This window comes from Lactuca saligna, chromosome 8, assembly GCF_052625555.1.
Source record: "Lactuca saligna cultivar CGN05327 chromosome 8, ASM5262555v1, whole genome shotgun sequence".
NCBI lineage: Eukaryota > Viridiplantae > Streptophyta > Magnoliopsida > Asterales > Asteraceae > Lactuca > Lactuca saligna.
The window spans coordinates 196456777-196528865 of NC_136424.1; the positions used below are offsets into that span (position 1 = coordinate 196456777).

At 36.1% G+C, this 72089-nt stretch overlaps 1 protein-coding gene and 2 pseudogenes across 1 annotated transcript; 2 read left to right on the forward strand and 1 right to left on the reverse strand.

The window, feature by feature from the left end:
• Positions 1 to 840: 840 nt before the first annotated feature.
• LOC145011772 (receptor-like protein EIX2) lies at positions 841 to 3731 on the forward strand (annotated as a pseudogene).
• Positions 3732 to 17342: 13611 nt separating this feature from the next.
• On the reverse strand, positions 17343 to 53902 carry LOC145010414 (uncharacterized; annotated as a pseudogene).
• Positions 53903 to 62048: 8146 nt separating this feature from the next.
• Positions 62049 to 64527, forward strand: LOC145012565 (proton pump-interactor BIP103-like). The gene is made up of 6 exons (XM_078971364.1): positions 62049 to 62336; positions 62841 to 63116; positions 63207 to 63416; positions 63884 to 64078; positions 64183 to 64248; positions 64340 to 64527. Exons 1-6 carry the CDS (start codon positions 62151 to 62153, stop codon positions 64421 to 64423), a joined length of 1017 nt encoding a protein of 338 aa, XP_078827490.1. The 5' UTR covers positions 62049 to 62150; the 3' UTR covers positions 64424 to 64527.
• Positions 64528 to 72089: the final 7562 nt, after the last annotated feature.

Here is a 72089-nt window from a genome sequence, read left to right on the forward strand (position 1 = left end):
CTACCCTAAACGATTTGCTTTCCCAAACACTACCCCTTCCATCCAGCCCCCCTCACCACCACTTTCGATTTCTCAGTCTTCGATGATCACCTCGTAAGTTTCCCATTCTTTTCTCTATCTCACCCAATTCTCATCGTTTAGTTATCCAGATGCATTCCAAACTTGCAAAAATTAATGGTACCCGGACAAACACATAATTCAGTTTTTACCTGTTCATGGGAGAAAATGCATAAAACTCAATAATTTTCCATACTTTTCAGTAGACCCTTTCGTACTTACACAAATGATTCATTTGGTTTTGCGTCAAATAATCTCCTGATTTCATCACAGTGTTCATGATATGTATTTCTATTTGATCTTGCACCTAATTACTGTTGGAGAAAATTGAAAAAAAATCTTTTAAATCTGCTAGATACATAATCAGTTCTTCTTCATATGCTATGATCTAGCTGTTTCTACAAGTGAAATTGTTATAACTGTATGTCTCAGCTTAACATATGCAAATCATGTAAAGTCTAAATCATGTAAGAATATTACATTATATATATATATATATATATATATATATATATATATATATATATATATATATATATATATATATATATATATATATATATATATATATATATATATATATATACACACACACACACATATGCATATCATTTTCGTCGAGAAGCAGAATAATAGGCCAGGAGCAACAACATACTAATTTGTGGATAAAATATGTCCATTGACTTCCAAGTCTTCCATGAAAAAGAATTGGTCTTTGTTTATTGCTTTATAAATGAACTATTTTCAATTCTTCATCACTTCAATATTATAACAACCCATCTTTCCAGTTCAATATTTTTTTTCTTCTATTTGAAACTGAGGTAGGGTTGATAATGGGCAATAAGTGGAGTTTGGGGCTCCATTTCATTTTCATAAGTATTTTTTTGTTAGCAACCACATGTACTTGTTTGAGTGTCGGAAATACGAGTGTTGTTTGCTTTGAGGAAGAGCGAGTTGCTCTTCTCAAGTTCAAACACAGCGTCCAAGACGACGATTCTAAAATGTTGTCATCATGGGTTGGAAATGACTGTTGCCTGTGGGAAAGAGTCCATTGTGAAGATGATTCTGGAAATGTCAAAAGTCTTGATCTCAGAGGAGACAAGAATTCTGGTGAAGGCTACTACAACTACTACTTAGTTGGTGGTGAGGTGAACTCTTCTTTGGCTCAGTTGAAGCATCTAATGTATTTGGATTTGAGTGGGAATGATTTTGGTGGAAGCCGGATCCCAAAGTTCATTGGATCCTTGAAGCAACTGAGCTACCTCAATTTCTCTCATGCTGAATCTTAGGTCTAATTCAATTCAAGGTGTATTTCCATCTGTTTTAACCAACATGAGTTCCCTACGAGTCCTTGACCTCACTGGAAACAATCTGAATTCCTGGGTTCCTATTATGCCTAACCTTCTAGAGCTTTATCTTTCTGAAAACTCGTTTCATCGGATTGAAGATGTTGGAATCTGGAGACAGTGTCACCTTAGACATTTAAGTGTGGCTGAAAATGCAATTCATATGGAAATGATCGACTCATCAAGAAACGTATCTGAGTGCTCTCAATATGCTTTGGAGGGATTGGATTTAGAGGGGAGTATCATAAATGGTACAATTCCAGAAGCACTTGGAAGAATGGTGAATTTAAGGTTCATATATCTAAGTAGGAATGGATTGACAGGTTCAATCCCAAAATCACTAGGAAGATTAAGATATTTAGAACTATTATATCTATCTGCTAATGAGTTAACAGGTCCCATTCCTACATTCCTTGGGAAACTTTCTGTAATTGACCTTTCTAGGAATCAATTGAATGGTTTGATTCCAGAATCCTTTGGAAATTTAACAGGTTTAAAAGAAATGAATCTAGAATTGAATCAGTTAACAGGCCCCATTCCAGCATCTATAGGAAGGCTTGTTTCGTTACAAGCAATGAAGCTATCTAGAAATTTATTAAATGGGAATATTCCAGTTTCGATTGGGGAACTTGCCAAACTGCAATCTCTAGACATCTCTTACAATTTTCTAAAAGGAGTAGTTTATGAAGCCCATTTTGCTAACCTTTCAATGTTGAGTGACTTGGATGCTTCTTTTAACAGTAAGTTGACATTCAATGTTTCACGTGAATGGATGCCTCCATTCCAGTTGGTAACTCTTCAACTCGATTCTTGCAATATAGCAAATGGATTTCCACAGTGGCTTCGAAATCAAAGGAAAATTGAGATACTAGTTTTGTCGAATGCTACAGTTTCAGGACCTCTGCCCACATGATTGCAGAAGATGCCCATGATTCCTTTCTTAGATCTCTCTCACAACAAACTTACTGGACCTTTGGTGAACCTTCCCAATGGGGGAAATGTTAACTTTTTTGGGCAGGTATTTGCCCGTGGATTGCTTCTCCAGAATAACCTTTTCAATGGGTCGATTCCTAGGTCATTGTGCACAAGGACAGATTTGCAATATCTTGATCTTGCCAAAAATAGGTTATCCGGGAAAATTCCCAACTGTTTTAAGAACTTGAAAAACTTGGTTACGATGAGATTTAGCTCAAATCGGTTGCGTGGTGTGATTCCAAGTTCAGTAGCTCTTAATTCTTTAACGCGGTTAAGACTCAACGGAAATAACTTTACTGGTGAACTTCCTCGAGAATTAGGGAATTTAAGAGATTTAGAAGTCTTAGATGTCGGTGATAATAGATTGTCTGGAAAAATACCCGTATGGATTGGAGAAAATCTTACATCTTTGATCGTTTTGAGGTTGCACAAAAATAACTTCACCGGAAGAATTCCACGAACATTATGCAAAACTCCAAAACTTCAAATTTTGGATGTTGCATACAACAACTTAAGAGGAACCATCCCTCATTGCCTAGGGGAGTTGAGTGCCATGGTTAGGAGTGACCCTGATTTTCTTATCGACCCTGATCATGATGAGAGTCTAATTCAGGTCATGAAAGGTGTTGAGCTTGAATATACAAAAAATTTGGCTTTACTTTTTAACATGGACCTTTCAAGCAATAAACTAGTGGGAGAAATACCAGTCAAGCTAACTATGCTTTCCATGTTGGTGGGTCTCAATTTGTCCAATAATCATCTCAGTGGGGAAATTCCAGGCACCATTGGAAACTTGACAGCTTTAAATTCTCTCGATTTAGCAAGAAATGAGTTGACTGGGATGATCCCTCCGAGCATGGCAGCTTTGACCTTTTTGAGTTATTTGAATCTGTCACACAACAACTTGTGGGGACAAATTCCAAGTGGAAATCAATTGCAGACCCTTGATGATCCATACGATATATGCTGGGAACAAAGATTTGTGTGGTCCTCCATTGCCAAAGGGTTGCTCAAATTCGGAAGACCCAACAACAACAACAAGGAAGAAGAAATACGAAGCAGCTGATGAGCCGATGAAGATATGGTTTTATGTGGACATAATGTGTGGTTTTGGAACAGGGTTTTGGGGTGTTATTGGAGTATTGTTGTTCAAGAAACATTGGAGACAGAAGCTTTTCATGTTTGTTGAGGATACCATGGAGAAGATATACGTTGCCTTCTTGGTTATAGTTGCCAAGATGAAGACATGAAGAGAAGCTGCGTAGATCCTCTCGAATGAAAGTAGTGCAGTTTGCGAATATATATTATCGATGATTTTTCTTTTTGCCTTTTCATATATAGTGTTATATTGTTCTTATCAATAATACGCGTATTTGGATTTCATATTTGCATGAGAATTTGTAACATGGTGTTGTTTAAGCTGTCAAATTGGACTTATTTTTGAGTTAAGTTTTATCTCTAACGAGTCAAGTAAATATTTTTAGCTAAAGGGAACACGTCAAATAGGTCGAAAGTCACCTAAACTGTATTCGCATACAATCTCTTTAATCATTTTATAAAAACAGTTAGATTGTTATTGTAATAACATAGTTTTTGTATCATATTCAATAAGTTGATAATCTATTTTACTTTTGTGATGATTGACAGAAACTATTTCTCTCTTCTAGTTTGTTCTAATTATATGTATACACAGGCATATGTGTATTTGTTTTTGTTCTCAGCAGGCATATGTCTCTTCTGTTAACTATCTTAATAAGCTTTTTGAAAGGGTAATTTATATCGGAAATAATGACTTATAGGGCAATAAGTGGTTGATAAACATCCACTTTTTGTTAACTAATAAATGTTAATTGTTAAAGAAATTTTTTTGAGAAGTTATGCATTCAAAAAGGCCTACGCAGATAGGGTTCTTGTTGAATAGAAGTTTAGGGGGCCTTTGGTTCTCGAGAATCCTTGGGAATTAGAGAGAATCACTAGTACATAAGAGGTTTAATAATGTGGTTTTTATTTCTAATGGGGTTGTTGCACAGCATCAACAAATAATGATATTTTATGATGTGATTTATATTATTTATCCGGATATTTTATAAGGCGGTTTGTGACATTTTCTAATAACCGCATAAAAAACGCTATTTTTTGTTGATGCGGCTATCATACAATAGCGTTTTTTATGCGGTTATTAGAAAATGTCACAAACCGCCTTATAAAATATCCGGATAAATAATATAAATCACATCATAAAATATCATTATTTGTTGATGCTGTGCAACAACCCCATTAGAAAATGTTGCAAACCGCCTTATAAAACATCCGGGTAAATAAATACGAATCGCATCATAAAATATCATTATTTGTTGATGCCATTCAAAAACCACATTAGAAAATGCTGCAACCAGCCTTATAAAATAAACTAAAAAACGCACCCAAAAAAAATAAGAACCTCTCTATTAAACTAAAGCACCAAAAAAAATATAAAACTGCCGTATTAACATATAGCATCAAATAACACAAATCGCAGCAAAAAGAAAAAAAAAATTGTTACCAGCAATAAACAAAAACATACAATTAAAAAAAACTGCACCATTATACAAAAAAACCAACAATTTCTAATTTAGTTTTTAGTTATCATAAAACACAGAACATTCTAGTTATTATATAGTTCTTTTCCGACTATCATTCATCATTTCAATTAAAAGCGGTATAATTTTTAAGACCATATCAAAGTTTATCACACAAAGCAAACTTTTTCTTCTTCCAAACTGCAACAAACAAACAAATTATATATATATATATATATATATATATATAGAGAGAGAGAGAGAGAGAGAGAGAAATTTTAAATATATATAAAACACTTATTGCATTTTGAAAATCATATTGAATGGTCGCAAAAAACTCCCACATGTCTTTAATCACTATATATCCACATTCTCAACTATCATTTTGTTTGTAGGACTGTATTTAATTCACAATTAAATATTTCAAACCATTTGAAATAAATTGATATAAGAAACAGAAAACATACATTTACTGTTTCTCACTTATTAAATTCTCCCGGAGAAATATTATTAATTAATGAAGCAAATAGGTATTCATTGAATTCTTTTTTATCATTTTTTGAAGAATCGAGAATATAAGCGGATTTGATGATTTTTCTTATTTGTTGCTTTTTTTGATGCGGCTATTTGATTTTTCAAATAGTTTGTTTGTTTTGATTTTTCAATGTTATTTATGATTTTTTTTAGAATGATTTATCTTTTGATGCGGTTATATCTATATTTTATGATATATATATATATATATATATATATATATATATATATATATATATATATATATATATATATATATATATATATATCATGTGAAAAACTAATTTATCAACCATACAAAATAATATATATATATATATATATATATATATATATATATATATATATATATATATATATAACTAAACAACACAAAAAAAAATGCATAAAAACACATGTGCACAAACATATCCAACTAATGATATTTTTGTGAGTCAACACAAAAATATCAAGTCCATTCCTAAAGGGACATTTAAGGGAACCAAAAAAATATTCTTGTAATGTTGTTGTAGAAGCTCCCGCTTGAATAAACACTCATTGCTTGCAAAAGATTGAAAAATCTTCTTTAAAGGAAAAATTCTGCCACATGCAACACTTTTCAGAAAAAGGTTGCAGAATGTGCTGCATTAGGTCAATAGCCATTTAAAGAAAAAGCAATTGTTGATAGGGTTCATGGCACTTCACGGAAAGTGTCATCTTTCTATTCAGCTCAGGTACAACACATGTGTAGCATTCATGACACTTTACGGAAAGTGTCATCTTTTTGTTCAGCACATGTAGAACTCGTAAATTTTCCTTTTTGTCTTCCAAAAATGGCTTCCAACTTCATTTCTTGTTACATCTTTATACAAATAAATTATTTCTAAAAACTAATCTATTACTTTACAAAAATAAACAAGAAAAACTAATATATTTAATTATTACATACCATATGAATAAATAAATTATTACAACCATTTTTACAATAAAAACAACATAACAACACATTGGTCCTTAGCTAGTATATGCAGATCATACATCAACATATACATAAAACAAACTTTGTTTCTCTAAGACAACTTTAAATGACAAAAGATACATGAAACTTTTGTCACATAAAATAACAATTAAAAGTTGTCAAAGAAAATATGTATGAACTTATTTTTATACAAAAACAAGTTATCCATATTCTCCAAAAACCATGATTTCCAAAAATCAAAAATCTAACCAAAATTACAAGATGGCTTTGATACCAATTGTTGGGTTTTAGTTCAAAAATAGTTTCATAAACTTAAAAAAAATATGGCAACGGAAGACTTTTTTTTTTTTTTTTGAAATAACATAAATAGTTTATACCCAAAAGGATCTTTTTGTAAGTTATAGAAAGATTAAACACCAACCAAAGGAAGGATGAATAAATAACAACCTTTATAGCTCTTTAGGTTCTCTTGGGGGGCTTGGAAGTTGATGAAGGATGTGGAACCTTTGAGACGCCAACAATGACTCAACTTGATGTAGAATGCTAGTTCTTTGTGTAAAACTCTTAAGTTTTGAACCAAACCCAAGTATGGTTCAAAGAGAGCAAAATGCAAGCATCAAATCTTCAAATGTTCAAAGAAGAGAAGAGAAGAAAAGAGGGAAGATGCTCTCAGCTACAAGCAAGAAGAAAGGGGCAAGAACTTCAAGAGTGGAAGCCTCGTATTTATTGTGCCTTAAAGTGAAGTCTTAACCCATTAGGTATTTTAACTTTAGAAAAATATGTCCCCTTGTCGTAATCATGTCTCCCATGCCTTTAAAGCATGATTGGACAAGTCATACACTTCTTCTTTTTATGCATATCTCGAAATTGCGTGTTTTAGGGAAAAGACAAAAAGATTCAACTTGTCTAAAAGTTTGTACATGACTTATAAATCATACCATATGACATATATTAAGTTACTTGCTAATGGAATTATTATTTCCATGAAATAAATAATTTCCAAATTAATTATAAGAGTTTTATTGAATATTTATTAAAATCAATTTCTAATAAATAATCAATTGTATCAAGTTGTTGTTAGTGTGACCCATTAGTATCATATGTTATTTAGTAATATCACTTTAATATGACTCTTGAGCATACTAGGCCTTTCAATATCCTACTTGCGCACGACTCATATTAGACTGATATAGACAGTGGCGAATGTCTAGCAACATTTCACTTCCCCTAAGACCATATGACTGTTTGTGCCATTCTATCAACGCCCAATTCCCAAAAAGCTTAAAGCTACAATTGTTGTATAAGGTAAGTTTATCAGTTATCCCTTTGCTACATACATCATGTTAAGCATGAGATTCAGATCGCAATCTATCTCATTAGTTGTTCAACTTTTGGTAAGGCGCCTTAGGTGTCTAACTCTCAACATATAAGAGGAACAAATCCCATCTTGACTACGTAAGCCTCTTGCATAGTTCACACCATACATGAAAATGGCTTTTATAACTGTCTGTTTATGGAAGAACATTTGACCATATCAAGCATAGTACTCCCTACACTTAAGTCCCATTATCTATCTCAGGTGTTAAGGATACAAAGATAGTACCTTTTAATCAAGTATCATTCACGATAACGATCCATGAGATGATCTTGATGCGGGTCAGTTCAATACTAGTTCTCTGACAAGTACTTATGAAATTGGGTTACAATCTCTTGCCTACTTTCATCTAGTGAAAGTCAACCAATCTAATTCATATTAGTCTTGCTTCATAATTTCTCCCATAATTATAATCGACTATGAACTTTTATAATAATACCATTATTCATGGATTAACCATGTTAATATAGAACACAACAAGTATTAATATGATGATTATATCCCAATATATCATAACATTATCTAATAGTTGTTGTTATAATGTTCCAATATCCAAACACTAAATCAAAATCAAAAATCCATTTCAAGAATAATAAAGTCTTATAGTTGAAGTGTGACCATTCATAGTTAGCTTAAAAGAATGACTTTATCAATTGATCTATCAAAATTTAATTTGTGTGAATTTTGTGAATACTTTCATTTCCATACTTAACTTTACTCTATGTATAGTTAAATATCTTGGAGATATGATTGGTGTTCTTTCGTGACATAGAGTCTCTTAGCTCGATTAAGTATACTCTCGAAGTCACAAAGATTTCTATATGATCCTCAAATGGCAGAAATCAACATAATTTTTTCAATGATCTCATTCATCCAATCATATTTGGATTCAACTTCTAAAGTAGTGTACTCTTATTTTGTAGTAGATTGTATCGTTATGCTTCGCTTGGACCTCATTCCAACAAAGACTTAATCTTCATTCCACAATGAAGTCAAAAATCCAATTATAATTCATAATTATTTATATTTGTTTAGAAATTAACATCTTGTGTATACATTCTCTTAGTTCTTCTAACGTACTCTTAGAATGTTTTCATAGTCATCCAGTGACTTAAGCATGTATTCAATTAGTATCATATAGCATGCTTACAACATGATCAAATACCATGTCCTATGCATAATATGGCGTAAATGATTAATTCATTTGTCAAGAAAATAGGATATAAATCACTTCTTCTAGTTCAAACCTATGAGCTATATGCTTTTGAGGATAGCTCAAAATGGTTCCATATGACAATTCCAAGGATTATCCAAAAGAATCTTGTGTCTTGATCCCTTTCAAGATATTGCCTATATATGTATAAGGACATGAAACTTATAACATTTATTTTATCTACCCCTTATAGATTTTACATTACAAGAATGTATCTTCTTTTTCCTAAGTCTTTCATTTTAGAAACACTTTCCGATTCAAGGTGAAAATGACCTTGCATAGTCCGAATGTGATTTCAAATGATTAAGTATGTCTCATTCATACAAGATTAGGAATTTCACTATGCTCCCACTAGTTCTTAGTAAACACACAGTTCTATTCATTTTGATATAAAAACTCACCTTGTGGTTTTACATAAAATGATTATTATAACATTGAGATGCTTGCTTTATATCCACAAGTGGATCAAGTTCTACACATTTTGTTAGTATAATATGGATTAAGAAAACCTCTAGGATAATCTATATAGATATCTTCCAGTAGATGTCTATTAAGAAAAGCAGTGTTTCTTGAAATCCATTTAGTATATCTTATACTAAGAATATGAATTTATAGCAAATAATGTCCTTGTTGATCTAATTATAGCTACCTGTGAAAAAGGTTTAATCACAGTCAATGTCATGAGTATGATCAGGACCATAGTCAATGACATGAATATAAGAAAATCCTTTTACTACAAGTCTTTCTTTAAATGTGTATGATTATCCATGTAATTTTTTCTTTCTAAAAGAATCATTTACTCCTTCTAGCCTTTCTATAGAGATAAATTTTAATCAAGCCCATACTTGATTCTCATACATGGATTATATCTCATGTTCATTACTCTAAGTCATTTATCAGATTCGAGATCTGACATAACATTTTGGTATTTGATGGATTTTCCAGAAACCATCAATAAAATCTCATCAATGAGAGATTCCACATTTCTCCAGTCATAGATGAATTCTACCATTAATGCGAACAATTGTGTTTGTGAATAGCTTGTATTCAAGTTTAACAAACCTTGTTAAAACTAGTGCCAACTATTACTACATAAGGTTATGGTTGTTGAGCTGCTTCAAATTCCATGTACCTCCCACTTGCTTTGTCATTAGAAGCTTGCTTTCCACTAACTTAGCTTTCAAAAGAATAAGAGAACTTATTCTTGGTGGGTTTGCATATAATAATCTAAGTCACACTTAGAGTATTATAAAAATATGTATGTAATAGATTTTGGGTTTAGAAGCTTTAGTCTAACATAGACTTTAAATCCATAAAACATTTATTAAGATGAGGATGGAGCCTTTCCATAGTAAATCTTATAAAGTGTTTAATCTACTTATTAGTTGGTATTTGTATTCAAGATACAATTAATAGTGATTGAAGTATTATCCCAAAAACATTAAAGGAGGATATTTCTACCGATTAGAAAGTAAATCATACCAAGTAGGATTTAACTCGTCCTTTATTATCATTAAGGCCTTTAATGGTTCTTACTGGTTTGCATCTCAACTTTTGAAACCTTCAACAAAGCTTTCACAATTATATTGTGCCACATAAACTGTAATTAAAAATACTATAGTTGTTAAAGTTAATTTGGTATCTTGTGCTTAATCTTAGACATTCATTAGAAAGGAAGTCATACACCAAAGTGTATAGTTCCTTAATTATTTTCTCTAAACTTTAGTGAAAATTTCATAAGGAATCCTTTACGTATACATAAGGTTCACATATGTCAAATAAACTACATTATTTGCCTTCAAATATCCCTTTCTTGAAGTTGGGGTATATGAATGCCATTTGTATGATAAAGATAACAATGTCCAAGATGAGTTTGATTTAAAACAAGTTTAAGTCAAAAGCTTTTGCATATAGAACTTAATTTTATTTATAAATGTTGATATTTACTTGACAAAACTATTAAGAGATCCAGACTCATAAATAGAAGTTAATCATTTTAGAAATTGAATATTATAGTTATGAAAAACGATTAAATAAATTGTCAAACACTTGAATAAAATAACTAATACATTTAGGCATGCTAAATTAAAATATATTTTGTTCCGAAACAAATATTGTTTTACATTACAAGTAATTTATCTTCTAAGCATAATTAAAAAACTAAACTCTGAGAGTGTAGTTCCAACTTGCTTGTGCTCAGCTTGGTTACTCTTCAATAAATATTTGCAAGCCATTTACAAATATTAGATTAACATTTAAGTATCAAGTGCCTAAGTGTTATATGAATAGGATGAGTTATATCTACTAGATACAAGAAGTACTAGCCTCTTCCAGACTTTCTTTCCAAATAAGAGAAGTAAATCCTCTTATAGTGTCCAGTTTCTTCTTAAAAGAAACAAGATCCATCCTTGTGTGATTTAGTAGATTTCTTGGGCTTATAGGTGTTCATTCCATAAAACATGGGCCTATTAGATCACACTAGGTTACTCTTTTAGCCTTGCATTATTCGAATGTTTAAACTAGCTTTAAATAAAATATCATTGTATTTATTGGAATATTGCTTGACCTGTTATATCATCAGATATATGTTTAAATTATCCATGACTTCCTAGAAGTCATGAATAACCATTCCTAAATTGATGTTAGAAACATCTTTAGCATCACGGTGATGCCTTTACTAGGTATTATGTTCAGGCTCATTTCTCAAAGCAAATAGTTTAGGACTAGGACCTTTAAGTGTATGCATTTTCTTATCTCTTACGAGATTGTCTCTTAAGAAATGAACCCATTCATTGAAATTGTATCTAGTGAATGTTATTGTTTCATTAAGTCATTAAAGAAAATGGTAATTCGTGATAATGAGAATAGATTATGTTACTACAAAATTTTAGCAAAATTCATTTAGTGATTTCAATATTTAATCTTCAATAATTAATACCCTTTTAGTTTCCAAAAACATTATTTATCAAAGTGTAAGATCCAAATTGCAAAACAAATAAATGGTTAGGCATCATTTATCCCATCCATTTGAATTAAAACCAGTAGATATTGATTATTAATTATATCTAACTATATAATTCCTGGATTTATGGGATCGCTAATAACAAATTTAATTAGCCATGTTTGATCCCATCTATGCATCGGAACTCTCTTGCTTAGGTATCATTTATCACAAAATATTTCCGATTAAATCGTCCAATTTGAAAAAACTTGTGTAATCGGTCTATAACTTGGTTATAGAAATCGCGAATACACCTCGGCCGTCAAAAGTTAACACTAAGCGGTTATGTATCCTTTACTTCACTACTGCATACAAGAGAAGTGTGAGTGTTCTTAAAAAGGATTGCATAGATTTGAGGTTTGTAAAAGGGTCTTTATATGTTTTATAATTCTAGTTTAAAAACATATGATATCATGGTTATTACATACATATAATAAACCACGATGTCAATTTTAAAAAGAAAATCATTTTTAAATGTTCTAGATAAAAAGTTAGTTTTTATATTATTTTGCGCAATTCAACTTTAATAACCAGTATTAATTTTGAGTGCGTTTGAACCTTTATATACCTTTAATAAAACTTCATTTTATTACTTATAAATTTGGAGTTTGTATAAGTTACAAAAATCAACATTTTAAAAACTTATAATGGAGTATTTCAAAATTTGCCGTTATTAACGATTATAGAAAACCAGACTTTATTTTAAAATAATAACTTGTTACATCTTATATCCTATTTTCAAAAACCCAACTCCATGTGATGTTTATTTTGTCCAAAATTATTTTATCAAGTGAAAAAACTAATTTTATCAACCATACAAAATAATAAATAAAAAAACAACACAAAAAAATGTATAAAAAGATATGTGCATAAACATCACCAACTAATGACATTTTTGTGAGCCAACACAAAAATGCTAAGTGCATTCCTAAAGGGACATTTAAGGGGACCAAAAAATATTGTTGCAATGTTGCTGTAAAAGCTCCCACTTGAGTAAACACCCATTGTTTGCAAAAGATTGGAAAATCTTCTTTAAAAGAAGAATTCAGCCACATACAACACTCTTTAGAAAAAGATTGCAGAAAGTGTTGCATTAGGCGAACAACCCTTTAAAGAAAAAACAACTGTTGACAGAGTTCATGACACTTAACGGAAAGTGTCACCTTTCTGTTCAACTCAGGTACAGCACATGTGTAGCATTCATGACACTTTTCAGAAAGTGTCATCTTTCTGTTCAGCACATATAGAACTCGAAAATTTTCCCTTTTGTCTTCCAAAAATGGTTTCCAACTTCATTTCTTGTTACATCCTTTTACAAATAAATTATTTCTAAAAAGTAATCTATTACTTTACAAAAGTAAACAAGAAAAACTAATATATTTAATTATTAATTACCATATGAATAAATAATTTATTACAACCGTTTTTACAAAAAAAAAAAAAACATAAAACACATTGGTCATTGGATAGTTTAGGCACATCATACATCAACATATAAATAAAACAACCTTTTTTTGTTCTAAGACAACTTTAAATTAAAAAACATGCATGAAACTGTTATCACATAAAATAACAATTAAAAGTTGTCAAAGAAAATATGTATGAACTTATTTTTATACAAAAACAAGTTACCCATATTCTCCAAAAAAACAAGATTTCCAAAAATAAAAAATCTAACCAAACTTGCAATATGACTCTGATACCAATTGTTGGGTTTTAGTTCAAAAATAGTTTTATAAACTTAAAAAATATGGCAACGGAAGACTTTAATTTTTTTAAAATAACAAAAACATTTTATACCCACCAAGGGTTTTCTTACAAGTTATACAAAGATTAAGTACCAACCAAAGGAAGGATGAAGATGTGACATCTTGGAATTTAGGGCATAGATTTCAAACGACTAAATTACGACAAATCTATTTGTAATTAACTCATTCAGTTTTAACTGCATCTAATGAAATATATATGAGTTAATTGCAATTATTAGGTAATATTTGTTGATATTTTTATGCCCAAACGTGTAAACTAGTAACCAAATCAAATCGCTCAATTGTAGCGCTGACTAATGCGTCTGAAAAAACAGACAGTAAAACATTGTTTTCTTTAATCGTGTAAAATCGAATCGAACCGTTGAGGCACTTACGCTTTAACGACGGGATTTTTTAGAGCGTTTTTGGACTCAGGATATAATATTATATAATTTTACACCCGAAATAATTTTTACAAAAATATTTACAAAAGTTGCGAAAACGGAACCGCCAACCGTTAAGACGCAAAACTTCAAACGCAATTTCCCGGAGATCCGCAACTCCAAAAATTAATCCATTTGATGTTCTGGAATCCTTGAATTATACTCTATCTAACGGTACTTTCGGAAAAAAAAATCCCCAATGCACGAATCCTGAGGTATCCTGTTATTGCATGTTTTCGACATGAAATGGAGGTATAACCCCATGTGGGGCCCACATGGGGTGAAGGACTCCAAAAACTTGATCCTCTTACAGCTGGTATAAACCCATGTGCCTTTCCTTCCTACACTCTCCACCTTTGTGTGCAAGGTTCACCAAAGGTACAAAAATGGGATTGGAAGTATGGTCATGGATAAGCATGTGTCTATGGACTTATACTATAAATAGAGGCCACTACTTCTCATGAATCCTCACAAAATCATCCGCTTCTTCTTCTATCTATCACTCTCTTCCTCTCCACTCACCATTTTTGTCCAGAAAAGCTGGAAGAACCCCCAATGCCACCTTCAAACCACCCCCTGCCACCACTTCTTGCCGATGCATACCACCGCCAACAACCAGCTTCTTGAACTGTAAGTCCTCTCCTCCACCGCCTTACATTTTTGCTTTTGGTCTAGACCCATTTCATCAGTCATAGCAACCACAACGTTCAAATTAACATGGGTATGTGCATATGTTGTGAATGAGAGGAATCAAGAGCTTCTAAACCTCCTGATCGAATGTAATTTTCAATTTGCTTTAAACAACCAAAACGTTGTTTTGTATGGTTTTAATCCCTTGCAAATTTATAAAATGTTCACAGTAACCATTATCTCATTCTTTTTCTTTCTTCCTTATATATGTGTGTTATGGGTCAAATATTGCCAAGAGAAACAAGGATTTTGTGGTGTCATTTTGATTATACTCCAAACACATATATAAAGCAAATCACAGTAAGTGTTTTTAAATCTCAAATATTATTTCATTTTGGTTTTGTATTCCTTGTGTGGATCGAAAATAATCCAATAAACAAAACCAAATATTGTTTCGTTTTGTGTTAGAAGCCATGCACTCGAAAACTTTCACTCTGGACTTCCAAAAATACAAATTTTTATTTGACATGCTTTGTTCCTATGAGTTTCGATTTCTACTAAACAGATAAACCAAATATTGTTTCCAATGCCTTGTGTTGTTCAATGATGCAACAGAAGAATTGACTCTACTCTACTATCCAAACATGCATTAGTTTTATTTAAAACAAACCTTTAGGTTGTGATGATTTTTCAATCTAACCCCTCCCAAAGCATTATATTTATTTATTTATTTATTTATTTATTTTGTTAGGTAAAGAAAGAAGTATATATGTATATATATTTCTTTTCTTTTTCCTTTTTCTTTTCCAAACTTTGATTCTAAAATAATTGTTTAAACCCTCATTTGAAAATAGTTTTCAAAATTAGTCTTAATCTCAAAATTTTATTTAAAGTATACACTTCAGCATCCTGCGTCAGAAATAAACTACCAAAATCAGTCCCCTTGTTGAATTAATTTAACAAATTCGTTCCTATAATTAATTATTTTAGCAAAACATACATAGTAATTAATATCAAAACTACCATTGGTTTATTAGGTAACAAAAATAGTCCCGGAAATTTATTTTAAACGCAAGGAGCGTCATATTGTGGTTCCTCACTGTACGCTTAGTTCCCGAATTTACGCATTAAGGTGAGAGTTACGGCCGCTCTTTTATATTTATTCGTTTTGGGGGAGAATACATGTGCTATGTAGTATTTAATACACAAATACATAAGTCTGATATGATATGCATGCTACAAGTTTAAAGCTATAAAGATTTCCATATCGAATACTATCATGCAATATGCTTTGCACACTTATATAAGATCGTTATGTTAAAATACACATCTCTATAAAAGCGAGTAATTTATACTTTTATAAATACCTCAACCATACTCGACTTTTACTAATACTATACTACGAAATTCATTATGTCCGATACTTATCTATGATTAAGTTAGGGCTGAGAGTTATTCACAAACTTTTTGTTAATGATTTTTGAGTGAGACGCTACTATTCATTAGCTGAGTTTAATCACTTAGCATGCCCCACACTGCTATAATCGTTAATCTTCAGAGCGAGGTACATATATATAGATCTATATGGGGTCGACAACCCCACCTGCGGTTGCTAGCTACAACCATCAATTTTTAAATCGAAGCAGGTGATATGTGTCTACGATCGTTACTACGACGTCCAATGAAACGTCATAGGGAGGGGTACTTTTCGTCCATAGCTCGATTATAGAACTCATTAAAAACATTAACACAAATCTCTCTCACTTTTTCATTACAACCATAGGTTTGGTTGCTGTTAGAACTATTTTTAAGTATATTGGTTACTTATACAATGGATATATTTAAACTTTCATGAAGTGATTACAAGCACGTTTTCTTTAAAAGCATGGATTTATTTATAAAAATCCTTTTTGGCTTTTAAAGACTTACGACAAGCATTGTTTCAACTATTATTATACAAGAAAAATACTTTTGGGCTTTTGAAAGTAATATTACTATGGCTAGCAGAAAACCTGTGACTCTCACCAACCTCGTGTTAACTTTTAAAATACATGTATTCTCAAGAAATCAGTGAAATTTCGGGCACACTCAAACGATGGAAAACATGGCTCGCAAGTACTTTAATTTTCTACTTTTGAACTGTTAAGGCAAACTCGTATTATTATTTTATTACTATCTGTAGGAACCTTGTATGAAAACATAAATATGTAATGAAATGTTGTTTTGTTTATTGTTGTACTTGCAGGGCCGGCCCCGAGATATTGGTGACCCTGTGCGATTTAACAAAAAATAGGCTCTAAAATTTGAAAGATCTCAAAATTTAAGCAAAAAAAAAAATATAATTTAATTTTCTATTGCAAATACATAAAATTAAAATTCCATTCAAAATAATACAAAAAATAGCTTCTACTTGAAAACAACCATCCTCCTAATATTCGTTGAAATAAACTTTTCAATAACATCTTCATAAGTAACTTTATCCAACATGTTACGCTCAATCACCATTAAAGCCAGTCAATTAAGTCGTTCTTAGTCATTGTAGATCTTAAGTAGGACTTTAAAATCTTCAATTTTGAAAAACTCCGTTCTGCAGATGCAACAGTAACAGGAATAGTCAACATAATTCTATATGCAATAGATGTAATAGGAAAACAATCAACGCGTTTTAAAAAATTTAGAATATCAATTGCTGTCAATTTTTCCTTAGGCAAGAGATGTAAAAGTAATTTTAATTCAACATATAAGTCATTTCATCAATATCCGATTGTTCATCTTTCTTGAGTGAAGTTTCAAGAGACATACAACAAGACTTTAAGGTTATAACATCTAACCAAAGTAATTTTTCTGAATTAAACAAAAAGCCAAATATTTTATCATATTGTTGATATTGTTCAAACCTTATAGTTAAAGAAGTAATTGCTTGATCAACAATATAAATAAAATATTTAACCCTAAATTTCTCTTGGGCGGATTGTGAAAAACTATAAGAAGTATCATTTGAAATCTCATCAAAATGTTTTTTTTTATTTTAGGTTCACGTTTTTTAGGAAATATTGGATCATTGCCCATTTCTAAGGGAATATCTTTTGCAGTTTGTAAGGCATTTAAAAACCCATTTTCTCTATATTCCTTAAAATACGAAATCAACCCCTTTATCTTTTCCATAGCAACATCAATAAGCATATCTTTTGATTGCAATTGTTTGCTAATTAAATTAACAGTGTTTAACATTTCATACCAAATTACTAATGCCAATATAAACTCAAAGTTGTCAAGTTCATTTTTTGCTAAGGATTTAGCTTCACTTGTTATTTTTGGATCATTATCATTTTTGGCTACTTGAAGTAAAGCTTTTTGTATATCGAAAATATGAAATCTTATAGCTTTAACACTATCAACACGACTCTCCCAACGAGTGGATGACAACGATTTAGGAGTTAACCCTTTCACATTATCTTTTAAAATTTGCCATCTCTTAGTGGAATTTGCAAAAATTGTATAGATATGTTGTATTGTTCCAAAAAAACTTTTAGCTTTACCACAAGTATTAGCCATATCACACAAAGTTAAGTTCAAACTATGATAACCACAAGGAGTATAAAAAGCCCTTGAATTTATATCTAAAAGCTTTTTTTGCACTCCTTGATGTTTTCCTTTCATATTTGATCCATTATCATAACCTTGGCCACGTACATTATTAATGTCAAGATCAAGCAAATTCAATTCATTTTGTAAAACATCAAAGAGTCCTTGGCCGGTTGTATCATTTACATCTAAAAACCCTAAAAAAAGATTCTTCAATGCAAACAACATTTGACGAGACATCTACATATCTTAAAATAATAGTCATTTGCTCTTGGTGACTTATATCGGGAGTACAATCAAGTATTATTGAAAAATATTTTGCATTTTTTTATCATTTTAATAATCATAGACTTTATTTCTGAAGAAAGCAAAAGTATTAATTCATTTTGTATCCTATGCCCAAGATAATGTTTATGGATACCAATTTCATTTGTAATACCTTGTATATGGTCATAAGAGACCATGTCAAACTTAGCCAACATTTCAAATAATCCTAAAAAATTTCCATTGTTATCTTCATACAATTTCTCATTAGTACCACGAAAAGCTAGATTATGTTTAGTAAGAAATTTCACAATAGAAATAATTCTCAACAAAACTTGTCTTGTAACATCCGAAAAATACAACCAATTAAAATTTTTCAAAAACAACCCGATTTTCATTAAAATGTTTACAAAAAGGTTTTCAATACAAATCATTAGAGTATTCCCAGAATCACATTGCTACAAAATCATGAGGAGCGGTACGATCGCGCCTTCGCCTTGCCACGGTCTCCTGAAGAACTTGAAAAACATTAAACCACAACTGTAAGCCCGAAAGCTTAGTGAGATACCCCCAAAATACCAACCACGTATACGCCCTTCCAGGCTGCGACCTTCCGGTCCAAAACATATAAAACATACATAACATAACAGAACATAGAACAACCATGCATATCGGGAGTACTGTGTGACTGGTCCGCCGTATCGGGCCTTCAGTCCATCGGATCCATCCAGGTCTAGTCATGTCCTTCGAGTCTACAGTGGGGTTGGTCCGCCCGCATCGGGCCTTCAACCCACCTGGTCCACTCTCTGAGTCTACAGTGTGACTGGTCCGCCCGCATCGGGCCTTCAGTCGGCCTTGTCCACTCTCCGAGCCTCGGCACATCTGGTCTGCCCTCGTGGGGCCTACAACCTATCCGGACCGCTCGCTAGGCCTTCGGAACAACCGGTCCGCCCTGGGTATCTTGGCCTACAGCACAAAGCAGGACCCGCCTCAACCCATCTCCAGTCCAAACAACCATGTGCACCAAAACATACATTCATATAATAGTCATAGTCAACAAACCGAGCAAGTAGATTACATAGCATATCATTACCCTAACCGGGTTACCAACCTAACCGGTCACTAGCATAGCATCACTCTGTATATCGGGAAACTGACCTTAACAAGATCTCCTAGCATGTACCATCCTAGCTACCAGGATGCAGACACATCAAACAATAACATAATAACCATATCCGAATCTCAATCCAATAAAGGGCCGGCCTTGGTGCCTTAGACCCTGTTGATATAGTGAGGATAACTCACCTCGAAACTGTCGGCTGAAAGGATAAGATCCCGCTGCTCCGAACTCTGACACGAACTCCTCCACTGAACATCAAAACATACAACTCAATAAATACCCTTAATTACCAAAATACCCCTGGAAGACAACTGGTCAACCTTGGACAAGTCACAGTCAACCCCTGACTGACCCTACTCGCCGAGTCAACCCGATGACTCGTCGAGTCCATATGCTCAGAACTTCCTTCAATCAGCGACCCAACTCGCCGGGTCACCCCACGACTCGTCGAGTCCAACAACTCTGAGTCCACTCGCACCCAACTCACCGAGTCATCCGTTGACTCACCGATTCATCGACTCAACCAGAAATATTGGGACTTCCTCGACAAGACTCGCCGAGTCCAAGGCTATCTTCAACCTACTCGCCGAGTTGTTCTTCCAACTCGTCGAGTTCCAGGCCATCTTCAAGCAACTCGTCGAGTCTCCCTATGTGACTCGACGAGTACCACCGGTCTGAATCCATACAGAAGCATCTCAGGCCATGCAATTGATCCAAAACATAGATCCAAGCTCCTACAATCCATCCATCACGTAAAGTGGCAAACTTTACGTGAATCTAAAGATATCTAGGCCTTATTCACCTTAGAACCAAGGTTTGGGACATGGTAGCTCCATCAACAACACAAGAACAGGGGCTTTAATGCTCTTAAGATCTTCTCCACTCCAGATCTGAGGTAGCAACCTCAGATCCATCCTCCAACATCAAGATGTCACACAACCAAGCACCCCACACAACCCCAAAATGAGAAACTAGGAAGACACAACCCAAGAACGAAAGTATTACCACCAAAAGATGCCTCAATAGCAACCAAACTCAAATCCAAGCAAAGCCCTTTGATCCAAGCCACTTCTCCTTCAAGATTTCTTCAACCAACACCTCTCCAAGCTCTAATTTGCTCCACAAATGGACTCTCCATGAATTTAGGGTTTCTGGAACTCAAGGGGGGAATAAGGGAGGCTGTGGAGGGGTATAATGCTCTTTATATAGGGCTCAACCCCGAAAATTAGGGTTTTCTCCATACAGCACCTACTCGCCGAGTCCATCTTTGGACTCGCCGAGTAGGCCGCTTGACACGCGACCATAGCCGCGACCTGACTCGCCGAGTCTATATATGGACTCGCCGAGTCACCCTCCGAAACTTACACTTTTAGCCCTTCAACTCTACTCTTGCGATTCCGGGATGTTACAATTCTCCCCCACTTAGATTAGGCTTCATCCTCGAAGCCTACGACATCTCATCTTCAAATTACTTCCCACGACGCGCCACCTGACCTTGACCGAACCAAGTCCCTCAAGGTACAATAATAGAAACCAGAAGTTCACTTTCTTCTTCCATACGGTGTCCCCACCACCTACTCAAACCGGGCACCAGCTGTACCCTCCGATAACCACACTCAACAACCGAGAATTACCCATGATGCCTTACTGCTCCAATTCTCATCTTTCACTTGACTCATATGGCTATAAAGCCACGAACCATCGGATCCCCGATCCGAATTTCACTCTATCCATCCCATGTCGACCGAAAGACCCATTCTTCCATTCCGGAGCAACTCCCCCGAGTTCTCCTCTCGCAATCACACACACATGCTGATCTAGCTCTAGCACCCTCAGGTTTGGATAACCTGATACAATGATGATATCCTCAAACATCCTTCCAGGATGAACCGCTGATACATACCCAAAACCCTGATCAGAATCTCACTGAGAGTCTAAGACTCTTTCTCTGTATCCCTTCCGAACCCATCTCCCTGGCTCTACGCCGTGGTGTTCCCTCCGCGCCCTGAGCAACATATCAAGTCGAATGAGCTTTTATTCTCCCGCCGCAACACACTACGCAAAGACCATCGACGGACCACTCCAATCATAACTCTACACTGTCGCTTTCACTTCCGTGAATTCGCACTCCCTTTTAGAATTTCATTCCTCCATCTTTCCTTACCAAGGAAACCACTCGTCCGCCCAGTCACCATGACAGGCACTATGGTGCTCATCCCACGCTACACTACCTCTTTAAAGCGTACCCGACATCCATGCATCACCACTACTCTGACTCTCATCGCAGGGACTTTCAAGCCCATGCACTACCTTCACTGCTCAAAATTGCTACCCGGGGCCAGACCTCCCAATGTAATCCCACTGCAACATACGCAACCCATAACCTCGAACCGATCCAACAATACTCGCAGAGTCTTCAGCATGACTGGACCGCCTCCCCAGGCCTTCAGCCAATCTGGACCACTCTCAGGATCTTCAGCCAATCTGACTGGACCGTCCTCCGAGCCTTCGGCCTGACTGGTACGCCTACCGGCCTTCAGTCTATCCGGACCGCTCAACTAACATTCATCATTCCGAACTATCCCTTCGGGAAATCCTCCCGTGTATACCGTTCTAGCCCTCTAGGGGTTCCAAACTCTATCTCCATCATACATACTCGATCCCGGCCTGCTCCCATGCCTTCCACAATCAACTGCTCTACGTCTGTATTCCACCCCGCACGCCTATTACTCACCCATACGAGCCTGCTCTCAACTGATAGAAATACCGCTGAATTCCCCAAGCAGCTAAACAACCTCTCAGGCCCAACGATCATCCGGAGAATTTCCAATTCTCCCCCACTTAAGACACTGACAATTAGTCACCGGTCGCCATCACCGATCTCCCAAAGCAACCTTGCAGGAAATCAACACTTACACTCAAAATGTTTTTCACCAGCGCCAACAACTTTCATACAAATCATGTTTCCACGCTGCACAACCCGCTCGAAAGGAACCCAATCTTCAACTATCCATTCCTCAGACTGCAGAATCTACCCGGCCTTCAAACCAACGCCGCATCCGCCACCAATCCTCACAAAGATAATCAACGATAGCTCGACGTACTAATTCATAACCATATCGATCCTTCAGGGAACAAAGGATACCAAAACGAAATCTCGATCGCAACTCGCCAAACCCTCCGGGAACAATGGACACCACACGAAAACCCGAAACGGAATTCCATAACCAACCAACGAAATCAACAGATAACAATACTCCACAACAATCATAAATAATCAAAAACAGCAAAAGAACATACCCGCAGCAGCAAGCTGAAAAACACGACCCTAAGCCCTTGGGGGCTCCGCTCCACCCTGACCTCCACCTGTGATCCTCAACGTAGCGGGTGCTGGAGCCTGCACCAGTCCTGCAGCAAGCAGTGGACAGTTGACCTTCAAATGTCCAACCTGATGACAATCACAGCGTATCCTCAAATCCCGAACCGGCACTGACTGCCGACAATCCCTCGCATAGTGTCCCTCCTTTCTACACTTGCGGCATGCTCCACCGGACCGACAAACCCCAGCGTGACCCCTTCCACACTTTCCACAGACGTGGCTACCCTGATCTCCCATCCTGGAATCAACGGTCTTAGACCGTTTCGTCGCCGGCTGCGACTGAACCGGCGCTTGCCTTAGCTCACGCATCTGCAACTCAATCTCTAAGTCACGCCGCCTGGCGGCCTCCTGCAACTCCAGCAAGGTCTCGCACCTCTGCGCAGACACAAACTGCCTGATGTCTCTCTTTAGCATACTCAGGGCAAAACATCGCCCTCTCAGTAAACATCCTGGTGATTTCCATCACCGACTCCGAATCCTGTTTCAGCTCCAAGAACTCCTGAGCCAACCTCTCCCTCTCGACCTGCGGAACATAACGAGTGCTGAACATCTCTCTGAACCGATCCCATGAAATCGCAGCCCTCTGCACATCCGAGTACGACCCTGTGGTCAATCTCCACCAATCCTTTGCCCCGAGCCTTAACAGGTTCAGAGCACACCTCACCCTCTGATCAGCAGGGCATGAACACGTGAAGAAACATCCCTCCACATCTGATAACCATCTCATAGCAACGATCAGATCCTGAACTCCATCAAAAGTGGGTGGCTTCGTATTATCGAAGTCCCGATACTGAAAACCGCTACTGGCTCCTCCCCCTGCCGCTGCTACTGCTGCGGTAGCCACCGCGGCAGCCGTCTCCGTGAGAGCCGCATAGCGCTCATCAAAATACTACACCATGGCGGTCTTGATCGACCTAAACAACTCCGGCAGCTCAGCCCGAAACAATGCAGCAACCTCATCATGCAGGATCTCACGAATCCTCGCATCCAACTCGTGCGTACTCATCTGGCTGACAACCTCGGGTTGTACAGACCCACCCGGAACTCCCTCTCCTGCTCCTGATCCTGACCCGGATCCACTCCCAGCGTGCCCTGAAATCTCCATACTGAAAATAAAACACCAAATCTCAGACATATTCCACTATCCCGGGAACCAGCTCTCATCCCAACCCTAGAGGTCATGGTTTCCCTGATACGCGTATGAGTCCGTGCTTTCAGTAGTACGGGCCCATACTACCTTCCATACCTACCCATATTTGTATGAAGTACTCCCACAACACCCTAGCAACATACATAACAACGCTCTATCCTCACAACTAGTGGAACACTAGAAATATCTCACAAGGAACCCTAGGCTAGCAGGCATCATAAATCAGGAAACTCATCAAGAAATCCTGAAGATCCCTAGCCTAACTCTAGCATGTTGTTCTATCAAAGCTCAAGAAAACAATTGTCATGTATGGTATTTTGGGGTTACTTACTGGCTCCGGCTGATCGTACCTCCGCGTCCTCCTTTACTTATTTTGAAAATCATTTTTAAATTCTCTTTTTGAAAACTCTCCTCGATTTGAGACTGGAGTCACACAAGTGTTCCTCCAATTCACTCAAACCAAGGCTCTGATACCAACTTGTAACATCCGAAAAATACAACCAATTTAAATTTTTCAAAAACAACTCGATTTTCATTAAAATGTTTACAAAAAGGTTTTCAATACAAATCATTAGAGTATTCCCATAATCACATTGCTACAAAATCATGAGGAGCGGTACGATCGCGCCTTCGCCTTGCCACGGTCTCCTAAAGAACCTGAAAAACATTAAACCACAACTGTAAGCCCGAAAGCTTAGTGAGATACCCCCAAAATACCAACCACGTATACGCCCTTCCAGTCTGCGACCTTCCGGTCCAAAACATATAAAACATACATAACATAACAGAACATAGAACAACCATGCATATCGGGTCTACTGTGTGATTGGTCCGCCGTATCGGGCCTTCAGTCCATCGGATCCATCCTCCAGGTCTAGTCATTTCCTTCGAGTCTACAGTGGGGTTGGTCCGCCCGCATCGGGCCTTCAACCCACCTGGTCCACTCTCTGAGTCTACAGTGTGACTGGTCCGCCCGCATCGGGCCTTCAGTCGGCCTGGTCCACTCTCCGAGCCTCGGCACGTCTAGTCCTCCCTCGTGGGGCCTACAGCCTATCCGGACCGCTCGCTGGGCCTTCGGAACAACCAGTCCACCCTGGGTATCTTGGCCTACAGCACAAAGCAGGACCCGCCTCAACCCATCTCCAGTCCAAACAACCATGTGCACGAAAACATACATTCATCTAACAGTCATAGTCAACAAACCGAGCAAGCAGATCACATAGCATATCATTACCCTAACCGGGTTACCGACCTAACCGGTCACTAGCATAGCATCACTCTGTATATCGGGAAACTGACCTTAACAAGGTCTCCTAGTATGTACCATCCTAGCTACCAGGATGCAGACACATCAAACAATAACATAATAACCATATCCGAATCTGATGAGATTAAACTAACCTTTAATCTATAAAGATCGATTAGATCTTGAACAAGTAAGTAAACAAAAACGATATAAACACAATAATAAGAACAAGAAAAGATGGAATCAAACGTGTCGAATGATTAAACAAAATCCTCAGAAGAGCTCGATTAAGAACATCAACTGTAGAGGATTGGAAGGTTACAAGAACGATCAAAGAAACCTGATATCGTCTAGATGTATCGCTATTCTCAGATCTCTAAAAACCTTAACCTAATATGCATGCAAGCGTAAACTTATATACAAAACATAAAAGGTTCACGGTTGGACAGGCCCAAACCGTAATACAAAAAGCCTTATGCTAAACGAGCCCAAAAGACGCAATCTTCAAAAATAATCTTTAGCTCAACAATCTCCCCCTTTGCGTCAATTTAGAGCGAGACCTTCACTAGTTACTTGGGCCAGCAGCTGAAGCAGGTACCTTCTTCTTCACGGTACTAAACAGACATTTGGTGATGGAAAGAATGGTCTGTCTAAACCGGATGTACCAGTTAATCATATCTTCAAAGTACTTGACGTCATCAACCGAGTTCTCTTTACACTGTTTGATAATGAACAGCACATGCTCCAAACAGGTTGTGGTGTAAAGATGCTTGTCAGCTAAAGCGAAGAGACATTTCTGTCCTTCCGCTCTAGTGAACATAACCGTGTTGCGTCTCGGGTCGATCCTGCCCAGTAGCATTTGATTGAGATCACTGGCCGATCCCACAGGAGCAATTTTGGGTTTCTTCTTGAAGACTGTGGCGACCTCCTGATCCATTAGGGCAACCTCCATGATGTAGCAGACTAACATCCTTTTGACATGGTCTAGAATGGGACCATATTCAGCTTCATTAGTCAAAAGGATATTATACAGGACAATCCAATCATGAGGATTTAGATTCGGTAGATCTGCCAGGGAGATAAGATGAGTAGTTTTTGCAGATCCCCGAATCAACTTGAACCAAACATTTATAAAACGTCCCTCAGTATAAGGTTTCAGCACCCGAACGTTTACAATCTTCTGGGCGCTCCAAGTAAGGAATTGTGGACGAGCAGCCGCCAGATAGAAGTCAATGAGCTCCCTGTCAAGCTCAGCGTTCGGGTGAGGGACTTCAAAGATGTTTGAGAAGATGTGGAAGATGAACGCCTTTCGAGTCAACGGCATATCGAACTGCAAATCGACAGTGTTGTTGCAGTCGAACGATATAAACGGCTCGAGCCATAAGTTGCTAGGAGTTTCAATGGCCTCTTTGATTAAACGTTCCCTGGTCCAGGCAGGGAAGAGAGTCTTTCGGCTCTCAAGGAGATCGTGGGCTTCTTTTTGTTTGCGTTCGGCTTCAGCAGCCTCTCGCGCCACACGACTGGCATCTTCATCAACCTTGCGACTGTTCTTTCATTTTAAAATGTCAGCAATGGTCTCCTTGTCGCCTTCTTCATCTTCGTCCTCAGCTATGTTTTTGCCTTTGTCCTTCACACCCGAGCCTAAAGCATGACCAGTCGGAGATGGTTCGGTCGTGTGAGTAGCTTTGGAGGAAGGAGGTGGTTTTGATCCTGTCGTCTCATCTCCCCCTTGTTTCGGAATGGACACGAAACTTGGGAGCCCTTCTACTTTGTTAAGAAGATCGATGGCTGGAGAGAGCTTTTCAGCAAGGGAACGCCTCACCGAAAAGTTTAAGATGGGATCGTGTGCTTCCAGAATGTTGGATATAACAGCGTGAACATCCGAAACACACGTCTTGACCACCTCCCGTTCAGATCGAAGATCTTCCAGTTGTTGTTGGGATTGAGAGAGTTGAGTTGTCTTGACCTCAAGTGCGGTTGTTTTGGTTGCCAGATCGTCCATTAACGAACGCTCGGTTGCAAGATCCTCTTGTAGTTTGTTGAGGCGAGCATCAATGGAGGCACGAAAGTCCGAGTTGTCGTCGCTTATGTTTTGGCGGAGAGTAGCGAACGAAGGCAACTCCGATGAGACAAAGTTGGCCAATTGTTGAACAATGGGTTCCAAAGATGTTTGGGTGGCATTGGCATTTTCCTGCAGGGACTGCAGCAGGGTAGAGGCGTCAGAAAATAGTTTATCGACTTTTTCGGTCGCTGCCTCATATGCCCTGGTAGATGCTTCAATTGCAGCAGTTGCTGAGGCCGCTGAATCATGTTGAGCCCTGGAGAAGGCATCAACAATCTTCTGAAGGGCAGCTTCAGACAGAGAGGACTGCTGGTTGGAAGAGGAAGCGAGAAGTAGGTCAATATTCTCGTTGAGCTCTTTGAGATGCTTCTTGGTTACTGGAGCATCATCCTCCTCGTCACTTTGAACTTGAAACGGACTATAGTAGACCGAATCAAAGATCATGTTTTCTCCCCCAAGATAAGGGTTTTTGTGACAACCGTCATATTCTGGTCAATTCAAAGTCAATTGGGTTAATATTCGCAAATGGGGGTCATAAAATGCGAAGGTGATTAATGCGAAGGGATGCGAAGGGTGTAAGAATGAAGATGCGAAGTATTTCACAGTAGAATGCGAATTGGGGAAGAAAACAGAAGATTTCAAATATTGTCCCTGGAGTTTCGCATTTTTGGAAATAAATACTCAACTTCGCAAATGGGGGTCATAAAATGCGAAGGTGATTAATGCGAAGGGATGCGAAGGGTGTAAGAATGAAGATGCGAAGTATTTCACAGTAGAATGCGAATTGGGGAAGAAAACAGAAGATTTCAAATATTGTCCCTGGAGTTTCGCATTTTTGGAAATAAATACTCAACTTCGCAAATGGGGGTCATAAAATGCGAAGGTGATTAATGCGAAGGGATGCGAAGGGTGTAAGAATGAAGATGCGAAGTATTTCACAGTAGAATGCGAATTGGGGAAGAAAACAGAAGATTTCAAATATTGTCCCTGGAGTTTCGCATTTTTGGAAATAAATACTCAACTTCGCAAATGGGGGTCATAAAATGCGAAGGTGATTAATGCGAAGGGATGCGAAGGGTGTAAGAATGAAGATGCGAAGTATTTCACAGTAGAATGCGAATTGGGGAAGAAAACAGAAGATTTCAAATATTGTCCCTGGAGTTTCGCATTTTTGGAAATAAATACTCAACTTCGCAAATGGGGGTCATAAAATGCGAAGGTGATTAATGCGAAGGGATGCGAAGGGTGTAAGAATGAAGATGCGAAGTATTTCACAGTAGAATGCGAATTGGGGAAGAAAACAGAAGATTTCAAATATTGTCCCTGGAGTTTCGCATTTTTGGAAATAAATACTCAACTTCGCAAATGGGGGTCATAAAATGATGAAATTGCAGAATTTTTAAAGAGATACACACACATAGACTATTATAAGACATTGTTCTTGACTTTTGAGTCCAAAGACGTATGATCACAAGCAACCACCCCACACCCACTCTATGACCAGCCATACCTCCCCACCTTACCTATGTCACTTCAATGTTCCCTTACACTCAATTATCCCTCCTCCCACGTTTTTGAGGGCTGATTATTCATCCTCCCTCCTCACATCATCTCATTTACTCTCATTTCACAAGAAGATCAAACTCTTTCCTCTCTCACTTTCTCTCTCTAGAAATTCGAGATTCAAGGGCTGATCTCGAGTTTTTCCTCCACATTTGGTAAGCATAATCCATTCTCTTTGTGATTATCTCGTTTATTACCACTCAAATCATGGATATCTTAGACAAACTCTCTCATAATTGTGTTAGATCTTCGAATCTTCAAGTGATTCTTCAAGTGTTCTTGGGTTGAACACTTTCCTTCTTCAACACTTACCTACTGAAATCACTTAAGGTGAGTTCATACCCCTACATTTTCATGTTTTCTCAAGTTTTCAGGGGGGGGAATACAAGTTAAAACACTAAGAACGTATCTAAATTTTTCTAACAGCCTTCATCAGAAAAGTTCAACTCCATTCACGGACTGTTTTGGGCATCTTAACTATTTTTGTTTTCAAAACTGTACAAGGTGCAAATAGATCAAGTTTTTAGCTTTAAAATGGCTACTTGCACATCTCCATACGATTTTTCTACAATTTATGGTGATTTTTACAAAACTGCCTATCATTTCAAACAACAATCCGGACCAGTCTGTGATTATGGACTTTTTCACCCAAGTTAGAGGTCATTATAAATTGTGATAAAAATTATGAGCAAACTAGACACATTTTGTGAACTCTCAGAATTTACGGATCTAGTTTTCGACTTCGTATGATTTTTCTATGATTTTTCCAAAACAGGGCAGAATTGCTAAATTTTGCCAACAGCATGTAAATATCATAACACTTTGTATTATGTTGAGCAAAGTGTATAATCATAAGTTCTAATATTTGAATGTGTTTTCTTGCTAGTTTATCATTATAGACTGAAACTAAAACATTCATATTAAATATTATTCATTCATTTTGGAACACGCACTATTAAACTATGAAAAGAGTTCGATAAATTCACTACACTAATACTTTTCCATAAAAGAGTTCATACATAGTACATACATTTTAGATAAACTATAATAGGTATAGTTTATGATACATCACTCTACGCACTCGTACAAGAAGGGTACATTCATACAAGAAATATTTATTTTCACACACATTTCACGTAAACTTGTTATCCTATATTGTGAGTTTCTCTATCTCTCTCCCCGTACGTCCGAGTGCGGGATATAATTCCTGGTAGTTATAATCAGAATCTCCTGGAGGGAGAACGTGATACTTGTATATAGATCTATATTGGGATTGACACCCCACACCTCGCTGCTAGCTACAGTGGGATCTGCAGGTCTACGGGTGACAAATGTCATTTCATTTTTCGCGACACTGAGAACGTCGTGGCAGGTTCACATAGTCATAGTATGATTATAACGGCTCACATAGGGAACAATCCATAAGTTTACGGGATTTTATTTTTTTAAAACCTAAATGAGTTTTATGTCGATTTAAAATCACCTTTTATCTCTATGGGTACAAATACAAAACGTCGGGTCTCTATACAAAGTTATTATGATATTAAAACTATATTTCCTCTAGAATTGTTAGATTTCAGCTATAGTTGCTGAGCGTATATGTTTGAGTCATATAAGAATTTAGTCATGATTGGCCTAGAATTGGTGGTGCCCGCCTCATCTCCTGTTCCTCGTTGGGTTGTGGACCTGGGGCAGACCCACTATATTCAACGTTTTATCTAAGTTAACCCTTATATAACTTTTATACGCTGGACGATTATAGAGGAACTCTACGGATTGCTCTAAGGTTCATTAATGCATCATGTAGGATTATTTCTATTCATACTTAACTAAGAAAATAGTGGATTTTCTGGAAATCAAACTATATCGATTTTACAAGGAAAAACGGTTTCTACTTCAAACAAAACTCTTATGAACTCACCAACCTTTGTGTTGACACTTTTAAAACTACTTGTATTCTCAGGGAATCAGTGAAACAGGAAAACTTCATCGCTTTGAGGATGGGACGTTAAACCGTCAACAAATTATTTTGTCATCATAATGTAATTGCTTTTGAAAGATGTAAACATTTACTTTGGTGTAACTTTTGCAATTATATTTATGGTGGTTGTTTTTACTTTGAGCACTATTATACTCATTGTTGTGATACTCTACATGAAGTCCTCCACCCCCAGACGTTTCCGCCATCCTTGGTTTGGGGGTGTGACAGATTGGTATCAGAGCATTGTTTATAGTGAACTAAGTATATCGAACCACATAAGATATACAAACTATAAATGCATTGGGACTAAGGTCTCTGATTTTAAGATTTCAAAACCACTATACCTTTAAGAATAAATAACTTTTGTTAAAAGAATACATGCATGCATACATACTAAGGTCAGCATTATTTTAGGACAAAACAAAAGTAATGATTGTTGGATATCACAGGTAAGCCTGGGGATGTATGATCAGTCTTGGGAGTGGCATAGCCTGATCAACTATGCTGGTCCGAGGAGTGATTAGCATATGCCCAAGAATGTTTGTGATGTGGCAACAAGTCTGAAAACTTACCAACACTACCACAATGAAATACCATAGGGGTATTTTGGCATTATTAAAATTACATATGTGAGAACTAAATAGATCTTTATCAATAGGTCAATAGTTGCTTAGTGGATACATTAAAGTTTTATGTATCCAGGACGTCATAGACTTAGAATCTGTGGATCTTTGCTCTACTTCCTGTTCTCGTTGGATTGGGGATTTAGAGTTAGGGTCGCTTATTCGAAGGTCTATCCTGTCCCGAATACATATAATTAGTATGCACTAAACAATTTGTTGAAGTACCTGATAAAGATCATCGTATAATTAGCTAATTAGTACGTTTGCTTAATTATTTCTTATATCCCCATTTCTCGCGAAGATATCATGGTTGGATTTCCATCCACACGACGACCGTACTACCCTAACCACGACAATACCAAATGGCTCGGAGAGGAGCCAGAGAATGATTACCCAACCCCTGTAGATGGTCACCAAGCTGAAGGCTATGCTGATGGTTCTGACTCCGACGCTGAAGTGGAGAACTTAACCCCGATGACTCTTGTTCCGAATCCCAACCCTCGACCGGCTATCAAGGCCTGACGCCTCCTTGGGAAGAGTGCTTGGAAACCGGGAGCAAAGAACAAGACCAACATATGTTGTTTAATAGAGAACGAAGTTTCTACAACATAAACGAAGGAAGCTCAGCAGATACAATTTTTCCAATCCTGGTCCATAGAGTTGCCCGAAACGAGATTCAGGGTAGAACAACTCTCTATAGTATCGCAGAGGTTGATAGAAATGCAAGAATACATACGATCCGCACCAATCGCCTTGAGCACACTCGTGAAAAATCTAAGAGAGACCACAAAACCCACTAACTCGTGAACTTCATTCATATGGACTTCCTTTATGAACTATATATAAGGAATTCTTAAATCGAAGAAAAATGCTGGAAAAATCAAATTCTATAACAACTGACTTGTCTTTACTAGTAGGAACTTACCATCTGATCAGTTTTCCTTTTGCAAACTCATGACAGAACAATGTCACCGAGGGAGAAACCACTCCGGAACTGCCCGCAAATATCAGTACGTGTTTCTAACATCGACATTTAAATCCCGAATTTCTTTATATGCTAAATCTAGCATCGATTAAAGCATGCATAGTAGTAATCATGTGACATCGGGCGAGTTATTCCTTACCATAATCAAATTCTCGTACTACGAAAAGTTATCCCCATCTTTCCTCTAAATTCCTGGATCCCCATTCGAAGTGCAAATTTCGGGACGAAATTCCCTTTAACGGGGGGATGATGTGACAACCGTCATATTCTGGTCAATTCAAAGTCAATTGGGTTAATATTCGCAAATGGGGGTCATAAAATGCGAAGGTGATTAATGCGAAGGGATGCGAAGGGTGTAAGAATGAAGATGCGAAGTATTTCACAGTAGAATGCGAATTGGGGAAGAAAACAGAAGATTTCAAATATTGTCCCTGGAGTTTCGCATTTTTGGAAATAAATACTCAACTTCGCAAATGGGGGTCATAAAATGCGAAGGTGATTAATGCGAAGGGATGCGAAGGGTGTAAGAATGAAGATGCGAAGTATTTCACAGTAGAATGCGAATTGGGGAAGAAAACAGAAGATTTCAAATATTGTCCCTGGAGTTTCGCATTTTTGGAAATAAATACTCAACTTCGCAAATGGGGGTCATAAAATGCGAAGGTGATTAATGCGAAGGGATGCGAAGGGTGTAAGAATGAAGATGCGAAGTATTTCACAGTAGAATGCGAATTGGGGAAGAAAACAGAAGATTTCAAATATTGTCCCTGGAGTTTCGCATTTTTGGAAATAAATACTCAACTTCGCAAATGGGGGTCATAAAATGCGAAGGTGATTAATGCGAAGGGATGCGAAGGGTGTAAGAATGAAGATGCGAAGTATTTCACAGTAGAATGCGAATTGGGGAAGAAAACAGAAGATTTCAAATATTGTCCCTGGAGTTTCGCATTTTTGGAAATAAATACTCAACTTCGCAAATGGGGGTCATAAAATGATGAAATTGCAGAATTTTTAAAGAGATACACACACATAGACTATTATAAGACATTGTTCTTGACTTTTGAGTCCAAAGACGTATGATCACAAGCAACCACCCCACACCCACTCTATGACCAGCCATACCTCCCCACCTTACCTATGTCACTTCAATGTTCCCTTACACTCAATTATCCCTCCTCCCACGTTTTTGAGGGCTGATTATTCATCCTCCCTCCTCACATCATCTCATTTACTCTCATTTCACAAGAAGATCAAACTCTTTCCTCTCTCACTTTCTCTCTCTAGAAATTCGAGATTCAAGGGCTGATCTCGAGTTTTTCCTCCACATTTGGTAAGCATAATCCATTCTCTTTGTGATTATCTCGTTTATTACCACTCAAATCATGGATATCTTAGACAAACTCTCTCATAATTGTGTTAGATCTTCGAATCTTCAAGTGATTCTTCAAGTGTTCTTGGGTTGAACACTTTCCTTCTTCAACACTTACCTACTGAAATCACTTAAGGTGAGTTCATACCCCTACATTTTCATGTTTTCTCAAGTTTTCAGGGGGGGGAATACAAGTTAAAACACTAAGAACGTATCTAAATTTTTCTAACAGCCTTCATCAGAAAAGTTCAACTCCATTCACGGACTGTTTTGGGCATCTTAACTATTTTTGTTTTCAAAACTGTACAAGGTGCAAATAGATCAAGTTTTTAGCTTTAAAATGGCTACTTGCACATCTCCATACGATTTTTCTACAATTTATGGTGATTTTTACAAAACTGCCTATCATTTCAAACAACAATCCGGACCAGTCTGTGATTATGGACTTTTTCACCCAAGTTAGAGGTCATTATAAATTGTGATAAAAATTATGAGCAAACTAGACACATTTTGTGAACTCTCAGAATTTACGGATCTAGTTTTTGACTTCGTATGATTTTTCTATGATTTTTCCAAAACAGGGCAGAATTGCTAAATTTTGCCAACAGCATGTAAATATCATAACACTTTGTATTATGTTGAGCAAAGTGTATAATCATAAGTTCTAATATTTGAATGTGTTTTCTTGCTAGTTTATCATTATAGACTGAAACTAAAACATTCATATTAAATATTATTCATTCATTTTGGAACACGCACTATTAAACTATGAAAAGAGTTCGATAAATTCACTACACTAATACTTTTCCATAAAAGAGTTCATACATAGTACATACATTTTAGATAAACTATAATAGGTATAGTTTATGATACATCACTCTACGCACTCGTACAAGAAGGGTACATTCATACAAGAAATATTTATTTTCACACACATTTCACGTAAACTTGTTATCCTATATTGTGAGTTTCTCTATCTCTCTCCCCGTACGTCCGAGTGCGGGATATAATTCCTGGTAGTTATAATCAGAATCTCCTGGAGGGAGAACGTGATACTTGTATATAGATCTATATTGGGATTGACACCCCACACCTCGCTGCTAGCTACAGTGGGATCTGCAGGTCTACGGGTGACAAATGTCATTTCATTTTTCGCGACACTGAGAACGTCGTGGCAGGTTCACATAGTCATAGTATGATTATAACGGCTCACATAGGGAACAATCCATAAGTTTACGGGATTTTATTTTTTTAAAACCTAAATGAGTTTTATGTCGATTTAAAATCACCTTTTATCTCTATGGGTACAAATACAAAACGTCGGGTCTCTATACAAAGTTATTATGATATTAAAACTATATTTCCTCTAGAATTGTTAGATTTCAGCTATAGTTGCTGAGCGTATATGTTTGAGTCATATAAGAATTTAGTCATGATTGGCCTAGAATTGGTGGTGCCCGCCTCATCTCCTGTTCCTCGTTGGGTTGTGGACCTGGGGCAGACCCACTATATTCAACGTTTTATCTAAGTTAACCCTTATATAACTTTTATACGCTGGACGATTATAGAGGAACTCTACGGATTGCTCTAAGGTTCATTAATGCATCATGTAGGATTATTTCTATTCATACTTAACTAAGAAAATAGTGGATTTTCTGGAAATCAAACTATATCGATTTTACAAGGAAAAACGGTTTCTACTTCAAACAAAACTCTTATGAACTCACCAACCTTTGTGTTGACACTTTTAAAACTACTTGTATTCTCAGGGAATCAGTGAAACAGGAAAACTTCATCGCTTTGAGGATGGGACGTTAAACCGTCAACAAATTATTTTGTCATCATAATGTAATTGCTTTTGAAAGATGTAAACATTTACTTTGGTGTAACTTTTGCAATTATATTTATGGTGGTTGTTTTTACTTTGAGCACTATTATACTCATTGTTGTGATACTCTACATGAAGTCCTCCACCCCCAGACGTTTCCGCCATCCTTGGTTTGGGGGTGTGACAGATTGGTATCAGAGCATTGTTTATAGTGAACTAAGTATATCGAACCACATAAGATATACAAACTATAAATGCATTGGGACTAAGGTCTCTGATTTTAAGATTTCAAAACCACTATACCTTTAAGAATAAATAACTTTTGTTAAAAGAATACATGCATGCATACATACTAAGGTCAGCATTATTTTAGGACAAAACAAAAGTAATGATTGTTGGATATCACAGGTAAGCCTGGGGATGTATGATCAGTCTTGGGAGTGGCATAGCCTGATCAACTATGCTGGTCCGAGGAGTGATTAGCATATGCCCAAGAATGTTTGTGATGTGGCAACAAGTCTGAAAACTTACCAACACTACCACAATGAAATACCATAGGGGTATTTTGGCATTATTAAAATTACATATGTGAGAACTAAATAGATCTTTATCAATAGGTCAATAGTTGCTTAGTGGATACATTAAAGTTTTATGTATCCAGGACGTCATAGACTTAGAATCTGTGGATCTTTGCTCTACTTCCTGTTCTCGTTGGATTGGGGATTTAGAGTTAGGGTCGCTTATTCGAAGGTCTATCCTGTCCCGAATACATATAATTAGTATGCACTAAACAATTTGTTGAAGTACCTGATAAAGATCATCGTATAATTAGCTAATTAGTACGTTTGCTTAATTATTTCTTATATCCCCATTTCTCGCGAAGATATCATGGTTGGATTTCCATCCACACGACGACCGTACTACCCTAACCACGACAATACCAAATGGCTCGGAGAGGAGCCAGAGAATGATTACCCAACCCCTGTAGATGGTCACCAAGCTGAAGGCTATGCTGATGGTTCTGACTCCGACGCTGAAGTGGAGAACTTAACCCCGATGACTCTTGTTCCGAATCCCAACCCTCGACCGGCTATCAAGGCCTGACGCCTCCTTGGGAAGAGTGCTTGGAAACCGGGAGCAAAGAACAAGACCAACATATGTTGTTTAATAGAGAACGAAGTTTCTACAACATAAACGAAGGAAGCTCAGCAGATACAATTTTTCCAATCCTGGTCCATAGAGTTGCCCGAAACGAGATTCAGGGTAGAACAACTCTCTATAGTATCGCAGAGGTTGATAGAAATGCAAGAATACATACGATCCGCACCAATCGCCTTGAGCACACTCGTGAAAAATCTAAGAGAGACCACAAAACCCACTAACTCGTGAACTTCATTCATATGGACTTCCTTTATGAACTATATATAAGGAATTCTTAAATCGAAGAAAAATGCTGGAAAAATCAAATTCTATAACAACTGACTTGTCTTTACTAGTAGGAACTTACCATCTGATCAGTTTTCCTTTTGCAAACTCATGACAGAACAATGTCACCGAGGGAGAAACCACTCCGGAACTGCCCGCAAATATCAGTACGTGTTTCTAACATCGACATTTAAATCCCGAATTTCTTTATATGCTAAATCTAGCATCGATTAAAGCATGCATAGTAGTAATCATGTGACATCGGGCGAGTTATTCCTTACCATAATCAAATTCTCGTACTACGAAAAGTTATCCCCATCTTTCCTCTAAATTCCTGGATCCCCATTCGAAGTGCAAATTTCGGGACGAAATTCCCTTTAACGGGGGGATGATGTGACAACCGTCATATTCTGGTCAATTCAAAGTCAATTGGGTTAATATTCGCAAATGGGGGTCATAAAATGCGAAGGTGATTAATGCGAAGGGTGTAAGAATGAAGATGCGAAGTATTTCACAGTAGAATGCGAATTGGGGAAGAAAACAGAAGATTTCAAATATTGTCCCTGGAGTTTCGCATTTTTGGAAATAAATACTCAACTTCGCAAATGGGGGTCATAAAATGATGAAATTGCAGAATTTTTAAAGAGATACACACACATAGACTATTATAAGACATTGTTCTTGACTTTTGAGTCCAAAGACGTATGATCACAAGCAACCACCCCACACCCACTCTATGACCAGCCATACCTCCCCACCTTACCTATGTCACTTCAATGTTCCCTTACACTCAATTATCCCTCCTCCCACGTTTTTGAGGGCTGATTATTCATCCTCCCTCCTCACATCATCTCATTTACTCTCATTTCACAAGAAGATCAAACTCTTTCCTCTCTCACTTTCTCTCTCTAGAAATTCGAGATTCAAGGGCTGATCTCGAGTTTTTCCTCCACATTTGGTAAGCATAATCCATTCTCTTTGTGATTATCTCGTTTATTACCACTCAAATCATGGATATCTTAGACAAACTCTCTCATAATTGTGTTAGATCTTCGAATCTTCAAGTGATTCTTCAAGTGTTCTTGGGTTGAACACTTTCCTTCTTCAACACTTACCTACTGAAATCACTTAAGGTGAGTTCATACCCCTACATTTTCATGTTTTCTCAAGTTTTCAGGGGGGGGGGAATACAAGTTAAAACACTAAGAACGTATCTAAATTTTTCTAACAGCCTTCATCAGAAAAGTTCAACTCCATTCACGGACTGTTTTGGGCATCTTAACTATTTTTGTTTTCAAAACTGTACAAGGTGCAAATAGATCAAGTTTTTAGCTTTAAAATGGCTACTTGCACATCTCCATACGATTTTTCTACAATTTATGGTGATTTTTACAAAACTGCCTATCATTTCAAACAACAATCCGGACCAGTCTGTGATTATGGACTTTTTCACCCAAGTTAGAGGTCATTATAAATTGTGATAAAAATTATGAGCAAACTAGACACATTTTGTGAACTCTCAGAATTTACGGATCTAGTTTTCGACTTCGTATGATTTTTCTATGATTTTTCCAAAACAGGGCAGAATTGCTAAATTTTGCCAACAGCATGTAAATATCATAACACTTTGTATTATGTTGAGCAAAGTGTATAATCATAAGTTCTAATATTTGAATGTGTTTTCTTGCTAGTTTATCATTATAGACTGAAACTAAAACATTCATATTAAATATTATTCATTCATTTTGGAACACGCACTATTAAACTATGAAAAGAGTTCGATAAATTCACTACACTAATACTTTTCCATAAAAGAGTTCATACATAGTACATACATTTTAGATAAACTATAATAGGTATAGTTTATGATACATCACTCTACGCACTCGTACAAGAAGGGTACATTCATACAAGAAATATTTATTTTCACACACATTTCACGTAAACTTGTTATCCTATATTGTGAGTTTCTCTATCTCTCTCCCCGTACGTCCGAGTGCGGGATATAATTCCTGGTAGTTATAATCAGAATCTCCTGGAGGGAGAACGTGATACTTGTATATAGATCTATATTGGGATTGACACCCCACACCTCGCTGCTAGCTACAGTGGGATCTGCAGGTCTACGGGTGACAAATGTCATTTCATTTTTCGCGACACTGAGAACGTCGTGGCAGGTTCACATAGTCATAGTATGATTATAACGGCTCACATAGGGAACAATCCATAAGTTTACGGGATTTTATTTTTTTAAAACCTAAATGAGTTTTATGTCGATTTAAAATCACCTTTTATCTCTATGGGTACAAATACAAAACGTCGGGTCTCTATACAAAGTTATTATGATATTAAAACTATATTTCCTCTAGAATTGTTAGATTTCAGCTATAGTTGCTGAGCGTATATGTTTGAGTCATATAAGAATTTAGTCATGATTGGCCTAGAATTGGTGGTGCCCGCCTCATCTCCTGTTCCTCGTTGGGTTGTGGACCTGGGGCAGACCCACTATATTCAACGTTTTATCTAAGTTAACCCTTATATAACTTTTATACGCTGGACGATTATAGAGGAACTCTACGGATTGCTCTAAGGTTCATTAATGCATCATGTAGGATTATTTCTATTCATACTTAACTAAGAAAATAGTGGATTTTCTGGAAATCAAACTATATCGATTTTACAAGGAAAAACGGTTTCTACTTCAAACAAAACTCTTATGAACTCACCAACCTTTGTGTTGACACTTTTAAAACTACTTGTATTCTCAGGGAATCAGTGAAACAGGAAAACTTCATCGCTTTGAGGATGGGACGTTAAACCGTCAACAAATTATTTTGTCATCATAATGTAATTGCTTTTGAAAGATGTAAACATTTACTTTGGTGTAACTTTTGCAATTATATTTATGGTGGTTGTTTTTACTTTGAGCACTATTATACTCATTGTTGTGATACTCTACATGAAGTCCTCCACCCCCAGACGTTTCCGCCATCCTTGGTTTGGGGGTGTGACAGATTGGTATCAGAGCATTGTTTATAGTGAACTAAGTATATCGAACCACATAAGATATACAAACTATAAATGCATTGGGACTAAGGTCTCTGATTTTAAGATTTCAAAACCACTATACCTTTAAGAATAAATAACTTTTGTTAAAAGAATACATGCATGCATACATACTAAGGTCAGCATTATTTTAGGACAAAACAAAAGTAATGATTGTTGGATATCACAGGTAAGCCTGGGGATGTATGATCAGTCTTGGGAGTGGCATAGCCTGATCAACTATGCTGGTCCGAGGAGTGATTAGCATATGCCCAAGAATGTTTGTGATGTGGCAACAAGTCTGAAAACTTACCAACACTACCACAATGAAATACCATAGGGGTATTTTGGCATTATTAAAATTACATATGTGAGAACTAAATAGATCTTTATCAATAGGTCAATAGTTGCTTAGTGGATACATTAAAGTTTTATGTATCCAGGACGTCATAGACTTAGAATCTGTGGATCTTTGCTCTACTTCCTGTTCTCGTTGGATTGGGGATTTAGAGTTAGGGTCGCTTATTCGAAGGTCTATCCTGTCCCGAATACATATAATTAGTATGCACTAAACAATTTGTTGAAGTACCTGATAAAGATCATCGTATAATTAGCTAATTAGTACGTTTGCTTAATTATTTCTTATATCCCCATTTCTCGCGAAGATATCATGGTTGGATTTCCATCCACACGACGACCGTACTACCCTAACCACGACAATACCAAATGGCTCGGAGAGGAGCCAGAGAATGATTACCCAACCCCTGTAGATGGTCACCAAGCTGAAGGCTATGCTGATGGTTCTGACTCCGACGCTGAAGTGGAGAACTTAACCCCGATGACTCTTGTTCCGAATCCCAACCCTCGACCGGCTATCAAGGCCTGACGCCTCCTTGGGAAGAGTGCTTGGAAACCGGGAGCAAAGAACAAGACCAACATATGTTGTTTAATAGAGAACGAAGTTTCTACAACATAAACGAAGGAAGCTCAGCAGATACAATTTTTCCAATCCTGGTCCATAGAGTTGCCCGAAACGAGATTCAGGGTAGAACAACTCTCTATAGTATCGCAGAGGTTGATAGAAATGCAAGAATACATACGATCCGCACCAATCGCCTTGAGCACACTCGTGAAAAATCTAAGAGAGACCACAAAACCCACTAACTCGTGAACTTCATTCATATGGACTTCCTTTATGAACTATATATAAGGAATTCTTAAATCGAAGAAAAATGCTGGAAAAATCAAATTCTATAACAACTGACTTGTCTTTACTAGTAGGAACTTACCATCTGATCAGTTTTCCTTTTGCAAACTCATGACAGAACAATGTCACCGAGGGAGAAACCACTCCGGAACTGCCCGCAAATATCAGTACGTGTTTCTAACATCGACATTTAAATCCCGAATTTCTTTATATGCTAAATCTAGCATCGATTAAAGCATGCATAGTAGTAATCATGTGACATCGGGCGAGTTATTCCTTACCATAATCAAATTCTCGTACTACGAAAAGTTATCCCCATCTTTCCTCTAAATTCCTGGATCCCCATTCGAAGTGCAAATTTCGGGACGAAATTCCCTTTAACGGGGGGATGATGTGACAACCGTCATATTCTGGTCAATTCAAAGTCAATTGGGTTAATATTCGCAAATGGGGGTCATAAAATGCGAAGGTGATTAATGCGAAGGGATGCGAAGGGTGTAAGAATGAAGATGCGAAGTATTTCACAGTAGAATGCGAATTGGGGAAGAAAACAGAAGATTTCAAATATTGTCCCTGGAGTTTCGCATTTTTGGAAATAAATACTCAACTTCGCAAATGGGGGTCATAAAATGATGAAATTGCAGAATTTTTAAAGAGATACACACACATAGACTATTATAAGACATTGTTCTTGACTTTTGAGTCCAAAGACGTATGATCACAAGCAACCACCCCACACCCACTCTATGACCAGCCATACCTCCCCACCTTACCTATGTCACTTCAATGTTCCCTTACACTCAATTATCCCTCCTCCCACGTTTTTGAGGGCTGATTATTCATCCTCCCTCCTCACATCATCTCATTTACTCTCATTTCACAAGAAGATCAAACTCTTTCCTCTCTCACTTTCTCTCTCTAGAAATTCGAGATTCAAGGGCTGATCTCGAGTTTTTCCTCCACATTTGGTAAGCATAATCCATTCTCTTTGTGATTATCTCGTTTATTACCACTCAAATCATGGATATCTTAGACAAACTCTCTCATAATTGTGTTAGATCTTCGAATCTTCAAGTGATTCTTCAAGTGTTCTTGGGTTGAACACTTTCCTTCTTCAACACTTACCTACTGAAATCACTTAAGGTGAGTTCATACCCCTACATTTTCATGTTTTCTCAAGTTTTCAGGGGGGGGGAATACAAGTTAAAACACTAAGAACGTATCTAAATTTTTCTAACAGCCTTCATCAGAAAAGTTCAACTCCATTCACGGACTGTTTTGGGCATCTTAACTATTTTTGTTTTCAAAACTGTACAAGGTGCAAATAGATCAAGTTTTTAGCTTTAAAATGGCTACTTGCACATCTCCATACGATTTTTCTACAATTTATGGTGATTTTTACAAAACTGCCTATCATTTCAAACAACAATCCGGACCAGTCTGTGATTATGGACTTTTTCACCCAAGTTAGAGGTCATTATAAATTGTGATAAAAATTATGAGCAAACTAGACACATTTTGTGAACTCTCAGAATTTACGGATCTAGTTTTCGACTTCGTATGATTTTTCTATGATTTTTCCAAAACAGGGCAGAATTGCTAAATTTTGCCAACAGCATGTAAATATCATAACACTTTGTATTATGTTGAGCAAAGTGTATAATCATAAGTTCTAATATTTGAATGTGTTTTCTTGCTAGTTTATCATTATAGACTGAAACTAAAACATTCATATTAAATATTATTCATTCATTTTGGAACACGCACTATTAAACTATGAAAAGAGTTCGATAAATTCACTACACTAATACTTTTCCATAAAAGAGTTCATACATAGTACATACATTTTAGATAAACTATAATAGGTATAGTTTATGATACATCACTCTACGCACTCGTACAAGAAGGGTACATTCATACAAGAAATATTTATTTTCACACACATTTCACGTAAACTTGTTATCCTATATTGTGAGTTTCTCTATCTCTCTCCCCGTACGTCCGAGTGCGGGATATAATTCCTGGTAGTTATAATCAGAATCTCCTGGAGGGAGAACGTGATACTTGTATATAGATCTATATTGGGATTGACACCCCACACCTCGCTGCTAGCTACAGTGGGATCTGCAGGTCTACGGGTGACAAATGTCATTTCATTTTTCGCGACACTGAGAACGTCGTGGCAGGTTCACATAGTCATAGTATGATTATAACGGCTCACATAGGGAACAATCCATAAGTTTACGGGATTTTATTTTTTTAAAACCTAAATGAGTTTTATGTCGATTTAAAATCACCTTTTATCTCTATGGGTACAAATACAAAACGTCGGGTCTCTATACAAAGTTATTATGATATTAAAACTATATTTCCTCTAGAATTGTTAGATTTCAGCTATAGTTGCTGAGCGTATATGTTTGAGTCATATAAGAATTTAGTCATGATTGGCCTAGAATTGGTGGTGCCCGCCTCATCTCCTGTTCCTCGTTGGGTTGTGGACCTGGGGCAGACCCACTATATTCAACGTTTTATCTAAGTTAACCCTTATATAACTTTTATACGCTGGACGATTATAGAGGAACTCTACGGATTGCTCTAAGGTTCATTAATGCATCATGTAGGATTATTTCTATTCATACTTAACTAAGAAAATAGTGGATTTTCTGGAAATCAAACTATATCGATTTTACAAGGAAAAACGGTTTCTACTTCAAACAAAACTCTTATGAACTCACCAACCTTTGTGTTGACACTTTTAAAACTACTTGTATTCTCAGGGAATCAGTGAAACAGGAAAACTTCATCGCTTTGAGGATGGGACGTTAAACCGTCAACAAATTATTTTGTCATCATAATGTAATTGCTTTTGAAAGATGTAAACATTTACTTTGGTGTAACTTTTGCAATTATATTTATGGTGGTTGTTTTTACTTTGAGCACTATTATACTCATTGTTGTGATACTCTACATGAAGTCCTCCACCCCCAGACGTTTCCGCCATCCTTGGTTTGGGGGTGTGACAGTTTTCGCCCTCAGATGCATTTTCAGGAGATGAAGGGGGTGGAGAGGTTGGGGGTGTTGTGGGTTTGGTAGGATCAGGTTGAGTGGGTGATGGTATAATTTTGGTTGGTGGTTGAGTATAGGTAGTTTCGGTTGTTTGGGTTTTGGGTTGAGGAGGTTCGGTTACATGTGGTGATTCGGTTGTAGTTGTAAAGATTGGTGGAGGGGAAGGAATTAGGGAAATTGGTAGTTCCATCTCTGGGGTAGGGGACCGAGGTGGTGTGTTGCCTCGTTGAGGAGATGCGTCCCCTTGAGAGTCGTCAGAACTCGAACTCTCACCCTCAGAGTCACTCGAAGAAGAGGTTATTACAAGCTTTCGCTTCGGTTGGGTCTTCCTCTTCTTCGGTGGTGGGGATTGTGCAGCTTTCGGTTGTTTCCTCTTTTTAGGAGAAGGCCCCTTTGGAGCTTTGGATGTTTGCTTCCCTTTTTCTGCCTTTTTGCCCCTGCTCACCGGTTTGTCTGCATCGTGAATTGACCTGAGCATTTCCGGGGTCAGATCCCTTGGACCAGATGGCCTTAGCTCCTTGAGCTTCCGAATCAACCTGCTATCAGAAGGCACATCACCATACATTGACTCCAGGATAGAGCCAATAAAGGAGAATTTTGATGCATCTGAGACGATGATCTTCTTGGTATGGAAAGTACCAATAGAAGACATCGATGCACCTTCAGCAGTGGGAACATCAAATCCGTCCATGGCCCATTTTGTGATCAGGATCCAGAATCGGGCCAAAGATACCTCAGAGTGTCGGGATGAAGAGGAGAGGCTTTGAATAAGTTGTTGCCATAGGACAAACCCATAGTCCAGGTTAATCCCATTGTAAACCCCGTACATGATGGTGAAGAAGAGACGACTTGCACCATCTGATCCTGAACTTCTCTCCGACAAGCCCTTGAAAAGGACTGTAAATAGACCGTTCCACTGTGGCGGCAGGCATGACTTTTTGAACCTTGCGATAGAAGTAAGAACTTCTGTGTATCCCATGTTGTAAAACATGTTATACAGATGACCTATCTGAATCGACTCCGGATGAACTCTTGAAGGGTCAGCAGCAAACCCTAGCAAGGTGCAGAAACGTGGACGAGAGACGGAGGTTTTGTGTTCTCCAATCTCAAAAAACACCCGATCGACAGCCTTGTCGTAATATGCAGTCGCGTAGACCTGCGATAGGGCCACCATCGGCACCGATTCGATTCTGGTAAGAGCCGGAACAAGTTGGGAATACTTCAAACACTCTATGACCAGCGACATATAGGAGTCGTACGCCAGTGGGTTAAGATCAATGACCAGACATTGTTGTGGGCGAATGGGAAGGATCTGTGAGGTAGCATGAACTGAAGAGGAATCAGCCATTGATGCAGGTATGAAGAAGATGATGAACAGGAAACTGTTTGAGAGTGTTTGCGTTCTGGAAATTTTGAAGGTTGTAAAGAGGTAAAAGGTGGTGTAGTGGGCTATTTATAGTGGGAGATAGGAGAGAGAAAAATCGTTTCAAATCTCTTATGGAAATTTGAACCGGGTTGTTGAGTGACAGATGGATGACAGTTGGGGCGTGCGATGATCACGTAGGAGAGAGAGTGTCAGGTTCCTAGGATCACGCCGCCCAACAAGCGCCGTTTCACAGGGACAAGCCGTTACTATTCCCACACGCGCATTTAATGTCACAGGACAAGAGAGAACTTAAGGTTTAAAAGAGGATTCCCGTTAAATTACGATCAACCATTTATTAAGAAATGTTGAAAGGCTTCTTTTAATTAGGCTAAATAAGAGTGGCTTGAAAAGAAATAAAATCTCAGAAAGAAAAATAAGAACACGATCCCAAGGGAAGAAATGTTTTGGGTTTAAACAATTTCATAGGAATCACATAAAATTGGAGATTTTAATAGGGTACTTTCGTCAATTCTGTAGTGAAAACTTGAGCAATTTAATTGTTCACCGTCAATTCATTAGGTGTGGAATTTTGGGTTTCACTTAGTTCGTAGTGACACAATACTAAGATCATAAACACATATGTTGTGTAACCATAAACCTCAGTGGTAATTTCTGAGAGTCTCAAGGGTTACTATGATGGAATGAGTGTAGTGGAGAAGTAATGTGGAGATGGTGTAAGAGAGCGAAGTACCTCTGCTGCGAAAAGAAGAACCAAGCAGGAAACTCTTAACTCATGTGAGAAAAGAGTGAGGTAGCTCACGATTAGAATAAATGAGTTGGCCTTACTGGGAAGACAAGGTTTGTGTATACCAGGTCATGAGGGCCATTATTCAAAATCTTATGAGGCTTGAGACACATACAGCAGCATGCTTCTAGGGACACTTAGGTATTTCATCAAATTTATCCCCATAAACGAACACGAACACACAAGAAATCTTATTGGGATTAAAACCCTAATTAAGATTTGATGAACAAGATGCGGAAAATAAGAACAAACACAAATATGAAGATTATGTCGAATGATCACTCGATTTATTGAATTGTGAGGAACAAATTACACTTAAGAAAATAAGAATCTAACTCTACAAGAAACCTCACAACGTGGCGGCTACATTTTGCCTCACTCTCTTAACCCTAATTGTTAATAATACATGACTATTTATAGGGAAAAGACAAGTCTTGGGCTTTTAACCTAGAATTCATCACAGGGGCCCATTGCCATCATCCATGGAGTGCTTTGAAACCCTACAATCTCCCCCTCAAAGTATGGAATGGATGACAATGCTTTAACTTCCAAAACCAGCATCTAGCAAATAAAAAGATTTGCAACGAGGAATATATGAAGCAATCCACGAATTTTGATTCTTCAATAGTCTTCAAACACGGGCTCTAGGATATATAAATCACGCACTGAAGTAATGTCTTTAAACTTCATTTTCGAATGTAATCCCAAAGAATCTTCATGAAAACCAAACCTGCCATAAAAACCCATTTCAGAACAAAGAAACCGAATCACTTCTTGTCTTTGAAGAGCTCCCCCTCCAAGTCACAATGATCTTCAAATAAGCTAATGATATAAGCCATCAAAAAATATCATGTAACAACCCAAACTTTAAGATTCGTAACGCCACTTGATCGAGAAAATACAAGAAGTCGGAGATATAACAAGTCCTTAGCAGAGCTCGATAAAGAACTTCCGCTATAAAGGATACTTCTCTGTAAAAGCTTTAGCAGAGCTCGATGAAGAACTTCCGCTGTAAAAGCTACCTTCATAATTCTACCACAAACTTTATCAAAAATCTTCAACTTTGAAAAGTCACAAATCCAATTTCGAATGGCCATACCAAATTCTCCCCCGATTTATAATCGAAAACGTGATTATAAAGCCTTTTTATGGTCATGAGAATGATCTTGAATGGATAAAAATTTACTAAGCTCCCCCGCGACAAAATGATATACACAATGAAGTATAAAATCCGGAAAAAGCCGTGAAAATTTGACGTTATCACGAAAAACGACTTTCCGAACCGCCAAGACTTGATGGAATCCATATTTTTCTGTTCACGAAAAAATATGTGCGTTAAAAAATCCAAAACTGATCACCGGCCCTCAATGTAGTAAACTTTTCTGAATATTAGGCCGAAACTGTCACTTGCTGAAAGACGGGGGCTGGAATGGTAATTCAGCATCAATACACCCCTTTATTTGAAGCAAAAACTGGAAATGATCCAAAAATACCAATCTGTGAAAACAACAGGGACCAAAAGTGCCAATGCGTTGAAGTTGCAGGGACCAAAAATTAAACTTTACTATCTTCTTCCCCATTTAGACGCAGATGAATGAATACAGTGACATAACTCGCGACTAACCTATGAATCCAAGAAATCAACATCCTCCAAATTTACACTTTCATTCCAAGCACAAGATGCGAATCTTGTCAACCAGAAGTGAATCTCAGGTTCGCTTCAAATGTTCGCGTCTATGTCCTTCGCTTCTATGAGTTTCGCTTGTGATTGTAAGGTTCGTTTGATTACACACCCAAAAAGGAAACCCAACCGAAAGTTCATTTCCTTTCGTTTCCATTTCCGTTTCAAGCTCCTTCAGGCGAATCACCCTTTCGCTCCAAGCTCTTTCGTTCCAAGAGCTTACATACACAAATTCGTTCCATGTTCTTTTTGAGCACGAGCCTTTATACCGATCCTTGAGTTTTGAACGCCAAGAATCATACCCAAAGCGAACCAATTTTAAAGAAGAACCCATTCACAGGTTCGCTTCCGAGTACAAGCAACCGAAACCAAGTTCGGTCCAGGTTCATTGAACCGAAACCATGTTCGATCCGAGCACAAGTTCGCTTTCGGCTCATCTCCTCTTTCGGTCCAAGCATAAACACGCGAGCCCAAGATCGAGGTTCATTCCAAGTCCGTTGATACAAAAGCAAAATTAAGCATGACGATGCGAACAAAGAGCGAAACATTGGCCAAGCCGAACCACAGGTTCGCTTTCTGTCTTCCCTTCTTTCGTTCTAAGGAAACAGACGAACCCAATCATAGATTTGCTTCAAGTTTGACGATTATACCCCAAAGAGAAGAACAGTAAACGAGCGTTCACAGGTAAGGCTTTCACAACGATTTTGACTTTTCGTTTAGACAATTGTGCATACCAATTGAGCCCTGTTATGATTTCATTCCGATAAACTCTCAAATCTGATTACATTCGTTCTCAGTGAGTTCACTCGCACCAAAGATTTTGCAATACCAATTTTGACCTGCAAAAGCGAACAGACACACAAAGACCATTCCATCTCGTTTCGTTTGATGCCATCCAACATCACTATTCTGAATATGTCTTTCATTTTCGTTTTCTTTTCCGATTCATTCCAGCTAACATCACAATTCAGGAAATCTAATTTTGAGATCGGAAATTGGTTCTGATTCCGAGACCTTCAATTCAATAGCGAAATTCTGAATTGACTTTTTATCTTCTAAGTTCCGATTACAATCCAATTACGAGACCCGTTCGGATTTGAAAGACAAGAAATTATTCTTTATGTGAGAACATCAGTAAACAACGAGACTGTCTTTCCGATTGCAAGACAGTCATTGCAAGTCTTCTCTTTGTGCTAACAAAACGATTACAAGGCCAGATTAATGATACCTTCTCAACATCAATATGCAAATCAACAATCTTCATTCAGATTTAATTTCGCAACTTCAATCGCATCTGATGAATATTCACAACCACAGATCTACTAGAATTTGATGCTTCAACACATATATTGTTTAGTATATATCGATATTACCAAAATCAACTAATATGAACCACTTTGCAATGATAATAAAAAAATCAATAGATATCAATTGCTCATATCATCAATTCGAATTTATGATGAAATCGACAATATCAGTTGAACAACAAGCTGAAAAAATCCACGAATCGCTAAATGATTTTAAAGAAAAGAGATTCGATTGAAAAACAAAAATCAATTAAATGAAGAATCAATTGGAGCAAAGATCGACATCATGAGAATCGTGATTCATAAGGAGCTTGAATCGATTACCCAAAAAGTGATTTAGGCTTCTAATATCGATAATCGTGAATGGGTAAAGAACGTTAACAGGAAGACAGAATACGTGTGATGGATTAAGCTTAGACGAACAATGATAAATTGAATTTGGGCCAAAAATAAATGGATAAACAGTAAAGAACCGAATCTTAGGGCCAAATTGAAAGAAATTGATCTACGAAACAATATATATTGATTTTGGACTAAACAATCGATAAGATCTATCATAAAGCATGAATAAACTACGAGATGGATTAAAATAATACCCAGATGAACAGTGACAGAAAACATAAGTTTTCATGAACAGTTGCTTGCACAGAAATCTTGATTCCATGCCGCCAAAACACCAATAATCTTCAATATATGTGCAGAAAATCACCAAATCAAGAACCGATACTTCAAAAATCAATAGATCTTTAAAGACCCGCTCTGATACCACTTGTTGGGATTAAAACCCTAATTAAGATTTGATGAACAAGATGCAGAAAATAAGAACAAACACAAATATGAAGATTATGTCGAATGATCACTCGATTTATTGAATTGTGAGGAACAAATTACACTTAAGAAAATAAGAATCTAACTCTACAAGAAACCTCACAACGTGGCGGCTACATTTTGCCTCACTCTCTTAACCCTAATTGTTAATAATACATGACTATTTATAGGGAAAAGACAAGTCTTGGGCTTTTAACCTAGAATTCATCACAGGGGCCCATTGCCATCATCCATGGAGTGTTTTGAAACCCTACAGAATCTCAATCCAATAAAGGGTCGGCCTTGGTGCCTTAGACCCTGTTGATATAGTGAGGATAACTTACCTCGAAACTGTCGGCTGAAAGGATAAGATCCCGATGCTCCGAACTCTGATACGAACTCCTCCACTGAACATCAAAACATACAACTCAATAAATACCCTTAATTACCAAAATACCCCTGGAAGACAACTGGTCAACCTTGGACAAGTCAAAGTCAACCCTTGACTGACCCTACTCGCCAAGTCAACCCGATGACTCGCCGAGTCCATATGCTCAGAACTTCCTTCAATCAACGACCCAACTCGCCGAGTCACCCCAAGACTCGTCGAGTCCAACAACTCTGAGTCCACTCGCACCCAACTCACCGAGTCATCCGTTGACTCACCGATTCATCGACTCAACCAGAAATATTGGGACTTCCTCGACAAGACTCGCCGAGTCCAAATGGACTCGTCGAGTCCAAGGCTATCTTCAACCTACTCGCCGAGTTGTTCTTCCAACTCGTCGAGTTCCAGGCCATCTTCAAGCAACTCGTCGAGTCGCCCCATGTGACTCGACGAGTACCACCGGTCTGAATCCATACAGAAGCATCTCAGGCCATGCAATTGATCCAAAACATAGATCCAACCTCCTACAATCCATCCATCACGTAAAGTGGCAAACTTTACGTGAATCTAAAGAGATCTACGCCTTATTCACCTTAGAACCAAGGTTTGGGACATGGTAGCTCCATCAACAACACAAGAACAGGGGCTTTAATGCTCTTAAGATCTTCTCCACTCCAGATCTGAGGTAGCAACCTCAGATCTATCCTCCAACATCAAGATGTCACACAACCAAGCACCCCACATAACCCCAAAATGAGAAACTAGGAAAACACAGCCCAAGAACGAAAGTATTACCTCAAAAGATGCCTCAATAGCAACCAAACTCGAATCCAATCAAAGCCCTTTGATCCAAGCCACTTCTCCTTCAAGATTTCTTCAACCAACACCTCTCCAAGCTCTAATTTGCTCCATAAATGGACTCTCTACGAATTTAGGGTTTCTGGAACTCAAGGGGGGAATAAGGGAGCCTGTGGAGGGGTATAATGCTCTTTATATAGGGCTCAACCCTGAAAATTAGGGTTTTCTCCATACAGCACCTACTCGCCGAGTCCATCTTTGGACTCGCCGAGTAGGCCACTTGACACGCGACCATAGCCGCGACCTGACTCACCGAGTCTATCCATGGACTCGCCGAGTTACCCTCCGAAACTTACACTTTTAGCCCTTCAACTCTACTCTTGCGATTCCGGGATGTTACATGTCTCCAATGAACTTTTTCTTTTTCTAATTGTTTTTGAGCCGCATTATCAATAGTTTTATCTTTTTGTAATCTTAAACGCAAATCATACCAAGTATTTATATTTTTAACATGTTCCATACTAGTTTCATGCTCTTTAATTCTAGTGTGAAGATGTATCCAATCTCTAAAACCCTCATTTGCTAATTGACCCTTCCTACACCCTTTTCGAAATATTTTACAACAAAAAAAAAAAAAAATTATCAATTTCTTTAGATTAAACAAGCCAATCTGTATCACATTTTTCCCCATTTGGTAAAGTTTTAGTATAATATGTTGCAGAAAATCTTCTTAAATATTTATCTTTAGGACCTTTTGTAATAGACAAATCTTTTTTAGGACCTTTCAATACTAAAATATTTATCATATTAGAATCAAAAGCATCCCAATTTCTTGGATCAAATATATCAAAAGTGTGAAAATCAACATTATCATCAACAACATTAGGATTATCATTAACATCAACATTATCACTAGCATTCAAATTAACATTAGCATTAACATCAACATCAACATCAACATCAACATTAACATTATCATTATCATTATCATTATCATCAAGATTAGCTTCATTAACGTTTTGTATTTTATTTTCCGTAAAGTTTTGTGTTTTTTTTTGTTATAAACTTATCCATAGATCCTGCTTGGGTTTTGTTATCTTCTTCAATTTTTTGTTTCTTCTTACGTTTTTCATATCCAAATGCATATTTTTTTTATTCTAGGAGGCATCATAAGTTATAGAAAAGAAAGAAACGACCTTATTTATGACTTCCAATTTATAGATTCCTTTTTTTTTTTATTTAGATTTTCCACACTTCTAATCACCAAGAGAAGTATCAAAACTGGACTGCAAAAGAAAAAAAAATCAGAATATGCTTTTAAGAAATCACAAAATCTGCAATGATATCATAGCATAAATCCAAAAATACCTTATTATTTTCGACACTTTAAATAAAAAAAATAAGAATGTGCTTCTAAGGAAATCAGAAAATCTACAATCTGAGATGGTGAGATCATAATTACTTCTTAGTTCTTACAAATTAGAAATTATCATAAACAAACAATCAGAAAAAATAGAAATTTGAAATTAGAATTTACCTTAATTCCTTGTTCCTTGTAAGTTCAAAGCTTTGAAAACTGATATTGTTGATTGTTCCTCCTGATTTAGTAATTTGGAATTAAAGAAAATGAATAAAGAAGAACCGATAAGAAATCTGAAATTATGAAATTACTCAATTAGAAAAAACAAACCCATGAAAAACAAAACTAAAGTTTCAGTTTAGTATTATACCTTTGATTTCGAAACCTTAAGCTATAAGATTTTGATTTTTGAAGCTTCTTATTTTGAATTTCAAAATTCTGATTTTGAACCTTCTGATTTCGAAATTTGATGATTCCGAATTCTTATTTTGAAGCTTCTAAAATTGTTGGTAATCTTTGTAAAAACTGATCAGTGAAGAAGAAGATAAAGAAGGAAGAACTAAGAAGTGAATGTAAATTGATGGAATAGAATCGAAAGATAAATGAATGTAAATTGAAGTTACCGTTCCAGTAATGATGATTCCTATTATCCATGCGTGCGTTATCAATGAAGAAACCGGAGAGTTTTTTTCCCCGAAAATTCAGTTCCCGCTCCCGCTTTTGTTGCTTCCTGTGTTCGTCAGCTTTTGTTGCTTTCTGCGTTCGTCGGCTGGTGATATATGGATATAACCTAAATTTTTTGGGCTGAATGAACATACCCTATTATAGAATGCAAAAACAAATGGGCCCTCTAATTTTTTGGGCCCTGTTCAATAGCACTGGATGAACCTGCATTGGGCCGGCTCTGTGTACTTGTGCTGTATATTCAATTTATCTATGATCCAGGAACTTAGTCGCACAGCCCGGCATGTTCCGCCGCCTCGGCCGAGGGTATGACAGAAGAAATAACAACTTTTGTAGTTCTTTAGGTCCTCTTGGGAGGCTTGGAAATTGATGAAGGATATGGAACCTTTGAGCCACCAACAATGACTCAACTTGATGTAGAATGCTAGTTCTTTGTGTAAAACTCTTAAGTTTTGAACCAAACCCAAGTATGATTCAGTGAGAGCAAAATGCAAGCATCAAATCTTCAAATGTTCAAAGCATGAGGCTGTCCAGTTAGGTTGAAGGCCCGAAAAGCGGTCTGGATAGGCTGTAGGCCCTGTGAGGCGGTCCAGTCATGCCAAAGGCTCGGGACCGGTTTAGATAGGTTGAAAGCCCGATGAGGCGGTCTAGTCAGGCTAAAAGATCATATATGCATGTTGTTGTTGGTTATGTTCAGGTGGTGGTATTTTGGGAAAGACTCACTACGCTTTAGGCTTGCAGTTTTGTTTATGTTTCAGGTTCATCAGATGATTGCGGAAAGGCGAATGCTTGATTGTGCACCTCCTTATATTTTGTGTTGTGGTTTCTGGGAAAACTCTGATGTGTAACTTATTTTGAAAATAAATTGAAATGAAGGATGGTTTTGTGTTTATTTAAAAAGTTTAAATTTCCAAAAATTTATGAGTGTTACAAGTTGTCACAGACTATACCCATGCATCGAAGATATTGATTTTCATTGTTTTTGTAATTCGACTCTAAGAACATTATGGTTTCAAAAAAATGAACGTCACTTATTGATTTTGAGTAAAAGGTTTTAATTGGTTGAACTATTTTAAAAGGGAAATTTTCATTGAAATTTTCCGAACGTTACAATATCAAATACGACTTGTGCTTATAAAACTAACAAATTAGAGGAGACTCATTTATAAAATATTTTATGGAGATGAAGATAGATCAAAGTTCTAAAAAGCTCAATATGGCTCCAAGGCTTGTATTTAACATCGTGTTTTAACAAAATGTTGCTTTTAAGTCATATGTATATTAAAATAAATAATAGGAGAAAATATATAGAGAATTATTAATTATATACAAAATTGTCGCTTTAAGTCACGAATTACAAAATACATGGCTCGCCACGGCTTGTGAAAGCTTGAGGCTTAACGTTGTTGTTAAGTCAAAGTCTAATGTCATTTAGAGCCATGGGATAGATATTTAATTGTTAAAGAAAAAAATATATAAATAACTTTACAATTTATGAAAAATTTTCAATGATAAGTTTTTGTTAGTGAAATTTAACAAGTACATGGTTGCTAACATATAAACAATGAACAAAAATGAGATGTAGACCCAAACCCCTTTGGCTATAATTATCAAGCCTACCTCATTTTGAAATAGAAAAAATATTGAACAGGGAAAGTTGGGTTGTTATGATGATGACGCAAAGAAACTAGTACATTTACAAAACAATAAATCAAGAGTAGCTTACTGTCATGAAGACTTGGAAGTCAATAAACAATTGGCAATCACAAATTAGTATACTTTCAATCTTGCCCTATTATTCGGTTTGCTTTGGTCCGAACTCAACTCAAACCATAAAGCTAGTTAACAATTCGGTTTGGTCTTAAACCAAACCAAAAACCAAACTTGACATTTGGTTTGGTTCGGATTGACTTAAGGTTCGGTTTTGTTTAGCAGTTTCTTCGGTTCCAAACCAAATAATAGACACCCCAACTTATGGGAAAGATAATGCGGGTACGGGGCAACGCTTCAGGTTATATAACTTTGTAATCAATAACATATGTCAGCATGAATCAAGAAAAAGGCAACAACAATCACAGTATAATCTATGTCACACGTAAGCATGAATCAAGAAAGGAGCAGCAAAATTCACGAAAGATCAACCTAAATTAAGAATGAAGATCTACATAAAGCATTATTCCATCAAAGACCATGATTAGAATATCAGCATTTTGATTTGAAGAAACTTGCCAATGAGATTGATATATGTTTACATAAAAGAAAAAAGTACATATATAGAAGTTGTAGAGTATTGTGTTTATGTAATTTTAATCGTTCACAACTTTAGTGACTAAGCCACTTGGCCCATTGACGTACCGTATCTATCCACATTGGAAAAAAGAAATCCTAAAAAGGCATGTTATAGATTATGATATCATGTAGTATTACATGATATACGGATAAATATTCCTTCATACATATATATAACAATTTCGCTTGTTGAAACTTCTCATAGCATATGAAGAAGAGCAAATAGAGATGCATTTCATGAGCACCGATCAAAATAAGAGAATTTCATGAACACCGATCAAATTAGGAGGTTAGCTGGTGAATACAATACAACTATTACTTGTGTAAATACCAAAGGGTCGACTGAAAAGCATGGGAAATTATTGAGTTTATGCATTTTCTAGCTTGAATAAGTAATAACTGATTTTTTGCTGGACATCCTACCATTAGGAGTTGCAAGGGTGTCACAACTATCAGGTAAGTTGATGCATCTTATTAATTTTGCATTTAAAAGCTTGTATGCATCATTTTCAACAATGCTAAATTTCTATCCTTTTTTTTTTGTTTTACAGGTCTCAATTTATGTGTTTTGTCGCATGCTTAGAATTTTGTTACAACAATTTATGAAAGTGATGAGAATTTGGTCAGATAGAGAAAGGTTGGGGAAACTTACCCGGTGACCATTGATAACTGAGAAATTGGGAAGGGAAGAAATTAATGGCAATGGAGGATTAACCTTTTCTCTGTCCTAATCTCCTTTGTTGTTTAATGGGAATATAACTTATTAAGGTAGTTAACTTTTCGTTTTGTTCATATTTGGATAATATCTTTTTTTTTTTTTACACATTTAGGTAACAAACTTGTTGGAAGTGTTCATAAATGACCATTATGACTTGTTGTAATAGGTTACATCCGGCTACAGCAAATCATAATGATCACATATGAACACTTTTAACAAATTCATTAACTAGATGTGTATAAAAAAATTACCAATGAACAAAATATAAAGTAAGAGTAAATTTAAACGAATGGTCACTGTGGTTTGGGGTAATTTGTGTGTTTGGTCCCTAATTTATTTTTTAACTCGATCATCCATACTGTTTATTTTTGTTGCGCACTTGGTCCTCTCTTACCTAAAAAGACTATTGTGCGCTTATTAATTTATTTTTTTAATTAATTTTCTTATTTATGCATTTATTTTTATATATTTTTAAAAAAAATTAATAAACCCCACATATTTATCTCCCCACCATCTCATCGCCCATCCTCCTCAACTTCTATTTCTTTTTCATCTTTAGTGACATTGACGTCTTCATCATCTCTTCTTTTTTCGGTCCTTCAACTCCGGCGAATCAATGCCAAAACCTACTAAAGATGAAGAGACGGTGGGTTATGGTGTTGGTTCGCTAGAGTTGAATGACCAAAAAAGAAGGATGGTGAATACGTCGATGTTACTAAAAATGGAAAAAAATAGAAGTTAAGAAGAACGAAAGATGGGGTGGTGACCAGTGGGACCCAGATTATATTTCTCAAATGTGATTTCGGGTTTACGATGAGGAAATATAGACATGTGAGATCAATTAATTTTTTTAAATATATAAAAAATAAATACATAAACAAGAAAATTAATTAAAAAATAAATTAAATAGGGCACAATAGTCTTTTTAGGTAAGAAAGGGACCAAACGCGCAACAAAAATAAACAGTAGGGCCATCCGAGTTAAAAAATAAGTTATGGACCAAACGCACCAATTCCCCCAACCCACAGTAACCATTCATGTAATTTACTCTTACCTATCATTTTGTTCGTATTTAGGTAACTATTTTTTTGTATACATCTAGATAACGACCTTGTTAAAAGTCTTCATATATGACCATTAATGACCTGTTGTAGCCTAATGTAACCTGCTACAGCGGGTCAGAATAGTCATATGTGAACACTTTCAACAAATTTGTTACTTAGATGTGTAAAAAAAAAAAAGATAATTATCCAGATGTGACCAAACTGAAAAGTTAATTATCTTAATAAGTCATATTCCCTTGTTTAATTGAAATTTTGGGGGAAAGAGATTCTTTTGCGAAGTAATTGAAATTTGGGGAAAAGTCTGTTATTTCTTATTTATTATTATTATTATTATTATTATTATTATTATTATTATTATTATTATTTTTTTTTTGTTCATGAAAATTAAGAATTGAGCACAATCATTAGTCAATTTTAGTCAAAAAAATAAAATAAAATAAAATAAATAAGACTATTCTTACTTACCATTTTTAAGATTTAAATAAATACTATAAAGATTCCAAAAATAACAACAAATTTCACAAATGACATATGGCAAATATGATGTCACCTAGAAGTTAACGTTTTGTTTAAAAAAACAATCTTGTTCATTTCACAAATGACATCTATGAAATAACACCTACTATCTCCCAAAATTTCAAACACTGATCATTTCACAGATGGAATTTGTGAGATGGAATTTGTGAAATGGTCAACAAAGGTGACTTTTTAGTATAGCTACGATTAGGGATATTCATTAAACTAACCATATTTGTAATTATATTTAGTGAAAATAACCTAATTTCGGTTAATTGGTAAATGGACTACAATTACATAATGTGTTGTTCTGGACCAGAGTTTGGTCCATTCATAAAGAATAAGTAAGAGTTTCGTTCACCCGAATTTAAAAAGAATTTCGGCATGTGGAACCAACCATCTTTCGGAAATTGCATTTTAGGCTTATTAAAGTAGGAAAAAATGACACTCAGTCATGCTATTGTAAGTTCACATGTATGTTCTTGCTTCGTTTACTTGTTTATATAATTTTAGAGGGTAAGAACTTAAATAACGAACACCGGAATTTTGAAATCTTTTGCGGAATGCGAAGAGAAAGTCCGGAATGGTACTTTATTTGGAATCAGAAACTTTATAAAACTATTTATTTTTCTTCAATTACCCTTAGGTATGTTAGAATTAGGGGTGTTCAAAAATATCCTAATCCAAGCATCCGATATTGAAAATCAGAAATCCAATCCGAATCCAAAATTCAGATATCTAATATTTCGGATACGGATTTGGATAGTGATTTTACGAATTTTCGAATATTTCAGATATTTGAAATCCAAAATATGTATATTCAAATTTTTAGTTATTTTCAAATATATTTCTAAGTCAATAACCCAACATATGTTATAAGGTGGTTAATTCAATAAAAAGTCCTTAATGTGTTAGAGTTTGCTTATTATTTTCGATATTCGCTGAGCAAATAAAATCTAAACAAAATCATCTTATATATTTTGTTTATAAAATTTAAACATGCTTTCTAAAGGATTGAATATAAACAACTTATCATGATCCTTGGTAATTTTATTAATACTCGGAGGGACACCAACAAAACTCACCAATATAATACAGACAATGCTTAGGTAGATGTAGCAGTTTCAAACCAAGAACCCGATAGAATTTAAAGCAAGCAACAACCTATACATCATGAAACAAAGCTTTAACCGCAAAAGTATGAACAACTTCCAAAACTTGAAAGTACTCTTAGTAAACCATTCAAAAGTCAAACCATAGAACAACCGAGAGACAAAGCATCCTTAGAAAATAATGAACAATACATTGACTTGCATGTTGATGAAAAAATAAAATCAATGAATATTTGGTACCAAGAGACGCAAATGCCCCTCTTATCCTAAAAGTTCAGAAGCACATCAAAGCTAACTTGAACTTCAAAAAAACAATTTTTCAAAGCATTCTAGTTTGAATACATACCAAATTATCTCACTTAAAAATAAAATTTCTAGTTGTAAAAATCATAATACCAAAGTGGATTGATAATAGCCTTATAAATTCATACCAAATTCTTCTATCTTTTGACCCTTTAATATCAGAATTTCCAGTTTAATATCATTTTATTCAAATAAATCCAAATTTTGAGAAATATCATGAATATTTTGAATTCCTTTTTGTATTTTTACTTTATAACCAAAATACCCTTGGCTTTCAAAAACTCCAAAACCATCCCAAGACTATTCACCTTCTTTTCAAGTATGACAAAACTTAATTTAAAGATAATCGATTGGCCATCACATGTATCAAATAATTTGGAAATCATTAATTGAACTCTCCTCTAAAACCTCTAGTAAGGTTGCACTTTTGTGAAACAATAAATTAAAACTCATCAAATAGGCATTTAATAAGATCTGATCACGTATTGACTCCTATATCAGACTATTTGCTTAATATAACACATCACATACTTCTAAAAATGAGAGATATTAACAAAAAGAAACGGGTTCACAATGAGAATTAAATGTCCAAACGTTTCCACTCGAGGAAAATGTCATATTTTCGGTTGCAACCGGTAAGATTAATGTCTTTGTCCATCTAGATATTTAGGTGATCAAGTATGTGCATAATGGAAAACCATCACCACAAGATCAAATGAGGTGTCCATTTGGTAGCACTCCCTCATACAAACTGCATAACAATGTTTATATTTACAACTCTTTCTCTAAACATACATCATTACAATTTCAGCCACATTGCAATGATGTAAAATCAAAAAATAAAGGTAGGTGGTATGATAAACAAATAAATAAAAATATGTTGCTATTTTTTTGGATTTGTTAATAATTCAAAATTAAATATTTTCTTACCAATCAATCTAATCTAACCCGTATTAAAAAGTTACCCCTATTCATTTTGCAACCTCTATGCAATATACCATATTGCAAATATGAAACATCAAGAACCACCTTGCCTCCTGTAAGAGTGGCAAAATCTTGTGGGGTTGCCTTAGTGTTCTCACCAAAACCAGGAGCTTTAATGGCATAAACTAATTCAAAAAAAAAAAAAAAACCTAGTTGCATAAACAAAGAAAAAATGTTTAAAAACAATAAAAACCTTGATAGCAACATGAAGCTTGTTGAGAATCAAGGTAGCGAATGCATCATTTTCAGCACATCTGGAATTCTTTAACTTTAGTTCCAATTCTAACACTTTGATTATAGAACTAATGCTTGAAATCTTGTTCTCGTGAATTAGAACAATGGGGTCCGCTAGTTCCTGTCAATAATCGACCTAATTCCCATTGAAATGAACTCAAACAAACATAAAAATCAAGGAATTCATCAAACCTGAAAGTGTCATGTCTCGACGTGCTACATCCCTTAGAACAAATAAAAAGCTTACGATGATTGACTGCACACCATGCCTTACTCCAAGGAAGTTAATCCCATCTAGCCAAAACTCTCCACCAATAAACATCGATAAAATTATCCTTATCAGTCTATTGAATGGAGAGAAATCGGGGTATTAAATGGGTAAGCAAAACTTTTTGATTTAAAAAATTGAATCAATTGAAAGAAAACAACGTTAACGAGATTAGAGGATGCTAATCGAATTGAAGGAATAAGGGAAGATTAGGTAGTTTACTTTGTAAATTTTTGTGTTGAGAAGATTTCACATAGACAAAAAAAAAAAAAAAAGGATTCTTATATTAGGAAAAGGTAAAAAAATGGATTCATACAAAAAGTCCAACACATATGATGATATACAACTAACAATTGAATGATATACAACTAATAATTGAAGGGTACATATAAACTCATCCAATAATATTAATTAGTAAATAATAAATAGTTGATATGATCATTAGAAAAAGTCAAAATTAATATTATAAATAAATGTATAATAACAAAATTTAAAAAAATGAGAGGGTACATATTAGTATATAACATCCTCATATTTTTCTAAGTTGACTTTCTTGGCGTAGGGTGCAAGTACTGTCTAATAACTCCATAAATACCATTCAAAATTAAAAGATGTATGGAGGGATTAATCTCATCACCTAGAATTTACGTCACATCAAGTTGGGTTTTCGTCCTAAAGTATCACCTACTGCTGTATTTGATCTCCAAAGACTTAAAGTCAGTCAACTCATATGGAAGAACACAAGAAATGCGACCCCATAGAATCGCAATCACAAAATACGACCCACATTCATCGTGTTTATTTCGTCAAGTTTCAGCCATTTCCTGATGAAATCGAAAAAGAAGAGGCCGACAATCAGTATAAGTTGCTGGATCATGCTCAATCCCGTATCAACAAAGATATAAATCGACTAAAAGTAAGTTTAATTTGTTGCTTTTGCATGAGTCATGCCTCTTTGCTTTTATGTACGTTTCTAAATTGGGAAAATGATTTAAAAGACCAATCAAGTTTCCAAACTATTCAAAAAACACCAATCATCTTTTGTTTGTTCAAAAAAACCCAACGAACTTAACATTTTGTCTAAAAAATCCAACAAAGTTCCAAACCGTTTAGAAAATCCCAATATTGTTTTGTTTAAGTTCGTTGGGTTTTTTTTGAACAGTCAAAATATGATTGGAGTTTTTTAAACATTTTGGAAACTTCGTTGGTTTAACAAGTCAGTTTTCCTATACGGTAATAAGCTACATCATTTGTTTCTCTTATTCGACTTTCAGGAAAGTGTAATTTAGTTGGGCTTTTTAGACATAATGTTAAGTTTGTTGCGATTTTTGAACAGACAAAACATGATTGAGATTTTTTGAACGGTTTGGAAACTTCGTTGGGCTTTTAAATCATTTTCCCTTTCTAAATTTGTTCATAGGCAGATGAACTTCAAATAAACCGGAATTTAAACTGGTTTTCACGTTGTGATGAATATATACAATGGAAGAGACGAGAAATCGAGAGTCTTCAAGGTTGTCAAGGTAAAGTCGAACCTAATTTGCTCGAAAAACATGATCAGAAACGCTGTCATAAAAGACCGATCAAGAAAGGGAAGTTGGATACGGAGTATTTGCAACAAGTTCAGGAAGAACTTCTATCTTCAATGAAATCCGGTGGAATGAATTCTTGTGGTAGACAAGAACTTAAATATCTGGTATGGTTGATAATTAAATTCTTACACCTTAAATCTACTTTATCGTTCAAATCAACATAGAAATTAACTTCTTTCATTCAACATTCAAAGGTCAAGACCATGGCCCAAAGGATCCAACATGGGAACACGAATAGTAGGGCACATGAAATGATAATCTATCACGAAACAAAAAATGTAAATGAAACAAGAGAAATATTGTACACTGCTCCAGAATCTGAACCTCATAGTCATTGGCATTCAAGAGAACGGAAATCAAAGCGAGATATAGATTGTGAGCGAGCTATGCAACATAAGATAAAGGTTGCATTTTTTTTTTTCTATCTTTGGGTCGTTTATATATGGGCTTTTGACGTAAAATTCCTTAAGTTTGTCGGTGTTTTTGGTTTTGTCACTGTGACACCATTTTTTGTTATTTAATGTCCAAAATTTGCCAAGTTTTTTTTCACTTTTATCCTTTTTAAAAATCTTTGATAATTTTACCCAAAGTACGCCTTTTCAAATTTGCAAAAAAACTTTCAAGTTTAAAAATCTTATATGTTTTTATCCTAAGTATCTTTTTCAAATTTGACATTAAAGTCCTTAAGTTTGTTAAATTTTGTAGGTTTGTCCCTAGACGGCAAGGGCAAGAATGAAAAAAACTTAGAAAATTTTAATAGGGACAAAACCAATAAAATCGGACAAACTTCAGGACTTTTAAGTCAAAAGCCCTTTATATTTATCATTTATCGTAGTAAAATCATATGATGTAACTAAAAGCTTCTTGTTAGATTGGGTTAGACGACATTGAGGACATGAAAATGGATCTAAGGGGACGTAAAGCTAGAGTTGCACGACTTAAAGCTGATTTGGAACTTGTAAGAAAGAGCATTATTTGTTTACAGAAGGAGCTTGAAGAAGTTAATACAAAGAGATCCAAAGCCTATAAACGTGCTTTTGAGCTTGGGGAACAAAAGAAAGGACTGGTACAGTTGTATATATCTATTTTTAGTTTTCAAAAACATATATACATGTATTTATATATAAACGCGAAGGTGATTTATAAATTTGATTGCTTCAATTCATTTAGAGATACGCAAAGGCACTTATACGAAAAGGCGATGTTGTTGGACTAAAACAAGTATGTGAAACACAGGTATATATGCATCCAAAAATAACCACTAAAATCTTAAAGGATCAAAGTATGGGTCTTTGAACTTCTAAAAATTCTTACTTGTGATTGTTAGGTTCAAGGGTTCATGAGGAAGTGGATCAACAGTAAAGCATTCAGGGACGATTACGAGAAAAGAAAGCTGGTGTCGAAGAGCTAATTTGGAACCCATTGTTTAAACATAAATGGAATTCGATGCCTTATATGTCGTTGTGCTATCTTGGCATTATTATAGAAATTGGCTGTTTCACATGTACGGATGTACTATACATATAAAAGCATCAAATATTATACATATTTTACTTCCAATACAAGGACGTTAAAACATATTTCGGCACCAAGATAAAAAGAATGGGCGTCCCTCGACTACCAAAACAAAAATTGCCTCGATACTAAAACAAATGAGCAAAATACCTTTATAAATAACAAAAAATATTAGTATTACTAGGTTACAACCCGTAGAAATTACAGATAAAAAGAAAAAAAGAGATATTTATGATTAAAAATGATAATAGAAAATTAAAGAATTATAAAATTTTATTAAAATAGTTTATTAAAAACATGATAGTAAAAAATTATTTTGTAAATAATAATGTATACACAAATGAATTTAGATTTAGATAGATAAAAAAAAAAAAAAAACCCGAATTGAATTGAATATTGAATGAAGGAGGGGTATAACTAGAAATTCATTTTAATATAAAATGTTTGGTGAAAGTGACGCGTTCACAAAATGTTTCATTTATTAAATAGAAAGATTATATATAATATAAGAGTAGTTCTTTTGCCACGTGTCATCATATTAGACATCTTAATAAATATACTGTCACTTGTCAATCTATTAGTTCTCTATTTTAAATTTATTAGACATCATCATTAATGTGATATTATTTGTCAATGTATTTATTTTCTATTTTAAATTTTATATTATTGTTTTCATTAATTCACAAATACAAAATGTCTAATATATATTAAAAATTAATTTTACATATTTATTTGAATCAACGATTATAATTTTACAATATAAAGTCCACTAGCTAATTTGATCATTGATGCAAAATTACTAATAATAGTATCATGAACTCATGATGAATATGATACAATTTGTCGTTCTCATACACATAAAAATGACTAAACCATTCAATATTTGTGAAACTGAAAATATCTATTAATTCATTAGCAACTTCAATTTTGAAAAACATATATGCATGTACGCCATAGTAAGGGAAACGGTCAATAAGACTATGCAATGAAAGCTTTCAAATACAAATTGGAACTCATAAACTCTTGTCTCTTCATAATGTCAATCTCAAACATCTTATTAGGTAAAGCTATTAAAAACAATTTCAATTTAGAAAACAAAACATTTGAATCTACATTTTGACCCATTGTCATGAGAAAAAATAGTTAGTAAACTTAATACACAATTTTTAACCAATAAACATTTATATATTTTGCTTATTATTTTACGTATTATGCTTTTCCATTTAATCCACAAGACACCATCATTACGATTGTGTTTATTTATATTGTTTCTTTTTTCAATTTATAACCAATACACTTGTATTTACGTTGATACAAGGTATACAAAATAATTATGCACTCCTTCAAAATCTCACCTGAAACTCTCACGTATTTGGTGTTTTCATCTTGAAACAAAACTCCCTGCCGCATTTCCATCAACTCCAATGGAGGAGTAATTAAACGTTGTCACTCATTGACACAACTCCCGAAGTGGCTCACTAGCCAAATTCCGACTAAGAGCGTCAATACTACATTTACTTTATCGGGATGGTAAGTATCCCGCCATCGCAATCCTTAACCATGTTTAGCAACATAATCCAACTCCTTGCAAAACTCCCAATGTATAAAGTTTATGATCCGAAATTCTTGATACCGAACCTTTAAGGTTGACGATCATTACTACTCCTTCGGGCACAAAACCAACTAATCCCTTGACAAGGAATTCCACCCCTCCAAAATGAAGCAACATCTTGATCAACACATCCTTAACATCTCAACAAAGACAACGGTTCTGACACTGATCCATAGACCTACTAGCACTCAAGTTGACTATGCGACGAATCCACAATTTATCTATATGAAGAGGGTACACATCATCCAATAGTTGTCTGCCTTTTCTTCTCCTCAAGTGCACCATCTGAAAGGACTAAACATTATGAATGTTCGCAACAGTTGCCTCAAGTATTCTTAACAATACCAAAATTTGTTTATTCCTCAGTCCTTTTCCCTGGATGGGTCACTCTCCCTTACTTGGAATCCAACGAACCTCTATTGATGCCCTTGGATAGTTCAAGACCTAACTTATCTTATATGAGTGGTAGTCCCACCATCAACAATAACTCGATCGTACGTAACAAGGATATAAAAACAAAACTTTAAAGCATGAAGAATACATACAAGTTATGTCTTGAGGCCCTGCCTTCACCTCCATTGTGCAGTATTGACAAACATGTCCCTTTCATTAGCATCTGCCGCATTTGAACTTCCAGCACACGGGCTTGTAGATCCTTCAATCCTTACCACATATGTCGTGGTCCTTCTGATCTTCAGTGCACCACAATAACATCAAACATCTTGGTAGTTGTTAGTAGACTTCGATCATATGCCCGATTACTCTTTCCTAACTACGCCTTTAAACAAAGCTCATTCTCTTGAGTCGCCTCAATAATCCTATCACCAGTTTGAATGGTTGCGATCCGCTCCCTGAATTTGATGAATAGTCTTTCAATGATTCATCTACTAATACCACACAACTCCTCTAGGAAGGCCTACAACACCTCAGCGACATCTAACCATCCTAAAACTTTATGCTCCTTGTTGAGTAATCGACATTTTGTTTAACATTAACAGAACACGACACTATCTAATAAAATGGTTATCATTACAATACTCCGTATCCACTCGTCCTTCAGTACTCTCGATCGCTATATTCAAACAAATGGAAAAACTATTTCCACGATGCACTAGCATACTATCTACATGCTCACCAGTTCAAACTCAATTCCTTGGGTTTCTCATGACTTTTCCCGACTTGAACATGGATTATGTGCTTCCAAAAGTAGGATCTCTATTAATATCTTCCACACCTATTCATGCACGTACTGAAACCCTTCTAGAAGTGACCAAGTCGCTTCTCGCCAACAATTCTAGAATCCATGTATACACTAGCATGCGCTAATTCTTATCCTAACTCACAAAGAATCCCATCCCATCCAGTTATCAATCGTGAAAGAAACTTCTACCAATGTCAACTAGCTGTCTTACGAATATAATTACATGCAACCAAAATTAAACAGTCTTTCGACTGAAAAATCCTGCACTACAATGGTTAGACTCAAACGAAAAATACGCAATAGAGCCAAATAAAGAATTGTAAAACTATTCAATTTGTGTGGCATGCAATCTAACATATTCTCTTAATAGTTGGCTAATATCAATCTAGGTTTTACATAGCACAAAACAAGCAACATTCAAGCAATCAATCTAACAGGCAATTTTATCACATACACTTTATACCAGAATTTTTTACATTTTCCTAGATCAGTAGGAATCACATTCACTCTGCCGCTCTAGTTCACATGGACTCTCCAACAGTAACATGTCATATCATAAATGCACAGTCGTATACAATAAAAACCAGATAGTCATTCAAATAAAAGATAGGGCCTCATAAGGGTTGGACTCAAACAAGAGTTATGCACTAGGCTATATCAGGCATTCTACGTCTTTTTAGTTCCTATTGAATACGTCATAAGGCATTCACTCAACAACATATCAGTACTAGCATAAATTCCTAATAACATATATCAGGCATCTGTCACAACATGTAAAGCATCAGGCTATCTAGCATACATACACCTTATATCTTAGAAAGCAATAAACCATATCAAACATTTAACATTTTCCTTCGGCTTTGGTTGACTGTACACACTACACCCACGATTCATGTTTCCAAAACTTTTCCTTTTATTTTCAAACTCCTAACGAAAAATATTTTGACCCTCAAAAATTGAGTTCAAACATATCGCGATGGGCTTGATTCGCACAAGTTGTTCTTTGATACCAACATGTAACGTTCCAAAAATTATAGTAAATTTAAACTTTTAAAATTCATTTGTTTAATATAAAATACCATTTGTTTCATTACTTAACCGAAAACCATTAAGTTTAACTGAAAACATCCATAATAATGAATTTTATTATGTTTCATAAACTAACAATCAAAGTAGTTAAAATAAAGTCTATAAAGTTCAACATTTATAATTAATTATCAAGTCGCGCCATGTCTACAATCATGTTATGCTTTTCCCCCTATTAGTGTTGGATAAGGTGTCTAAGTCCATAACTTATTTGGTATATACTTGACCCGGCCGGCATGGTCCATTTGGGTTGCATCTCATCCAAACTATTATGGATAATTTTATGAGAGTTATACACATATGTTTATTAATATATTATAAGTTATAATATATTAATATGAAGTTATGTTATTTAATTAGTTTTAGTCTTAAATTAATTATGAATTAATTTAGAGATTAAAAGGAAGACTAATTAGATTATGGGCTATTGGTTTTATATGGTGTGGGCTAAGACTCATTTGTTAATGGGCTAGGCTTATGTGGAAGTCCATGGATGATCCATGGAGATTTTAACCCATGGATCCTTGGAAAGGAAAAGACATGGGTTATTAGGGTTTCACCCTAACCATGCACACTATATAAGCATGCTTATGGAGCATGAAATGGCAACTAGTGAACTAGTGTGTGTGAGCTTGTGTGTGGCCGAAAATTATACAAGTTTGTACACTCTCTCAAAGTTTTCCAATAGTGTGTGGTGTTTTGTGATTCCATTTAAGGCATTCACACTATTGGTGCTTGGTCCTCAAACTCCTTAGAACCAAACTCATCAAAATGTATGTAATCTCTTCTAACTCTTTTATGTTGAAATGTTCCCCATGGCATGTTAGATAGGTTATAAACCTTGGAAATTTTTTTATTTTGCATGTATTTAGACAAACATAGATCCAAGGTTTATTAGGGTTGCATGCACACTTAGGAAGTGTTAGATTGCTCAAAACCCAACAGTGGTATCAGAGCCGAGGCTTGCTTGTTTGATACTTGATGCAAAATAGTGAAAAAAAGTCGAAATCGTTGCTGTCTGCATGATGGACTCGCCGAGTCCATGGGGGGGACTCGACGAGTCCAAGGCAAACTTCAACCTACTCGTCGAGTAGGTTCATGCACTCGACGAGTAGGATCGAGAGAGTGCATATTTTCGACTTTTGCTGCTGGAAATGGACTAGAAACATTACCCTAAACTGTTTTGGTGTTATAAAACTTATTTTAGTTGGTGTAATGGTTGTTCTAATCCATTTACAATAGCATATATCAAAATTCCATGATTTTATGTGTTCATATGATTCTTGAAATTTTGAAGATCATGTTCATGTTCTTATGAATTTAGGAATTATTTGCTGAATTGTTTAGAATTAATTCTTGATCATTTATGTGTTTTAATGGATAATTTGTCCTCAAGTTATGGATTTCCAAAGGTCACCTTTATTTAACACACACTTAAAACACATAAGTTACATGAAAATGAAGAGTCTTCATTTTTATGAACCTTTAAATCATAAGTTATGAAATGAAGAGTTTTGCATAGTTACAAAACTTGCCCTCAAGTTTTGGAATTTGTAAAGTTTCACACACTTTAATAAACTTTAATTCCAACCCTTAGAGTTTTAATAGTTAAAATTCAACCCTTATACTATTTATAACATTAATGGTTAATTATTATATATATGTATAAGAATAAGTCGTTTTACCGTTAGTAGGCCTCATTCACGAAGTCGGTCTATAAGGTGGGTATAAGGTTGTTGCCTATAAAATGGCGACTTAATGGGTGTCCATTCTCACCCACCGCTTGCTTGACTGGTGGAGGGTCGTTAGCCGAACGGGTAGGACAATAACTTTAAATCCTCATTAAAAGTATAATGAATATTATAAAGTAACTAAACGTTTTATTTAATTCCCAATATTAGTTACTTTAGGAAAAATGTGAACATGGTGCTAGTCCATGGAATTCACACTTTGTACCTTACCAAGTCATTGGTAGAGCGTGTGTGGTTAACCGACACACTAACTTGGACTAGTAAGGATCACGATGGGTGACTTAACGTTTGTCATAGATCAATGGAGCGTGTGTAGTTAACCGGCACATTGATTAGGTGATAATATTAAGGGTACCAAGTGAATTAGCATGGTTATTCACACCTTGTTTTGTGATCATCGGCATCCCAGTCATAAAACTTGAAGGGCACAATCGAGATTGAAACATGCCATTGAAAAGCTCAATGAATCTCAAAAGAATCTAGGAATTTCAAATCCAATTAAAACCTAATAATACATTTTGTTTTTCATGGTGGAAATTGGTGAATCGTCATTCACCTACCTTTCAAATATATTATTACTTTGATTACGACATCCCTCTTCTAAGTATAATATATTGTGATTGGGTCCTAGCCTTAATATTACATTTGGGTGTCTTATTAAGGATCCTATAACTCTAATCTAAACTTGCTTTCTTCTTTCAGATGTCTTACAACACTAATGCTTCAGGCTCTAACCCAATTGGTTCTTTCTCTCTCATGAATCTTTGTGGGAGGGTCATCTTTGATGGTTCCAACTTCATGGATTGGATTAGGAACATCAGGATGGTTACTCGTTATGAGGACAAGGAATATGTCCTCGATAAGAAGTTAAAGGAACTTGATGAGTCTACTGCTACTCCTGAGGAGATCGCTGAATTCAGGACTCATGAGAGAGATGCTACTAAGGTGGCATGTATCATGATGGCCACGATGACAGCCGAGCTCCAAAAGTCATATGAAGATTTCTACCCTTTTGAGATGCACCAAGACCTGATGGAAAGGTACCATCAGAGTGCTCGTCAGGAGCGGTATGAAATAATCTCCTCCATAATAACTACCCGCATGAAGGACGGTGAATCCATCATGGCCCACATGCAAAAGATGCAAAGGTATGTGGACCGTTTGCTGAAGCTGAATGTTAACATCCCTGAGGAGTTGGCAATTGACATCATTTTTCACTCCTTGCCTTCTTGTTATGATCATTTTCGAATGACATATCATATGAACAAGGAGGAAGTTACCCTCAGCAAGCTTCAAGGACTCTTGAAGACCGCGAAATTCGGTCTTAAGGGCAAGGCGGTTGTTACCTCTCCTACTTCTACTCCAACATCTACCCCTGTTTTAGCTATCGGGAAAGGAAAAGGGAAGAAAAGGAAGCACCCTTCAAAGGGTACCAAGGGAAAGTCTCTTGAAGGCTCCTCATCAAAGACCATGAGCGGTTCTGTCACTCCTTCTGCCATTCCCAAGGATGATGAATGCTTTTATTGCCATGAAAAGGCACACTGGAAGCGAAACTGCCCTAAGTACTTGCAGGATCTAAAGGATGGGAAAGTGAAACCCACCCATGCAGGTATTTACACTATATTATCTAATTACTCAACATATTCTAACTCTTGGGTGCCTGATACAGGATGTGGTATTCACATATGTTCTGATTTGCAGGGCCTAAGAAGAAGTGAGGATGTGGAGCACGGGAAGATAAACTTGATCATAGGGAATAGGAATGCTTCATCTGTTTCCAAGATTGGAGTTTATACTTTGTTGCTTAATAATGGGTTAAAATTAGATTTGAATAAATGTGTGTAGTCGTCTGAAATGGCGAGGAATATTATTTATTTTTCATGCTTTGTACAAACAAGGGTTTACCTTTTCG

Coding starts and splice junctions, on each gene's coding strand:
- LOC145012565 (XM_078971364.1), top strand. CDS start 62,151: ATGGAAGAACACAAGAAATGCGACCCCATAGAATCGCAATCACAAAAT. Junction 64,079..64,182: donor GGGAACAAAAGAAAGGACTG/GTACAGTTGTAT, acceptor CAATTCATTTAG/AGATACGCAAAGGCACTTAT. Junction 64,249..64,339: donor AACAAGTATGTGAAACACAG/GTATATATGCAT, acceptor TGTGATTGTTAG/GTTCAAGGGTTCATGAGGAA.